The 64,832-nt window shown below is 35.7% G+C and overlaps 3 protein-coding genes across 4 annotated transcripts; 2 read left to right on the top strand and 1 right to left on the bottom strand.

Annotated features, from left to right (window-relative positions):
* The first annotated feature begins 9,553 nt into the window (after positions 1 to 9,553).
* LOC101736993 (TM2 domain-containing protein CG10795) lies at positions 9,554 to 12,071 on the top strand. The gene is made up of 4 exons (XM_004932409.5): positions 9,554 to 9,964; positions 10,391 to 10,472; positions 11,396 to 11,561; positions 11,678 to 12,071. Exons 1-4 carry the CDS (start codon positions 9,733 to 9,735, stop codon positions 11,798 to 11,800), a joined length of 603 nt encoding a protein of 200 aa, XP_004932466.2. The 5' UTR covers positions 9,554 to 9,732; the 3' UTR covers positions 11,801 to 12,071.
* Positions 12,063 to 14,903, bottom strand: LOC101737126 (evolutionarily conserved signaling intermediate in Toll pathway, mitochondrial). Its single transcript, XM_004932410.4, has 5 exons — positions 14,312 to 14,903; positions 13,754 to 13,980; positions 12,989 to 13,196; positions 12,625 to 12,747; positions 12,063 to 12,284 (listed from the first exon to the last, which is right to left on the bottom strand). The coding sequence occupies exons 1-5, from the start codon at positions 14,694 to 14,696 to the stop codon at positions 12,115 to 12,117; spliced, it is 1,113 nt and encodes a 370-aa protein (XP_004932467.1). The 5' UTR covers positions 14,697 to 14,903; the 3' UTR covers positions 12,063 to 12,114.
* Positions 14,904 to 15,972: 1,069 nt separating this feature from the next.
* On the top strand, positions 15,973 to 53,019 carry LOC101736860 (uncharacterized). Of its 2 annotated transcripts, none has more exons than XM_004932408.5 (5): positions 15,973 to 16,437; positions 36,596 to 36,722; positions 41,279 to 41,581; positions 48,376 to 48,490; positions 50,016 to 53,019. In XM_004932408.5, exons 1-5 carry the CDS (start codon positions 16,362 to 16,364, stop codon positions 50,151 to 50,153), a joined length of 759 nt encoding a protein of 252 aa, XP_004932465.2. In that variant the 5' UTR covers positions 15,973 to 16,361; the 3' UTR covers positions 50,154 to 53,019. The 2 variants fall into 2 exon arrangements, with proteins under 2 accessions (XP_004932465.2, XP_021207781.1); XM_021352106.3 differs by lacking the exon at positions 15,973 to 16,437 and adding an exon at positions 31,494 to 31,632.
* The last annotated feature ends 11,813 nt before the right edge of the window (positions 53,020 to 64,832 follow it).

Genomic DNA, 64,832 nt, shown 5'->3' with positions numbered 1-64,832 from the left:
TGGGCTACTCTTTATACAATATAATTGAGGCTGACCTCATCTCTATATTAGGGTGACGACATTCACACCATGATGCCTTGAGCCTGGAACCGCTTAACATCAGACGGGCTGTGAACTCGTTCACTCGTATATGCAATGAAAGAATAAATTTAGGGAATGTCATTACCGTGTTGCGAATCAGTTCATACAACAGAGATTGTTAGAATTCAGCGAATGTGCTCCAACAAAAATATTTATTGGTAAGTGGTTACCGTCTTAACCCATAGACATCCCCGAATCCTGATCACGCAGGAGCCAGTCACCGTCGACGCCCTAGACACGTCCTTACGGATCCATCAGATCCAATAACCTTTGCATTAGACGTCTTCAGCTCTAACACTAGGAGCAGGCTTAGGGACCCCGGTAACCGTACTCGTCGAACTCGACAAAGAGATCGACGTGCAACCTAACCCACGCATCAGCCCGCTGAGTTTCTCGCCGGATCTTCTCAGCGGGTCGCGATTCCGATCCGGTAGTAGATTCATTCGCGAAGCAGCCACTCTTGAGCTGTTAGGTCTCCTTCGGAGGCGCCCGGGTAGCTGTTAGCAAATCCCACCCCTCCTGGCTGAGCCTTTGCTCGCCCACCTGTCCTGGTGAAACTGGAAAGGCCTCCGGGCCATCAGTAATCTTTCAATCATAAAAAAAAAAGATTATTAGATTTATATTCGCTTAAAGTGTACGGTTTTTAACCGATTTAAAAAAAGGAGGAAGTTCTCAATGCGGTTATATTGTTGTATATGTTATACCTCATTTAAATTTTATCAATATCTGACCAGTCGTTTTTGAGTTATCCGAAATAATTGACTTCGACTACATTGATTATATTCTTATGTATATCTATACTAATATATAAATCTACAGTGGTTTTTACGGATGTTCCGTTATAACTACTAAACCATGCATCCGATTGACTTGAAACTTGGTATCCATGTAGAAAATACATGTACTTAGTACTTAATGGATAGGCTAATATTTATATGAGTGTTGGATTTCCTACACCAGTTGGGGAGCCTTAATGATGAAAATCTTTCTGGAGGTGAGAAATAATAATGTTAATTTTATGTGCCCAGCGAAGTTGACCGGTACAGCTAGTTTTATATAAATCGATATTCTTTTTTCACAAACGAGTTTTGTAAAAATTGCAAATCTTCTCATTTCAATTCATCCTAGTTTTAATAAAGTAGACGCAATTATTTTTTTTCTTTATTCGAACTCAAACAAGTTTATAAGAGTCCACTGAGCCCGCGAAGTTGATTCGTTAGAAGCGCGCCGTCGTTATCTGGCTGCACCGAGATCCGCGCCGGTTTGTTAGCGAGTTATCTGAATGTATAATGAGTTCATTTCAAGTTAGAAAACTTTCACAATTGAATAACTTGGCCCTCCGCCTTTTAATGTGACGACACGAAATAGGGTACCTTATTCGGCCGGCCAAAGATTTTCTTAAATACTTTATACTTGTAACATAACTAACACTCGAGTTTTAGAATTTTAATTGAGCACGGGATTAGTTACCATAATAATATATAGCTTTTAGAATAAACACCAGTATCCCACTACTAATAAGAAAATGATATCCACAAGTCGTATGTTCCATAGACAGTGCTTCGATGAATTATTTGTAGGTACCTTCGCACCGCTTGCCGCTAGAGCAGAACTTATCTTCGCTATCTGACCACTGTGCTTATTAACGCTAATCCGTACATAGGATACACGTATTGATACATTACGCTCCTAGCCAGTTTTAAATGATTGAATTTCGAATGTGCTATTTTTGGTTAATTTTAATTAACAATAATTGACGCCCTGAGATCCTCCCCACGGTATTTCGTAGGTACTTTATGGCGTCATTCTTCAAACAACACATGAAAAGCATACCTACAGTAATTTGCAGCGACTTAACGGTGCGTTTAATTTGGGTTAGTGGGCCGTAAAAAACATAACATACTACTTCTTAATCTGTGTGTTTTAGTAGTATTATGACCTAATCCTCCCATCTAAACTTTTCCCTCGTTCTTATCTTGAAAACTGACAATAGGGAATGATGTAAAACAGCACTAGTTATTATTAAAACTAAGCAATCATGCATTGCTGTTATGATAAGCTTCATGCTATGCTAAAGTTGATGACCCTTCTTATGCGGATGAGAAAAATATAAGCATATTTTACTTCCAAAAGACTTATGAATGACATAGATTTTCTCAATGGCTTCTGTTCCAAGCGCAGTTTGTATCGTAGAGGCCTACATCCGGTTTTCCGACATAGATGCATAGCATTTCTAGCACAGCTTGAACCAGGAACTGAAAACAATCTTACTATACCACACTAAGCGTGTTCGTACGTGTGTGTCTGTGTGTATAAGTGAGTTGTGTGGATGGATTAGAGAAGGATCATCTCAATTTCAACAGAATATTTGCCTATTATAAAACTGCTATAACAATTACTAATACTAATTTAAATATACGGAACCCATTAAATTATCGAGTTCTTTATATACAACTTAACATTAACGTTGTAGATGTATAAGTGTGAAATTTATATAACGCCAGTGACTGTTTTAACGAGGTATTCAAAAGCAATATACGGACACTGCCCAATAGGTAAATCCAATTAGTTTTGACGCAAATGCAAGTGTCATAAAATGTGTAGGGTTGTTGAGTGCACTCAACTCGTACTCAACCGCACTACATCAATTAGAGGATAGGTTTTTCATCTGAATTTTAAAAGTTATTCTTTTAAAATCCAACCGCCGCAGTTGGAATACCTAAAATACGAATTTTCCATTTTTACATTAATGATAACTTATTTTTATTACAACCAATCTACGTATGTATTTTTTAATAAAATATTTGTATTTGTTTCAATAACGCTGTGACTACAAAGGTAATATTGTGCACGCTATGGATATTATTATTATTTTTGGCTGCGAGTGTTTCGATAATTAATTATTCATTTTACTTAATCTGTTGGCCGTTTTTAAAGAACCTCTGACTTCCGTTTTTTTTTCCTACCTAACCTGATAGCCTTGAGAGACTATATCAGCGTAACCCTAACTAGTTGGTGAGCTCACGGGGCTCAAACCGGAGTGTTGCTAACACTTACCCTAGCAAGAGAAGTGCTTCGCAGAATCTACCACCGGATCGGAAACGCGACCCACCAAGAAAATCCGGCGAGAAACTCAGTAGGCTGTGTCTATGGGTTATTTCGCTCGTCGAGCCCTTCGTCGCAAACGACGGGTTCAGCGAGGACTATGACCGGTGCTTGTGGTGATTTAAATCACCGTTAATGGATCAGGAGGATCATGCATGTTTGCATGCTAATGACAGAAGTGAAGTGAAGTGCAGTATGTCGCGAAGCCATAAGTTGTCCCTTAAGTAATCGATTTAATAATATCTATTAATAATATATACTTACGAACTTTAAAAATAACGTAGTATGGACGTCCTCTTTTCCTTCTGGAATTCGATTAAGAACTATTTTATTATTATAATATATTTTCTATCGTATGAATAGTTATTCAAAACTAAAAAAATTCAAAGTGCATAAACTTATTAATGAAAACTTTAAACACAATAAAAAAAATCGACTCCATTGAATAAGAACAGGATCGTTTGGATTATGCGACTAAAATAAAAGGCGTTGTAATAGTAGTTCTTACACTGAAAATGCGGCCATTGAGATTTGCCGTATTATACTTGGACCGTTGAGTGAAGTTTTTAGACAAATTAAATCAAAATCACTGAATGTTTCCTATATTTAGTCATAAAAACAACAAAAGCAAATTAATAAACTATATTTCTTACCGAATATCCGATATCCCATCCTTTTTTAACGTTCTTGACGTAATATTTTAAAAATTTCTCAACGAACACTTCGGCATTTTTGACGAGCGCACAGAGACGGGTGCGACGCGAGACTATTTGAAATGAGCGCACGATTCTAAATTGTGCGCTCATTTTATGCGGACGTCTTTGAGACGCTGAGTGTGTATCTTGGGTTTTTTAATACATCAATGTTGTTGCAATATTTTTGCTTACCTACCTTTTGTTAAGAATGTTAGCAAAACCAAATTTAATTGGACACTTAAGTCTTTAATATCCAAAGTAAGGATTCAATTGGTATAAGATAATTATTATTAAAATTAGAATTAAAAATAATTTATCGCGCAGAACTTAATGTTAAAATAAATTTTATTCAGTATTTTTATTTTAAATATCAAATAACTTTATTTCCATAGAATATAAGTTTTAGTTATAATATAACTACAAATAAAAAATAATCTGAACTTATTTTCAAAAAAAGAGACTATCTTTAGTTTTCTTCGTCTCTGAAATTTTTGCATTTCAAAAACTTTGCCGCCTTTCAAATCATGCCGTCCTTTTTTGATTACTCTGATGATAAAAAACAATTCGGGTTAAAAATTCTCGGTCGAGGTTGTCCCAATTATTTTTTCAGTTATCACAAAACTTCTTCTTTTTCTCCACCTTATCCCACTAGGTGGGGTCGGCACAGCTAATTTTTCTCTTCCATTCTCTTCTATCAGCCGTCATCTCAACACTCACTCCTCTCTCTCTCATATCGTCATTCACACCCTCCATCACACATGTCTTCTTCGGTCGACCTCTTCCCCCTCTACCTTGCACTACCATTTCCATACATCTCCTAGTCACATGCATCTTCTCTCTACGCATCACATGTCCATACCACGCTATCCGTCCGCTCCTTAATTAGTTGTTTACCGGGGCCACTTTCACACTTCCTCTGATATACTCATTACCACAAAACTGCCAATGAGAAAGTTTTTTCGTTTTTATTATACTTTTCTTGAATTTTCGCGTTAATTTATTACGCACCTTTGCCATTAAAAATGTGGTAATTTTCGGGGATAATAAGTATCAAGTGTTTTTTTGTTTTTTATTTTTCTGTACTCTAGATACCATGTTGCAATTTATTCATGTCAGTTGACTGAATTGTTATCCTGGTCGACAATTCAAAATTAATTTTGTATCTCTTGGGAATAGACCTTTGTTCAGGGGAAAGGTGCTTGCCTTAATTACTTTCTGTACCGTTGAGACATGTATAAAAATTTGGCGGCTAATTATGTAAGACGCGAAAACTTAACAAATACATAATCACACTTAGCATTTATATTTTTAGTTTAGATTAGTGGTATTCCTAGAGCTTAGACTTTAGAGTTGGACCATTATTTGGAAATTAGTTTTAAGATGCCCCATAAAAATATATAATATGTAAAATACTGATTACATACTAAGACTAATTGCATACTTTATGAATATTATTCGAATTTACAATATAATCAAAACTGCTTTTGTGTAGGTTATTAAATACAGTGTGGTAATAAGATCCCGTGGATTGCATATACATAGATCTAACGCATCAATACTCACGAACTCGAAATTCTAACAAGGCTTTTTAGCAGCTGCCTCAAGCGAATCATTCAGTACCTACCTTGGACACATTGCAAGAAAAGATGGAGATAATTCTGAAAACCTGGTGATTCAGTAATTACTTTGCCAGTGCAAAGCAGAAGGAAAAAAATCGCGGGGTCGCAATCAAATGTGGTGCAGTCCAGTTTGACCAGATGCGCGCCACCCTGGATTTCACCGTCTATGATGCTCTCAGAATAGTCGGAGACAGGACAAGATATCAAAACATCGTGAGGATGTGACTGGAGGAGGAGGTAGTCAAGACCCTCAGACACGAGGAGAATGACTGAAGGTCTGACTGAAGAAATATTTTTTTAACCTATTTGTTGCATTACAATTTTTTTTTGTAGTTAATTACAGTTTTTCCATGACTACAAAAACTTGTGGAGCACGACTGAAGGAGGAGGTGGTAATATTATTTTGTTTCAAAACATATTTTATGAACCTGCAGCACTACCGGTAAAATGGGGCGATTAGGGACAAATTCCAACTTGATGAACAATGTTAAGGTAGCTGTTGATGTTTAAAATGCTATACAGTCAAACCTGGATAAGCGAGAGTTAAAGGGAGCACAATCTCATTCTCGCTTATAGAGGTTTCTCACTAACCCGAGTTTCTCGCTAATGCACCTTCTGAATTTCATTTCGCGATTTTCCGGATTCAAACGCATGCATTATTTTAAGTTTATTACTTAATGACAGTACTTTAATTTTCCGTTTTGGCATGATGCAGAACAAAACTTTCTTTCGCAATTGATTAACGATAAACGGAGTAAGTCCGACAAACAGGACGGTACACAGGCACACGTGTCCATTCGAAAAGAATGCGATAAATTAACAACGTTATTTAGTTCCACGAAATAGAATAGTTTCAATATTGACGAGAAAACAATACAAAAACAATGGTAGGAAGTTCCATGAAAGTTAATAGCAGATTTTTAATTTGTAATTTGTTTTGTCATTTGTTTCTCCTAAATAATGTAAATAAATAAAGCTCGACTGTCGCTTATAGTGGTATAGATAAGTAGCAGTCTCACTTACGGAGGTCCATGAAGGAAAAACGACTCTCTCTTAGAGAGGTTTCTGTTTCTCGCTAATAGAGGTTTTGGGAGCTTAAAATGACGGGTCCTGGCTATTACTCTCACTTATAGAGTTTTCTCACTTATCCAGTTCTCACTTACCCAGGTTTGACTGTATCTGGATCAAAATGATTGAGTCTTGAGGGTATCTTTGTTATCCAATTTAAAGCTATGCAATTAGCATTCCAGTTTAATCAAAAAAAGCAAAAATAGGTGTTATCCCTATTTACCCAGAAATTGCGGTTATTGGGGACGAAATTAGTGTTCATAGAGAAATTTGATAGGGCTGGCACTCCTTGGTTTTAATTTATTTATTTATTTAGTTGCACCAACAAAGTGATCATCAATAAAAAACATTGAAAAACTAACAAAAGTACATGGCAGATGTCACCTCAATCATAGGTGCAATAGAAAGTGCATTGACAACAAAAATAAAAAATATTTAACTAAAACTTGATTACATTTAATTACATATGATTAATTTATATTTACTTGGGAAATTATCCGCGATAGATTTTTCCTGTAAGTTGTGAGACAATTAGAAAAAACATCTAATTCATCACTTAAAGTTAGTTCAGCGCCATCGGACAACTCCGAATGAACATTAACGGAGACCGCGCAACCCTGGACATTATTGTAGTCCCAAACGATTCTGTTTAAGGGAAGGTTTAAGGTTTTAGGAGTGGTTGGGGTCCAGAACCACTGACCTCCCGGGTCGGGCTGCCTACGATTCCGCCTTGTCCTACGGCCTTTCTCAACTGTTGACACAGCCCACCCGTGTCCCAGACATTGAGGGGCACGAGCCTTCTTTGTTGAACCTTCTGCTGACCACTCACCCAGCTGGATACAGTGTGGTGGTCGACGCTCCACTTGGATCGTCTGATCACTGCCTTATCCGTGCTGCCATACCACTCTCTCGTCCTAGTCGTCGAACGACGACCGGGTTTCGAAGAGTTTGGCGGTACAGGTCAGCAGACTGGGATGGAATGCGTGAATTTTACGCATCCTACCCATGGGGGCGGCTCTGCTTTTCCTCCGATGATCCTGACGTCTGTACGGACCAACTTAAAGACGTGGTGCTTCAGGGAATGGAATTATTCATTCCTTCTTCTGAGGTGCCCGTCGGGGGTCGCAGCAAACCCTGGTATAATAAAGCCAGTAGGGATGCTGCACGCCTCAAGCGGTCTGCATACGTGGCATTTAATGTTGCTAGGAGATGCCGGGATCCTGATATATCGGAGAAAAGTCGGAAATTTAACGCCGCCTCTAGGTCCTATAAGAGGGCTATTGCCAAGGCGAAGTCGGAGCACGTTGCCAGAATTGGCGAGCGACTGAATAGCTATCCCTCTGGGAGCCGTGCTTTCTGGTCGCTGGCTAAGGCTGCAGAAGGTAACTTCTGCAGGTCTAGCCTTCCACCACTGCGTAAGTCCAATGACAGTCTGGCTCATAGTGCGAAGGAGAAGGCTGACCATCTGGTCAAGCTCTTTGCCTCATACTCGACTTTGGATGACGGAGGAGCCACGCCGCCCAACATCTCCCGGTGTGACAGCTACATGCCTGAGATTCGCATCACACAGCGTGCGGTCAGACAGGAGCTTCGGTTTCTTTATGTCCATAAGTCGAGTGGGCCAGATTGCATCCCCGCAGTGGTTCTAAAAACATGCGCCCCTGAGTTGACACCCGCGCTAACGCGTCTATATCGCCTCTCGTACAATACCAACAGGGTTCCGTCTTCATGGAAGACTGCTCATGTCCACCCTATCCCCAAAAAGGGTGACCGGTCGGACCCCTCGAATTACAGACCTATCGCGATAACTTCCTTGCTTTCCAAGGTGATGGAGCGAATCATAAACATCCAACTTCTTAAGTATTTTGAGGATCGCCAGCTGATCAGTGACCGGCAGTACGGTTTCCGTCATGGTCGCTCAGCTGGCGATCTTCTTGTATACCTCACACATAAATGGGCTGAAGCCTTGGAAAGCAAGGGCGAGGCTCTCGCTGTGAGTCTTGACATCGCGAAGGCCTTCGACAGGGTCTGGCATAGGGCACTTCTATCGAAGCTTCCAGCATACGGGATCCCTGAGGGACTCTGCAAGTAGATCGCTAGCTTTTTGGATGGACGGAGCATCACAGTTGTCGTCGACGGCTGCTGCTCCGATACCATGACCATCAACGCTGGTGTTCCACAAGGTTCAGTGCTCTCCCCCACGCTTTTCATACTGCACGGGGATGATAGCACGGGGGATGCGCGATATATCGAATTCAGTTCACCCCACTTGGAGACCCGCCCCAGAGAGTTCTCCACTTCAGACACAAGTTTTAATCGCCTCTCGTGTACAACGCTTCGAGAGAGACTCTGATGGCCGATAAGTTCAACCCATTGAAGACACAGGTTTGCGCGTTCACTGCGAAGAAGGACCCTTTTGTCATGGCGCCGGAATTTCAAGGAGTATCCCTGCAGCTTTCCGCGAGTATCGGGATTCTGGGGGTCGATATTTCGAGCGATGTCCAGTTTCGGAGTCATTTGGAAGGTAAAGCCATATTGGCCTCTAAAATGTTGGGAGTTCTTAACAGAGCGAAGCGGTATTTCACGCCTGGACAGAGACTTGCGCTTTATAAGGCGCAGGTCCGACCTCGCGTGGAGTACTGCTCTCACCTCTGGGCCGGGGCTCCCAAATACCAGCTACTTCCATTTGACTCCATACAGAAACGGGCTGTTCGGATGGTCGATAGTCCTGCTCTCGCGGATCGCTTGGAACCTCTGGGTCTACGGAGGGACTTCTCAGCTATTATCATTCATATCCAGAGTTGTTTTGTGAACTTTCAACATTCTACTACACTAAAGTGGAAGATTAAAAAACTAGTATTGCGCGTCGAAAGATTTTCCTGGATTTTTCCCCAATCACCTCTCGATCCCTAATCGCCCCATTTTACGGTACTGAAAAGTTTTCGTAGTTAATATAGTTTGTCAATTATTAATCACTGTCAAAATAGGTTTGAGGAAAGTGTCAAACTAGTGTCAGTGGTGAATCGCGGATGTTTCATAAACTCTGTTACCTTTCAAGTTCTTGATAAAATAGTAAAATATTCTTCTTAGGTTCTACTAGTCAAAGTAAACTAATTTCCATTTGCAATTTAAAACCGTATTGTTCTGCGAATGTGTTATTGCAAATGATGAAACTTGTACATTCTGTACACGTCTACGTATGTTTGGTATTTTTGCTATCGATTACAGAAGCTTCCGATGAAGCTAAAGTTGATAAAGTGCATGTAGACTGCAGTACGTTAAGATTGGGACAATTTATTTGTCCAAACCCAAGTATTGATCAAATAGATCCAGACACACAACAATTCAGAGGATGTATAAAAGGAAAGGAAATTCCGTCCGAAGGTGAAGCCGAAGGTACAGTATTTTAATACTTCAATTAAAGAATAGTGTTAATTACTAACTGAAGAAAAAAAGGATAGTATTTTTAGCACTATTATAATACGCTTACAACGCTTCAAAATTCAAAGTAAACTAATAAAGTCAAATTAATTATGTTACAATTAAATTTAAAAGCATCATGGCAGGATAAATTTGGTTTTGAAACTATAAAATCTTTTTAACTTGGTCTTTGTGCATTCGTTTTCGTTTTGTTGCATATGCATTTTTCCACATTCCTAAAAACCTATGTTTGTTTTGTTTGCCAGAAAAAAGTTATGTCTGTTAAAAAAAATTTTTGTTCATACCAGTTAGCTTGTACCTTTTATTGTAAGATTTCTGTATACAATAAAGAGTGAAATAAACTTTATATACAATTAAAATAATAATAAATTTGTTTTACAGTGGAGTGTATAGCAGCTGATGGAATAATATGTAATGAAACAAAAAATGGAACATTTACAAGGAAACTACCATGTAAATGGACGTAAGTGAATATTTTATGTACATTCAGCTACCATCAGAATGTGGGTTAAATTTCTTGTTTGTTGACATATAAGAAAAAAAACCATTCTTAATTTCGATGCCTCCAATGAACACTACTCTAACTCCAAATTCGTAGATTTACAGGAGGAGCGTTTAAACGAAAAAAGTTGATAAAATCTTTATTATTGCAGATATATTTATGGTTTTTTTGTGTAACTAGCTGATTTACTCTTGCTTCAAACCCCATCAATAATGATTGATTGTACTTAATACTTTTAACATAGTGAAGTGATTTGAGTGAAAAACGAAAATTTCAAAATTTTTAGTTAGAGTAGTGTTCATTGGAGGCATCGATTTAATATTAGTATTAAATGTTATATTAATTAAATGACCAACATTTTAAATAGGTAGTTGAAGATTATATTGTGGTTACTAAAAGCTCTATCAGACCTCAGTCACTTGTTTAAGTTGGATCAAATGATGTCTTTTTAAAATTACAGGTTTTCAGGAAATGATTGCTATCTTGTTGTTTATTTAGTTGAGATAAAACTTTTAAAACTTTACAATTGAAACGGGACATTGAAATGTTTTAGTGTTGAAATAGAATTTACATGTTATTGTTCAAAATAGTGTGTTGAAATTAAAACGCTTGTAACTTATATCTGAATAACTTTAGTATTGTTCACTATGATTTACTTTATTAATGGATAGCTTCTATGAGACAAAAAATATAAACTCAGATTCTTATTTAAAAATGAATTAGCCTTTTATGAAAAAATGATACAAAAGTAATTTGACAAGTCAACTCAACTTTTTTCTAGTACTGTGAATTATCTATAGATATTTAAGAGTTTTCAAAAAGGTCATAGGTAGTGTATGCACAATGTCCAGTGATATATCATTCTATAAAATATATGATTTCAGGAATGGATATTCTCTAGAAATTGCTTTATTACTATCTGTATTCCTGGGAATGTTTGGATTGGATCGCTTTTATTTGGGATATCCTGGAATGGGTTTAGCAAAACTATGTACTCTGGGATTCATGTTCCTCGGACAGTTATTAGACATTATATTAATAGCTGCACAGGTATGTACATGAAACAATTTAATAGAACAAACATCGGCATAACTAATTAACAGAAATATTCTAACATAACAATGACATTATGTTGATTAAAATATATAAAAATGTTCTTTTCATAGGTTGTGGGACCTTCAGATGGGTCTGCTTATGTCATTCCATATTATGGTGCTGGAGTTACTGTTGTTCGGAGTGATAATGAGACTTACCTACTACCACAACCAGATTGGCATAACATCACCTGACAGTGGGGAACAATATCCTTCGAAGTTGATGAGGATTATGAGTGGACTTAATGTGTTTTTGTATTTATGTGATGTTGGACATTACATAAATTGTGATTAAGACATTTGTATAGATTTTAAAGAGTTACATCTCTATGTTACTATTGAATTTGACTTGTACATACATTTAATATTCAGAAAGTGTCACACATTATCTACTGAGTGTTTTGAATACTGTTAAATTTTATGTGAATGTTATTCGAAACGGAGAAATAAATATAAATTATACAAAGGTCTTTACTATATTATTATTATTATAACAAAACAAATTCAATTTAATTTTGCACTCTTTTTACATCTTCGGCAGCTGGCTGTGTTTCCTGTACTACAACGTCATTGCTAGGTGCAGTAAGAGTGAAAATCACTGGTAGATTTGATAGAACTGAATTGTCATATTTCTCTAATAATCTTATCCACGATAACAAAGAATCTCGTGATGATGAACCTGTAACAAAAATAGCTTCTTAATATGTAATTATGTTTATTGAAAAAGAAGTTCCTAAGCATAATAAAATTGTAGTTGTTATTTCAGTATTCATCTATACTACCCAGAACTGCCATTCTTTGACAGTATATTTCCAGAAATGTTGTTTGCAACATAACATAATTAACTTCCCACTAGCGTTTACTGAACTTCTATGACATAATTGTTCCATCCTTTTGCAAATGAGGTTTCGGGAGAATACTATATCGGTGTTATTGGATTTACTTTGATAATAATAACTTGGTAATTCTAATTCAGAAAGGCGAAACATGTAATATATATTATGTTCATAATTCATTACCTGTGGCACATACAGCTACTATTGTACCATCATCCTGCTCATGTACAGTACATTTAACTACGGGTAATGTAGTTTGACCAATAAAACCAGGTATTCCGGAAGGTTTCTTTAAATTTGATACATCTAAAAATTTAACCAGTGATATTAAAATAAGAAATATGTTAATAGTTTCATTTTTAATGGTGTCAGCATAGCACCAACTGTTTTGAACACATCAAAAATGATATGCATTAGGGAATCAGAATGCTAAAGCTAAAAAAAGTACTGGCTCTTTTACTTCTTAGGCCAGATAATAAACTGGACTACTAGTTACTAGTAGTTAGTACTACTAAGTTGCAATAAAAATTTGGTAATAAATTCATACCATCTTGGTCAAAGTCATCTTTATGTTCTGGTCTTACTTTACCCAATAATGTAAAGTAAGTGACAACTTGCTCCTTTAAATACACTTCGTAAGGTCCTCTTACAACAAGGGGCTCATCAGGGGGTTGCTCTGAGAGTAATATCTTTTGTGTTTCACTTTGGGCACTTACTATCCATGTTTTATCTATGCAAGCTTCAATTTCTTCTGTCTGACAAAAATTAGAATTGTATTGTATGTTTATATCAACTAATAAGTGTGAGAAATGATGGAAACTTTGTATTTTGCATTCATCGCACAAATGAGATTGACCATGGCCCTTCTGGCATTAAGTGGACACCGGTATGCATAAACATCATAATGTGTTTGAAATCACTCATCTTGAGACATGACGTCTAAGTCTATATTCCAGATTCCATTTAAAACGTATACTTTATGTATTACATTCTCAATAATTTATGAATGATATATAAAAATGAAAGGTTTTAATGGTTTAATTTTATATGCCAACAGATGTACAAGCCATCTAGTAGTTTAAAGACCAGAAAATGACAAAAGAAATACTTTATCCTGGGAAAAGTGAGCATATTTCATTCTTACTGATTAACGAATTTACTTCTTGTCAAACTGTAATGCATAAAGCAAATATACACCCTCCTTTAATTAAATGGGCTCTTAATTACAAATCACTAAATTTTGACTTATAAACATCTTTCACTATACAGTTGGTACTGTAATCATAACTAGAGAAATGAAAGAATTTTTCACCTGCCAAATTTCAATTTTCATAGTAGGATCAACGGAAGTTATCCGATGAATAGCCATTTTGGCAAGTTCTAATGTGTCATTCGGCAATTCATCTGGTAAATACCATGGACTTAGATTCTTGAATTTAGGCATCCAGTACAGCATGCGCCAAAACTTTCTAAGAGGTATGCCTCTTTTTCCAAAAACGTTCAATAACATTTGCTCTAGTTCACTGTCTGGCATTACTTCTGTGAATTTAATAAAAAAATAATTATCAGTAGTCATACCTTAGCAATTTTATGGAATAACGTAAATTTTAAACTTGGCTTGTGTATTATAGTGTTATTTGTAATGATTGTTAATATTGGCTGTTCAAGTGGCTATTTAGCTTGTTTGTGTACTTTTAATTGTATAATTGTCCTTTCAAGTGACACAGGATAAAACAACAGATTTATTACATTTACAAATTGTATTCAAATTTTTTTTTTTAATTTTTTTTTTTTTATTGAAGCCCAATACAAATTACTACCAAAGAGATTATAAGTATTAATGTTTAACATAACAATCTGATATCCATACTATTATCTTCCATCTGTTCAAGGAGATCCACAGCGCACTGCTGTTGCTTCGGATAGTGCATGAATTCAGCCTGAAATATATTTGACGGTATAAATTTGCCTTTGGGCAGTACGTCTACTAATGCTTTGTACGCTTGTAAGTCTTTATGCACACCAAATTCCTTCATTCTAGCTAAGGCGGCATAGATAAATTCGACGTGTCCTCTTCTTCTGTTGTCCTGATTTTCAAACATTTTGATTGCTTCCAAATATGTATCTTTATTTTTCTTTGGCTTATTAGCAAAAGGATCATACACAGCCACTTTTGTGTTTGAGCTTTCCCATCTTCTATACATAAAATGAGAAGACGGAAGTCGCAAAATATGTCTTAAAATTTTTGTAGCCATTGGTAGCGCTTATTGGTTATTGTTAAACTTGCAGGCCTTCATTAATTATTCAGTTTAATTATAGATTTGTAACTTAAAATAACAGCTATTCACAGTTTCAAATCGTTCTCAAGAAAGAAGATAATTTAAAATTTCAATTTGATTTTCAATTACATATTTTTCATAAAACTTGACATTTGATCAGTAGTAGTAACTAGTAGTTTTATTTTTTCAACTGGAAAGGCAAAAGTTTAATACCGTACAGCCTAATCTTAAATATATATCTATATACATTTTTTATATAGAAATGGTAGTATGAAGTGAAATGAAGTTGATTAATTTGCAACAATAATCAATCGACATGAATCAAATGAAATGAAATGAGATGAGATGATATGGGATCAAATATAATCTCAGTAATATGGTGGTTCTCTACTGAGAATTTGTTAGGTGGACTTTCTGGATCTCAAGAAGCTACGTCCAACGGCTTGTTCAAGAGCTCAGGTTGGTAAAATGTAGTCTATAGACTTACGCAAATGTAGTCATAGAGTACACATTTAAGGAACATTAAGGTCGAACAAAATACCAAGTCTGGTTACAAGTTCTGTCATGTACTTTTTTATTTTAAATTAGAGAGGAAATTAAAATTTTGTTTCATTTCTATCAATATCATTTTTCAGAGCATGAAATCTTTAAACATGTATTTTTCTATTGTCGGCATACGAACATACAACCCACTTTCTATCGCTCATGAATATGCTCAATCCTAGAGGGACAGACAAATTGTTTTCTAAGTGCTTAGGCTCTAAGCACTTTGAATAAAAGTAGTGATAATATTGTATATTTAGATTATTGTCTTTTAATGAATGTGTGTGTTGTCTCTGTTGTCGTTCAGTCTACAACAACTGAAATTGAAAATTTGGCGAAAATTGACCTTCATCATATTTCATATCTTAAAATAAAGACTGCGGTGTAACTCAGAAATGACTATTCAGTATTAAAAGAACTCTCAGGAGAACCAGCAATCTCTCTTTTACAAATTTAAAATTAAATTTTGTTAAAATAGACTTTAAAATTATACAAATTACAGTGAAAGTACAATTTGAAGATGAGTAACAGAAATATAATGAAATAAAAGCAAAGTCAAATATAATTTAAAATATGGTAGTTTGAAATTTTAGAGTTAAAAATTAAAAAATACAGAGTAACAAAAAATTTAATTCATTTCTAAACAGGAATTAAAGTTCACAGTTCAACAATTCTATGCAATACAATAATGCGCTTCTTTACAGATTCAGACACTATGCCAAAATAACATCATATATTATTAAAGTCACATCATTTTAATATTAAGAAAGTCACACGATGACCTCTATACTAAGTTGTAGTCTGAATTTCTATCATAGAGCAGTCTGCGTTTATGCTCTATGTTGTTCACAGTCATTTCAAAAGTACCAATATCCAGCACATCAGTCGGCTGTAAACTTCCAACGTATGTGTATGTTACTCTGTTTTAAAAACTTCTTCGTATTTTACGAAAACTCTTAAAACACTAAAAGTAAATGAAAAACGAATGTATGGTCGAAAATACATATAATTGCTGCTAGTTACACTTAATTAAATAATTTAGTGTAAATATAATATTACAAAATAAAATAATTACAAAACTTTAACATACAGCCTGATATGTTGCCCAAGATGTGTAAAAGTGCAAATTATTTTATTAGTGTTTTTCTCGTTATGGTGACTTTTACTTTTTCCGGTAAGTTTAATTTTTTAGTACTCACATTATATTTAATTTTACTTTAAGTAATTTATGTATTCGAAATTTCTTAATTTAATTTTGGAGGGAATAATTTTGAACATAAACCATGCCATCCCCATAGTGCCAGAACTATTGTAGGTTGAAACGAATTATTTACATTGTACGAGTGTGTAAACGTGGAACTTTTATCTTCATTCAAGGTTAGTCCGTTCAGTATTAAATAATTTTAAAGCGCCTAGTAGTCTTTTGTTAAAATTAAAATGACCCTTTTTTACGCTTTTTTTTATAAGTAAATATCTAAATGTATAAAAACGATGTTCGAGATTAAACTCACGACGATAAAATTAATTTTCAATAGGTATAACGTAAAATTGCCATAGATTTAGGCTTAAAATAGACAATTGTTCAATAAGTGGGCGTCTTGGATTATGCCCAATTTTAAAGACACGCTAACCACGCTCTAGTACACATTGCACCGAAGCCAAATAATACGCAAACAACTCATAAACAAATCTGTTAACAAAAAAATAAATGAAACATTCTAAATCTAAAGGTTTTGGGCGATCAAAAAATAAGCTGAAAAATAAGCTGAAACAGTTACTTACAGTATAATTGTAAAAATAAATATACTACAACCTTGGAATATAATTATTACATACATAGTTACATTGTCATATTTTAGTATCGAAAAGTTTTTGAAATTCGAACAGCATACGTTCATATTGTAATTTGGTTGAGGAATAAAATGTTAACGTTATTGAAAAAGTCTTAATAATTTTCATAGAAATAAAAAAAATGTTTAGAAGTAGGTTAACTGTATCATACCAAGAGTACTAAAAATCAAACTAGCTGGAACTAGCAGAAGCAGTTGATAATCTAATCGAATTCGATTTTTTTCGTACATTTGAAATTGTTATGCAAATAATATATTGAATTTGCGAAAAAGGTCCAGACAGATTCTTGATTATACATAGTATTAAAAAAAAATAAAAAAAATCCATAATCATAATCAGAAACAATCATTTATAAAGTAGCAGCACATCAAAAATTTTACTGTACCTACCCAAGTTACCGCGGTTTGGTTGTGGAGAGTCATTGCGCTATGTATTCGAATTCTCTCTACCCCAGATGGGCCGTTGCTCGCTCACCCACCTACGCTTTAAAAAATATCTCACTATCGCGATGAAATTCGACCAAACATTGATTGACGCACAACCAGCCATTAGATAGGGAAAAATAAATAAAAAAGGGTGTGGTGTCGTGGGACACCGGATAGGAACGAAGTTCCTTATTATAAAAATATTAATTTTAAGTTCTTTTGAGGTATAAAGAAAATAATTATTTGGGTATACATTTTTCATTATGATTTTTTTATTGATAAAAAAAAACTACTTTACAAAGTTATCAACTTTATTTTATTCACAATGATTTATAAAAGTTATATAATAAAAATATGTTAATTTTTGTACGTTATTACAAAGTTAAGTCGTACACTGTATGAATTACTAATAAAAATCTTACGTTACGGACATTTTTTCCCGGTTAGGGTACCCCTCCGCATCGTCCCATAAGGAACATCGTTCCAAAAACACAGCTTTAAAATTCAGTGTTTAAAGTAAACTGTACTACTATTAAGCCGGAGATACATACATAATTATAATATGTCGGGCAACCGATAGCCGAACGATATTAAATGGAGACCAAACATTGGCCGCCGTGTAGTCAGAGTCGTCCGCTCTCATTTCCGTTAGAAATATATCTTGAGTCGACCGGTAAAAGGCTTAAATTCGTCGGTGGAAAGGAATCTGCTAGTGCGGAAAATGAACATGCAGCATGCCATACTTTAAAATTGCATTTAGAACTAAGTTATTATTTCAGTAAGATTTTGGTAAACACATTAACCCTTTTCGGTCCTAAGACTAATGTAACGTAAGACTATATGTCCAATACATGTGGACACTGAACCTCCAAGGGTTAAAATAAATCACTGGTAGAGAATAGTTTCTACACCAATAAAAAACCTGAAATGCAAGAAAAAGCTGATTGGCAATAAATAGGATAGAATAAGGAACTAAACATATTTCAAAATACACATATTTTTGCCTAGCCACGATTCGGATTGAAAAATATGCCCTACCTAGAATTTGTCTTCAATAAGTATTCAATTATATTATACAAATATATCAGATGAAGAATAAGTGCTAGTTCTCAATACAGTTTCCATAAAACTCAGATCGTAGTTTGACAAGACGATTGTATCTATTCACGTTCAAGCCTCGGTCACCGTCAACCCAGTAAGCTCTCTTCGCAGTTGACACGCCTGCTTACTATCCCGGTAGGAACAAATCTTTTATTGTGAAGGCATTTCAGACTGCAGCCGGGACCCTAGTATACTGGATTTGTAAATGGCGTGTCTAAGTTGAAGCTCTAAAACGCAGGGTTGTATTCTTTCAAAAGGTTGAGGTCAATGTGAGTCTTCGTTGCACACGCAAGAACATCACTCAACATCACTGGGCCACGAAGTTGAATTGTTTTTTTTATTGCTTTGTTGGGTGGACGAGCTCACAGCCCAGCTGATGTTAAGTGGTTACTGGATCCCATAGAAATCTACAACGTAAATGCACCACCCACCTTGAGATATAAGTTCTAAGGTCTCAATATAGTTACAACGACTGCCCCACCCTTCAAACCGAAACGTCTGGAAGTTATCCTGAATAATTTATGACTTCAAGATTCCCTATAAAGTTATTCCGTGATCACCCTGCGTTCATCCTCGGCAGGTTCACCTGATCCTGCGGCAGATGCTTTAACGATGCATTTGAGAAGTTAGGCTTCTATCGTAGGCGTTTGTGCAGTGGTTAACAAAGCCCCTTTCCTGCTGAATCGTCGAATTCTCCCACCAGTCCTCGTGGAAAGGTTTCGGGGCCACAAACAATCCTTAATCATAAAAATACACATTCAGGGTCAAATAACTTTATTCAAACAAATTATCATTGATGATGCTCTAAGCCCAAAACACGTCATTTCGGATTCTCCCAATCCACTGACGGTGATTTTAGGTACCTCAAGCACCGGTCATCTTTCTCGTCGAACCCGTCGCTTGCGACGAAGGGCTCGACGAATAAATTAACCCACAGACACAGCCCACTGAGTTTCTCGCCGGATCTTCTCTGTGAGTCGCGTTTCCGATCCGGTGGTAGATTCTGCGAAGCACGGCTCTTGCTAGGGTTCGTGTTAGCAACGTCATCAGGTTTGAGCCCCGCAAGCTCACCTACTAGTTAAGGTTACGCTGAAATAGCCTCTCAAGGCTATCAGCTTAGGTAGGAAAAAAAAGATGCTCTAGGCCAATCAAAAAGGCGCATTAACATTTATTGTAATAACGTTTTGGTACCAAGTAGTCCAAATCCCCATTCAGCGTTTTATTTATTTATTTATTTATTTATTACACTTCATGTAAAATTTACATTGGCGGACTTAATGCCTAAGGCATTCTCTACCAGTCAACCAAAGGTAGTGCCGAGTAAATAGTGGTAGGTGCAATGAAATTTATATTAGGTTACGAATACATACAAATAAAAGTATATATACAAAATCACATATACATACATACATACATACATATATACACACATACATACATATAATAGTTTATACAGTATTAAAACTTATTACTTATTATTTACTATTTAAAAAAGTAAAAAGTTTTAACACAATTCAGAAATGTAAATTGTATTTACAGTAACTTCGGTTAATAATTACAACCTTGTTTTTTTTTTATCAAAATGTCTAGACTAATTCGACTTCATAAATTAGGTTTACCGAGTATATATACACGTATCGAGGAAACTTTCACGTACGTTGTTAAGTAATAAAATTCTTTATACATAAATATATCAGGTCGACCTTCGCAACATTAAAAGCGTACTCGATTTTTCACATATGTCCGCAAATTACGTTTAGATTAGCTACACGTTTTATTATTATAGTAATAATAATGAATCTTAATAATTTGTATTAGATAAAACATAGTTATCTAATACTAAATGATTCCTGGATAATATCTACAGAGAAAAAATAAATAAAATAAAATTAATATAAACAGTGGACACTAAAGTGTAGTTGAGGTTTTCAAGCCATTCAGAAGTATCTCATAGCAATTTTACTTAATAAGAAAACGAATATAAATTTAACTATTATTACTAGGGAAATAGCTTTACCGCATATTCATTTGATTTTTTTTTATTATTGCCCTTCAGGCAGACGAGCGTACGGCCCACCTGGTGGTGAGTGGTTACCGTCGTCCATGGACTTGAGCAATACCAGGGGCAGAGACAAGCCGCTGCCTACCGTACCTTTTCTGCGGTCACTTTACCGTTTAAATTCATTCATAATATATGTGTAACATCATAACCCAGGCTAGTAGATATATGAGTCGTCTATTATCAAAGGTGGCAATCTGTGCATTTGGACAAACAAATGTTATTGATATGTCAATACAGATTGATTTGAATATAATCGTATCCTTCAAAGAATACGGTTCAAAACCTGCATTAAATAAAGGTTAATACTTAACCTGTTATTTATATAAGATGTCGTTCAGAAGAGTTTTGTGACTGCCAATGGAATACAAAGTCAATAATTCGTTTTTCTGATTTACCAATAATTGTCCAAAAGTCACATTGCCGGCTTTGATACTAGTCGACTCATATGTAAGTAAATAAACGCAATGGTATTTACTGAAAATTTTACATAATTTCCTTCAAGGTTAAAAATCTCTGGTAAATTTTATAAAACACTTTGTGATGGAGTTTCAGCCTTAGATAAAGGACTGATAAATGATAATTTTAGCTGCCGCCGCGTTGCTCTTGCTACAATTTTTTTAATTTTTTAGGTTGGGTATGAACTCAAGGTCCAGATGGTGTTTAGTGGTTAGCGAAGACAATAGATGTCACAGAGTAAACGCCGCGACCCATCTTGAGAAAAAAGGTGCTAGTTTATTTGAAGAGTATTTTGTACTAGATCAATGACACCCAGTTTTCAATAGTGTCCGTTCTATTTTTCGAGTCTTGTGTGTATGATCAGAGGTGTGGCGTTTTTGGGCTCACTTCCAAACGCCTACGATATTCGTGACGTTAGATCCCTAACAGATATTAATAAGTAAACAAATAAAACTTCAAGATTTGCCGTTTGCGACATTATATACTGGCGATATTATAAACTTGTTAACGAAGTTTCGTCTAAATTCTAGAACTATTAGGGAGAATAGGTTAGTTTGCTAAGCTATTGACCAGTTTGCGTGGACAGTTTCAAACTAATGTTAGTTCTATTCGATAAAAAAAAGAAGGTATTAAGTAAAAGAATATGATAAATACAAAGACTGAATCTTTTTTTTTCTTCCTACCTATGCTGATAGCCTTGAGAGGCTATTTCAGCTTCACCCTAACGTGTGTAGGTGAGCTCACGGGGCTCAAACCGGAGTGTTGCTAACACTGACCCTAGCATGAGCAGTGCTTCGCAGAATCTACCACCGGATCGGAAACGCGACCCACTGAGAAGGTCCGGCAAGAAACTCAGTGGGCTGTGTCTATGGATTAATTCGCTCGTCGAGCACTTCGAGGACGGTGACCGGTGCTTGTGGTGCCTAAAAGCACCATTAATGGATCAAGACTGAATTGAAATCGTAGCTATGGAGCACTTATGATCGAATTTCAACCATCAGACGAACACTAATACTAATACGACATGGAGTACAAATTTAGAGTATTTCTTAATGAGCTGAAACAAAAACTTGGAAAATATTAAGAACCACTCTTAAATATAGATTAATCTAGATTTAATATACATAGAGGTTAAATATAGATTAATGAAGTCATCGCGGCCTAAAGAATAAGACGCCTGGTGTATTCGTATCGATCAATGCGACTGTGTCTGTGTTCGAATATCGCGGGCAGGCAATTTTTATAATGAAATACATACTTAACAAATATTCACGAATGATTTCCGCGGTGAATGTACAACATCGTGAAATAAAAATTAAACTCGCAAAAAGTATAATTTGCGTAATTTCTGGTGGTAGGACCTCTTGTGAGTCCGCGCGGGTAGGTACCACCGCCCTGCCTATTTCTGCCGTGAAGCAGTATTGCGTTTAGGATTGAAGGGTGGGGCAGCCGTTGTACTCTAAAAACTGAGACTTAGAACTCATGTCATAACATGGCGGCGGCATTGACGTGGTTTATTATGATCTTCGGTGACCACTAACAGGTGGGCCGCGAGCTCGTCCACTCATTTTAATTTTAATAATAAATAAACAAACAGAAATATTGCTTTCTGGTAAAGGTAAGGTAAAAAATTATGAAACAGCAAGTTATAGCAAACGATTTTAAACTTTAGCGGCTATCATTAAAAACACATTCTCAATGTGAGTACGGTTTTAATTCGGCGCTGTTGTATGTGCCATGATCACAGGTAGACTGGAGACTGAACAAAACAAACATGATGGGAACATATTATGTAATAGTGCAATACCGAATTATGTGACGAAGCGATTGTATTTGAGAATGAGCTTGAACTGCAATAACCTGCAGTAACCGACATTTGTTTTCATAACATGAAGAAAGTACGTGGTTAATATTACAAATCTATTTTGCAGAATTCTGCAATACAATACCTTATTTAGTCTGCATGTAACATGAAATCATGGGAAAATCAACAAGCGTATCACTAAGTACTTATGTGTAAATAGTATATGAAGTATTTATAATCCTTTATCATTTGTTACGGAATGGGTAGAATTATGAGTGTTAAAAAATTTCTAAAAATTAGTATCCCAATTTGAAAATAGACATTGAAGAAGGTCATCGGAGTCAGAATCTTAGGGTCGGATCTTGGTATGGTGAAAATAGCTTATTTGCTTTTGGTACGCAGTTTATTTATTTCTTAGGATCTCATATTTAGTGACTATTGAAATCTTATCAAAAGATGGTTAGGACACGTATCTGTGTTGCATCATAATTAAATACAATTTAAAATGTCGAGATAAAATGGTTACTCTGATCTGATCTTCTGCCTCTTAATGTAGAGAGATGAAAGTCAGTTTTTAATAAATAAATAAATAGATATTAACTAACAATCACGCCACGTTAACTGGTCCCGTTATAAGTTCGTAAAGAACTTGTGTTACAGGTACCAGATAACGGAAATAAATGTAAGATTTTTATTATACACATACATATATTTTAATATACATCCATAACCCTGGAAAAGACGTTTATATTTATCATACAAATATCTTCCCTTGGCGGGATTCGAACCCGCGACCCCCTTATGTAGTGACCATGTCACTTACCACCACACCAGACGGCCGTTAATGTTTCTATTTTATTGTTTGTTTAACACGTGTTGGCAAATGGCTTCTACAAAGAAGGAATGTGGAGTAAAATCAAGCCCGCAAGTTCGTAATTTGTGTAACAAACCAAAATGTAATTGACAAAGTATCTAAGTCATGTAATGTGTTTTTTCCTGTATAAAACTGCTTTCATTTCCATAAAAAAATAGTTTACTAAGCTAAGCACATCACTAATCCTGTTGTTTTGGTATCTTCATATTTGGCGTACCTACAGTATATATGGCTGGCAGCCACCCCAAACGTATAAAAACACGATACACATTCGTTTTGTGGTTATATTTTACTTCCGAAAACAACAAAATGGCGGAAAACAATTCTTTTTGCGCCAAAACCGTAGGTTGGAAAAAATTCAAATATAGTCTGGTTGAATTACTCATCAATTAAATGTACGACGATAGAAAGTACTTACGTCGTTAATACCAATTCGTGTATCTCGCACGAAATTCAATTATGTTTCACATTGCCAGAAATAAAAAAAAAACATCAAGGGGATTTATTGAAATCTACCAGAATTACCGGGAAATATCATCGAGTATAGCTACAATTGACTGTATTTATTTATAGTATATATATTAAAAATACTCTTAACATTTTTAACTACATACCCGATTCTGCGGACCGAATGTTAAACAGTCGACGTCGCCCTAAACTCCACCACTCGATCCACTAACGGTGGACTTTTAGGTACCTCAAGCACCGATCATCGTTCTCGTCGAGCCCGTAGCTTGCAACGAATGGCTTGGCGAGTAAATTAACCCACAGACACAGCCCACCGAGGTTCTCGCTAGATCTTCTCAGTGGGTCGCGTTTCCGATCCGGCCATCGTCGTCGACAACGTCGTCAGGTTAGAGCCTCATAGACACAGCCCACTGAGTTTCTCGCCGGATCTTCTCAGTGGGTCACGTTTCCGATCCGGTGGTAGATTCTACGAAGCACTGCTCTTGCTAGGGCCAGTGTTAGCAACACTCTCGGTTTGAGCCGCGTGAGCTCACCTACTACCTCGGTGAATCTAAAATAACTCCTCGAGGTTACTCAAATAGGTAGATTTTTTTTTTTTTAATCAAGTAGCAACAAGATCCATATATGTATAGTACACATATATAAATTGACGTTGTTACTAAAAAATCTTCGTATTTTTGGTGTCCGACATAAATAATGTATGTTATCCTACGTTTCCGTTCGAATCAGTAAAGCAATTAAATCCTATTCGATTCGGTATCCGACGATGAATGTCGATGATGACCTATGCGATTCCTATTGAATTATTCAAGTTCTATAAATACGAAAGCTGGTTGAAATTATACAGAGATTAATCGATTTCAAATTACTATTATTATTGTAATTTAGCCGAATACATTTTTCGCTTTAATAATATTATAATATTGTGGTGAGTATAGAAAATTTTTACTGGTGTTAGGACTTCTTGTGAGTCTGCGCGGGTGGGTACCACCACCCTGCCTATTTCTGCCGTGAAGCAGTAATGCGTTTCGATTTGAAGAGTGAGGCAGTCGTTGTAACTATACTTGAGATCTTAGAACTTATGTCTCAAGGTGGGTGGCGCATTTACGTCGTAAATGTCTATGGGCTCCAGTAACCACTTAACACCAGGTGGGCTGTGAGCTCGTCCACCCATCTAGCAATAAAAATAAAATAAAAAAGAGAAATGTATTTTTTACCTTAGGGTTGAAATTACGAATTTACGCAACGAATTTATAACTAAAATATATTTTTTACCCTCAATTCATTGGGATGGGATATGAGAACTAATTCACACTTTAGTTTAATTATTTTAATGTTAATGTATTTAGTTATGGGTTTTTAGTATTGAACAAAACCTTCCACTGCCAACCCTAAAGGTAGAATACATTAAATTATTGAAATTTCTAAAGAGTTAGTAGTGAATGTCATGTGATGGTCACAGTTAAGAGAAAATCTGTCGATTTCGCTTGTAAGCCTTTAAAATCTTTTTAAACACTGATAAACATATTATAATGCTCCCTAATTCAAAATCAATATAAAGCCATTCTCATACATTGATGGAGTTGGCCATGTATCTCAGATTTAATTGGAGGGGTGATATCTCGAGAGCTCGTCAAAAAATAGTCCAATATTTTCTTCTTCTGAGTCGGCTTCTTCATTTCTAAAGATTGTGTTTAGTTTGATGAATATTCTCTCATCACCCATTTATACAACTTCGAGGTTTTCGCTATTCCTCAGTTCTTCAGGCATAAGAAAGCCGATAAGTGACGCTGTCAGTTTTGACCAACGGGTAGCTGATCAACCACGTGGTGTTTTCCCGTTGACCCGTTGAGGGTAGTAACCATCAGCTTTTTGAGGATGTCAGGATTTCGGCACGTGATGTATCTAATGTAGCTTAGCATGCGCTGATAACAAACAGATTGTAGACAATCTACATGTGGAGCTCTTTGATTTTTGGTTGGGTAGCGGTCTATGGCACATGCGTAACAATCGTCTCCAATACCACATCTCAAATGCTCGTTTTCTTATATAAAATATTATAAATAATGTATACATAATATTTTTCAAAACAATATAAAGGGGACGGCCCATTTTAGGCCCAAAGCGGACAATAGATTAGAGAAAAAATATTTAGTGCATTAATTTTGTCATAAATAAATATGCATTTACTTTCTTCCAAATAAGCGCCACTACAGTTTACAATAAGTAGTTTAAAAAAAGTAACTCTATTGAAAAAAACAAGAATTTTATTTTTGCGGGAAAAATATTGCCAGCATCAAAACCTTTTACGTATTAAGTAAACATTTTAAGTATATAAAAAAACATATAAATAAGTCATTTTAAATATTATCATTAATCAATCGATTTTAATCGATTTTAAGCATATAAAATAACATCAAAGACATACCCATTGGACTTTAACTTGTTACTATACTTGAGACCTTAGAACTTATATCTCAAGGTGGGTGGCGCATTTACGTTGTTGATGTTTGTGGGCTCCAGTAACCACTTAACACCAGGGTGGCTGTGAGATCGTCCACCCATCTAAGCAATAAAAAAAAACTTAACTCGTATTGTTATTTAAATATGTACAACTAAAACAAAAACATAAAAAATAAAATATAATGTGTACTCGTAAAAAAAACATTAAGAAATAAATCAAATATCGGTTATTTGAAAAAATGATCGATATATGAATTTCATGTAATTATTTTTCTTTATACTGACAACACTGATTTTAATCTGACTGACTGACACTTCGCTTGCTGCTTGTGCTTGCGTTCAAAATGGATGTTTTGATTTTTCTTCGATTTATTTTGCTTTTATCAATAACGTTTCATACTACGGCTGAAAACCATTGTGTGAATTGTGGTTTTAACCTGACCGAGATTTAAAACCGTGTATATGCTCTCCTTTGCTATTTTTAGATGATTTACTAATTGTGTATGAAGATGAAGAAAATATAGATATTTAAAGAAGTATGTGTGTTTTTTATACCCTAATAACTACAATTGGATAAAAATACATTAGGAACATCTTAAACATTAAAAAAGAAAAGTTCTTGAGGTATTTATATAGAAAATTAACCTCAAAACGAGTTTTTTATTTTTATTATATTTTTTATAATAGTGGCGTCAATTTCAATATATTTTTTAGATATCTAATACATTTAAGAATTTGAATCAGTCCATTTTTATAGTAATATTTAATGTCCACCTTGGGCCTAGCACACTATGGAGAGTGGGCAATCCCCTTTACGTAATTGTCAGAGACTGAAGGTTTTTTTCTTTAATTTTAATAAATGGCACAGGTGAAGGAGATAGTTTGACGTCATTTCTGATTTTGGAAACGACATTGAATACAAATCGCGATGAACATTTAACTGGCGTAAATCATTAGTATGTTTTATGCCTCTAAATTTCATCCGAATTAAATTTAATATTTATGAAAATCCTTAATTCACATACTTAAAATCCTTAATTCACATTCTTAGTTCATCATGTTCGTTGGGCGATTTTAGGAAATTAACTCTAATGTCGTTTACAAATCATACATATTACCTTTTAAAATATATTTGTGTTTTTTTTTTTAAGTAAATGAAGGTACAGTTTTCCCAGATTTTCACAATTCATGGACAAGTAAACAAAGAAGTTGTTTTTTTTGTATGGGTGGACGAGCTCACAGCCCACATAGTGTTAAGTGGTTACTGAAGCCCATAGACATCTACAACGTAAATGAGAGGTCGTACCACCAGTGATTACGCAAACTATAATTTTGCGGGTTTGATTTTTATTACACGATGTTATTCCTTCACCGTGGAAGTCAATCGTGAACACTTGTTGAGTACGTATTTCATTAGAAAATTTGGTACCCGCCTGGGATTCGAACACCGGTGCATCGCTCAATACGAATGCACCGGAGGTCTTATCCTTTAGGCCACGACGACTTCTTGTCTGAAAATAAAGATAGAAAAATAAAGTCTTTTAGATTGTAAAAAAAATATTATTTTTTAAACGACCAATGAATGCCACTGTAGCCTCTGTTAAGGATACAAGATTCACAGTGAAAATTCATAACAAGAAATAAATTACTGTCAAATATAAAAATTTACTAAACAGGTATACGCTCGAAATTCGAATTCACGAATGGGGTGTAACGAAAAAGCTGAATCGATAAGTGGTTACCGAGATGATATTTTGGTAAACCCTACCTTAGAAAAGGTGCATGATTGCTTTAGCGACCGGACAATAATCCCGCGGGTCAAATGGGCCTTCGTTGATTTTCAAAGAGCTACAACTTTTATTCTAAGTGAGAATCATTTATTTACATTCGATTGTAGCCTAGTGTTCTAAGGTCTATATATTATCGTTCTACATAAAGAGTATATGAAATACAGGTACATATAAATTTATGGATACATTCGTTTATCTAGGGCCTAATAGCTAATTCGCGTAGTTTTGGTTGCTATCGCAGTCAGATGTAATTATTTAATCCAAATTTATTGCCCACTAGAGAGAGGCGTAAACGTTTCCCCGGAAATCGGATACGATATACAATTATATGCACATGCCTACGGGTTAACAGATCCGCCATCTCGCTATATTGGTACTATAACATTGTAGTTCTGACAGAAATGTTTACTGTCATATTTATCGCTGACAAGATTAAACGAAGCGATTAGAAACATCGGAACACATTAGCGTTGCGATAATAATGCTCGATTTCCTTACAAAAGTTTTGATGAAGTCAGCAGTTCGAACAAAAAGTTACCCCATCCGAGCCGGGGATGACAAACGACTTGCGGGCGCTGGGACATCAAGGGAATGGGCGATTTGCTTCGCGATCATTCTCAGCTTTGTTACCCCGCTCCCGGTTGTCATTCCTTGGGGATATGCTTCCATTGAGTCATTTACGAAGGCCTTTCCCAAAGTTTTTGTGTTGGCTCCATTGGAGGGATTTCGATTGTCGATTATTGTTCGTCGTTAGAGACGCGATAAAATTTGGCTTCAAATATAGTAAACCCTTTCGAATTCAGAACGTACTCGTAACATAGATTATCTCAATGAATGTTTAAAAAAAAACCTCTTATCAATTGTGCCAAAAATGTACTCGCACACAAAATCTGAAACTTATCATTGGAATAAAACCAAGGTTTTCTGAGTCGTGTGTTAAACAGTGATAAGGTTTATGATCGAAAACATACCAAAAAAACTGGAAAAAAACTTATGTGCAAAATACTACATCATCTAATCTAGATAAGGCTATCAGCTATCATGTGTGCAGATATTATAACATTGACTACGTCACATTTTTACGTACAGAGTACTTCAAAGCATGAAAATTTTATCGCGTGTTTGTAGTAAATTGTTGTAAAACGTCAAAGGACGAAATTACTAGAAATATGTATGTGCGTATGTTAAAAACTTAATCGAAAAGAAGTCCGTCTGTACGTTATTTGCACGCATGGTGAAAGTGATAAAGGTAAAACTTGTAACATGTGTCATGTAACTTTTCTCACTATTTTAGTATTTGTATTTGGGAATTGTACTTTTATTTCCTAATATAAATAAGAGTACATAACGAAACATAGTGAGGAAGGAATACATAAAAAAAAACTGATCCAATAAAGATCAAGAAAAACAGAGTAGAAAAGACTGACATTAAAAAAAAAAAGAAAAATTTACGTAGCTTGTTTGTTTATTATTTATTCGTACTCATATTATAAGTTGGTTTAAAGTTGACTATAAAAAAAATGTAATAAAAATTATTATTTTAATTTTTTAAAATCCGAAATCTCAAGCTATTTCATTTCATGATCGAGAGAGACCGTACCTAACGACTAATGCATAGCTTGTGTGTGTAATGTTCAAATTATATACTAACACACTTTCTGTGCGGAAAGGCGATAGGATATTCCTTTAAAAAACCCCTCCAGAAACTAAGCGCTTAAAACTGAGAAGTTTGCGGCTAAGTAGGTACCTATCGAATATTATGAAACACCATTATATCGTTGTTGCTGTAATCCATCAATTCTAAATGTTACGTCAAAACTCTATTCCGTACATACTTAAATTAAGTCTGATCAACAAATTTGGAGTGACCTTGACACAACACGTAAAATCGCTGCATAAACACAAGACGGTTTCATAATTTAAATCAAGCAAAAAACGCAGTCAAATGTAAAAAAATATTGTTTGCTCTCTAATCATTAATGGCAGATCAGCAATGAATTAAAGAATTGAACGTCATTGTTTCAAGGCAAGAATGACTTCATAAGGCATCAGAGCAATTCAATCAATCAATTGACGACCGGCGCTACTCAAATTGGTGCTCGATTATTCTTCTGTACAGCGAGAGTGTATGGTACGGTACACACAACGCAACGCACACATCCATGAAACATCGTACGATCTGCAGCAGCCAATGGGAGAGAACGGCGTGGTGGGCTCGGCTCCCCACCACACCGTTGGTATGCATACTTCTCAGAACGGCACTGTTAAAAATAACCACCTGTCAAACTGGGTACACACGATGTCGCCATACTCGAGGCCATTACCATTAGAGAGAGACGGACGGATGTCTTATGACCAAATTTCAATATTTAAATTTTGGATTATAAAATCGCTTCTCGGCTTATCGCAATCTAAAATTATAAAAGAAGGCTATTAATAATTAATTGTTGTTTTTGCAATTTTATTTGATCAGCTGAAAAACTTTTTAATGTCGTATACGAAAAGTATATCATAAAATTCTGACGTAACAAATAAAGGTATTCATAGGTGTCTCGAGATAAATCCGGAGACTCGATGAATTTCAAATCGCGTGCAGAACAGCTGCTAGCGCATAGTGCGCGGCGACCGCGTGTAACGAGACCGCGCTGACGCGTGTACGCCTTAACATCGTAAAAACAATATTTAGGTGTCTACTGTATTGATACAACAATCTCAATTCAAAACCACGTCGTCGTTTTTTTTTCTTACCTCAGCTGATAGCCTTGAGAGGCTATTTCAGCGTAACGTTAACTAGTAGATTAGCTCACGGGGCTCAACCGGAGTGATGCTAACACTGACCCTAGCAAGAGCAGTGCCTCGCAGAATCTACCACCGGATCGGAAACGCGACCCACTGAGAAGATCCGGCGAGAAACTCAGTGGGTTGTGTCTATGGGTTAAATCGCTCGTCGAGCCCTTCGTCGCAAGCGACGGGTTCGACGAGGACGGTGACCGGTGTTTGTGGTACCTAAAAGCATCGTTAATGGATCAGGAGGATCCGTAATGACGTGTCGTCGTTGTAACTTAAATTAATAAGGTATGGATTCCTTAGAATTATTCACGTTTATTAAAAGTAAATTCTGGTTTTGGCGGTATGCGAGGCGTTTCCCGATTGCGTATTTTAATTTTGAAGCTGTCAAAAGAAAATTATTATTACAGGACGTGTTTTAAAACAAAATCTAACACGAATAAATCTGATAAATTCTAAATCGTCATGTCTTGTGGTAAGCCGTAAATCAAATTCAAATGAATGAAGTCGAATGAACTAATTAAGTCTTAGGGTATAATTACGTGACATCTGTTAACCACGATAACTGCATAACACCAAGTGCGTATAGATCAAATCTACCCACGTAAAAAAGTACAAACCCGCGAAGGATTCTTTCAAGGCCAAGATATACTCCGGACCTGACGTAGATTGATGATCGTAAAACACAAATAGGTATACACATAGATTTCGATGGTCACAGTGATTCAGTGGAAAGGAAAGTTTATTTCTGACAACTGTACTTTCTGTCCAATAGATGTTATCGAATTAGTATCGAACTGGAACGAACCGTGTTCGAAAACTAAACAAACTGAATCTATGGTCTAATGGTTCAGAATAATTAATTCATAATTCAGCATTAAACTTTTTTTGTTGTTTTTAATTTGCCCTTTACCTTGATTAAACAATTTAGTCTTGTTTCATCGATCTAGTTGCAAATTTTTGTATCTCACAATATTAATAAAGTAAACTAAGCTGATATAATATGTATCCCATTAAATATTTTTGATCGTTATTTTTAAGACTACAGATAAGGTTTCTGACTTAATTCCATGAAGATACGATAGATGGCGCACAAGTAGTTATAATGAAATTGCATATCATTACACGGGTCAACACCAAATTTGACTTTGATTGCAAAGCATAAAATATCGATATTTTAGATCGTAATTAGGCCAAAAAAAATTACATGGCATGAAACAGTTTGCTTTTGAACTTTAATTGACCACATATGAAACAGAATGCATCAGCATCGTATTTACACTTTCGTGACATTTTAAGTTTTTCTGGGCTTGTACCAAAACACCTGATCGTTGTTTGTGACTCGAGTGCCATCTAGTGGCACTGTGTAAACGTAAACACCCAATTCTCATAGCGCGGTTTTTTTGAAAGAATTAAAGTTAATTATTGCGTGATTGTTATTAAATATTTATTATTATTATTTATTAATATTTATATTATAAAAAAATTGAAAAATAAGTATTATTACTATAACTATCACAAAAGCAAACTTTATACCAAAAATAGGTTTTTTATTTTCTTTTTTGTGAATAATTAACCAGAAAAACCTAGTATAAACGTTAGGACAAAGAACGAACTTTTTTTGTAATGTTGTGTTATCTTTTAGATACCTTTCATACTATTTATACCTATATACTTACATACCTATTTATTTTTGATATTTTTTCAATCTAGTTTTCACATCGCGTTTAAAATTATCCAACCCCTACCCCTATATTTTCGTGAAGTTCGAAACAGGATGTCGTACTTGAGGATGCTCCATCGATATACACGAGTTCAAAGCATTTTGGTTTCTCTTGAAATCGAGAGGACTTCCGAACCTCAGCTTTCCGTTTTCAAATAAACTTTGAAAGCTTTCGCCAGATCAAAGCGTACCTGCCATTTCTATTATGATCGACAAGGTTTTGACTTAAATGAGATGAAAAACCTAGTCTCAATATTTTGATCAATTCTACCACGACTTTAAATTATAACCTTAATAAGAGTATAAAATGAATAGTTAACCATTAAATTATTTTCCTTAAATTCACACGAAATCGGGCCGAATTTTACCAATCATTAAATTTACAAACGGGTTTTTCGATTGCCTTCCTAATTAATGAGTCATCCTTAACGGAGATTGAACATTTAATTAGTTTAGATATTGGTCAATTTATATTTATCTGCTTAGATGTGGTTAAAATGTAATAAAAAATTAAATATATTTTTTATTGCATAGATGAACAATGAGCTCAGGATGTATCTGGTGTTAATGATTGCCGGAGTCCATATCCTAATTAGAATGGTTGAGTAATAGTAATTAAATATTTTTTGGTAATGCTTGCAGACATGCATATATTATCTAACCCTACCCTAATTATAAGGAGACATCCTTGGCTTGGTTTTTATTGTTGATAGTGTGTACCTATTTCTGCGTACTAAGCTTTCCTTTCTCTTCTTCATTGTCTTCTTTTAAATATCTTAAAAAGTGAAGTCGTCGTGGCCTAACGGATAAGATGTCCGGTGTATTCGTGTTGAGCGTTGCACGAGTGTTCGAATCCCAGGCGGGTACCAATTTTTCTAATGAAATACGTACTCAACAAATGTTCACGATTGACTTCCACGGTGAAGGAATATCGTGTAATAAAAATCAAACCCGCAAAATTATAATTTGCGTAATTACTGGTGGTAGGGCCTTTTGTGAGTCCGCGCGGGTAGGTACCACCACCCTGCCTATTTCTGCCGTGAAGCAGTAATGCGTTTCGGTTTGAAGGGTGGGGCAGCCGTTGTAACTATACTTGACACCTTAGAACTTATATCTCAGGGTGGGTGGCGCATTTGCGTTGTGGATGTCTATGGGCTCCAGTAACCACTTAACACCAGGTGGGCTGTGAGCTCGTCTACCCATCTAAGCAATAAAAATAAATAAAAATACTAAGTCCAGAATCATTTTAGATTCGCTTTAATGTACTTTGTAAATAATAAAAAAGCTCCCAACGTTGAACAAAGCTTATAATAAAAACTAAAAGGTGTTCTTTTAAAACTAAAAGTGTTTAACACCAGGTGGGCTGTGAGCTCGTCCACCCATAAAGCAATAAAAAAAAAGCTCGAAATTTGTTTTGTATTAAAATAAATAAGCTAGAGATATCTATCTATCTATGTAGTTAATGTATTATTGATAATATTATAAAAATATTGAATATCTTTCGTTTTCTTGTTAAATCATAAACTATCAATTCGTTATTTTAATTGCAGACGAGTTTTAGATTATTTTTTTGGTATTGACAGGCATGTGTAACAGTATCTCTGTTGCAATCCACGCTGGGAAGTACTTTTCAGTGAACTTTCTCGGATACTATTCAGATGTAATAATAAAATACGTAAATACGGGCTGTGCAGTGTAGAATAGCACCATCCTTTATCATTTTATAGGCTTCGTAAAAGGCGACTAAAGATGATTTCAAATAATGGGCAGCAGAGTCCATTGAATATTTTACTAGTGTACTTCGATCGAGAATAGGCACTTACTGGCAGTAGGGCGTTTGTTAAACTCGCATGGATTGTTATCATCTTCTTTCCTATTTCTGCCGCGAAGAAGTTATGTGCTCCGATTTGCAGAGTGGAATAGCTTATTCTACAATACACTTGATAATACAATACGGTAGCCAGCGGCTTTGCGGCTTGCTAGGCGGCTGGCATTGCTGAAGTCCATGGGCGACGGTAACCACTCACCATCAGGTGGGCCGTGCGCTCGTCTGCCTACAAGGGCAATAAAAAAAAAATACATGTGTGCAATTCACACGTGGTAGAAGTGAAACCTTCCAAAATTAAAATACAATTATCCTAAACGTCTTTAGTATATGTAAAATTTTGTCATTAGTAAATAATTGTAAGGTAGCGCCCTCTGTGAATTGATATTTTAATTTCACGTATAATCCTAAATTAAAATTCACTACAAGAGCTTTCATACACACGTTAGTATTAAAAAATCTCACAGATGGCGCTGTATTAAATAGTATGTATATTTCTGTCTCATTCTTTGCTGGCTTCATCCTACACATTTTTGTATTTGTGTCTCTTACCTGTCGTTTTTTCCGTTGCATCCGGTTTGAAATCACAACGATTCTAAAGAAGTTTTCACTTCAAAAACTTCGACTTCATGGTTCAAGGTGAGTGGTGGCATTCGCATTTTGATGTCTAAGGACGCAGGTAACATTTAAAAACAGTTGGATCGTGAGCTTATTCATCTATGTAAGTAATAGTAATTGAAAACAAAGCAATTCATATCTGGCTGTACGAAAAAGGCGACAAGGCCATCCTTAAATGTAAAATATTGTTTCAAGTGTGCGGAATAATAATACTACTGTTTACATATGACATCCTCTTCATCATTAGAATTCAGAAGTTTAAAAGCGTTGATTTAGCGTATTGTATTTGCTCTGCAAAGATAAAATGTGTTTTTATGTGAGTGAATTATTAATAAAATCACACTTATTTACTTGGACATTTGTAAATTATACCTAAATACTACTATGTGAATTTTATCGCTCTTTTGCATTTAAGCAACATATACATATTACTAGTGACGTAGTGTCAGTCGAATTGAGGTAACACATTATTGAAGTGAAACTTCTTTATCGACGTAGGGAGGAAAAAACGTATGTAACGTTTTTCGGTTACGCGCCATTTTAATTTCTTCCGTTACGCGCCATGTTTATTTATTTCTATTTATTTATATCAATAGATGTCGCTGCTCGTACATTCAACAATTCCTGAATCGCGGTGACGAGATGTTACACAGTTGATAGATGTTCTCGTATTTCTCTTGCTAAATCATACCTACCTGGCGTCGGGCTACCGTGATCGTGCAGGCGGTTTCCCCGGGGTGCGGCTGCTCCATTGCACTGCGGAGTGGTTGACCCTTGCGATTATTTTTATATTTTATAAGTTTCACTTCTACCGTGTGTGACTTTGCACACACACACATTTTGTTTTATTGAGTAAACTTTTCAGTTTGACTTTTGGAAGAGTATACTCGTAGTATTAAATAAAATCAATCCGTGGGGACTCACAGTACAATCAAGATACCGTGGCTGAGCCTTTGATTGCCCACCGGTCCTGGAGAAGCTGGAAAGGCCTTCGGGCCACCAGTAATCTTTCAATCATTAAAAAAAAAAAGTACAATCAAGAACTCAGCACTTCAAAGCTAACAAAAATATTATCTTTGTGACAGATGCCGTTAAGGAGAATTGTAACAAGTATGAAGACCTGCTTCAGAGGTGTTCCATGGGGCTACCGGTTCTCAGTTCTCCCAACATAAGTTTCGCACTAACGCGTGACGATTTGGACAAGAGCTGCATGTAAGATGAACTTTAATTAAATACATTTATCACGATCTGAATTAAAACTACTTTTACTACTAATAACAATAACACTGTCAATCCTCAAAATCGTATAGTACTTAATTTTGAGTTTTAAATAATAATATAAAATAGTGAAGTTCGGTCAAGCTTTGTCGTTACTAAATCGAAGTCGGAAGGAATCGATGACAGGTTGAAATTAATAAACTCATTTATTGAAAAGAGTCGCGGCTAACTTAGCTATCGTATCTTAAAGATAGGAAAGAATATCTTCATACCAGAATTTCCCTGGAGTACCGACAGAAACTTTACAATGTTTTACTAGATTACCGAAGGACAACCCATACATTTTTAAATCTACAAATGTACCAAAAATACATTACTGAGGTGTCATGAAACTTAAGAACTTGTCTCCTGCTGTTAGAATATGATTATATTACTGATTTAATTCGAAAATATTTGAGAAGCACGACTTTAAAACGTAATTCCCCGAACAAAGTTGTGTGCAAACTTTTAATACTGCACAATGATTTGTGTAAACAAAACTTTAAGGTTAAAATTTGTTATGCAAACATTCGGACACAACGTTAACAAACAATATAAACTGCGCTAAGCCACGTTTTGTAAACAAACTCATAAACTAATTTTCCTTCAACGCACGAGACAATTGTTTCGATTGAATAAGGCTTCCTTGTATGGAAAATGCTTACGCAAGAAATCAAGTGTCTATTGTATCGGGCTTTTTTCTTCAGTTTTCCTTTATTTATTACCCTATGGCCTACTTTGTGTAATTGATTACCGGGGTCCATGGATACCACAACGTAAATGTCACTTTCTTGACAGGTCTAAATCTCAGTATTACGGCTGCTCCATCTTTCTAATCGTATGATTACTTCACGACAAAAATCGGCTGGATGGTACGATGCTGGCTGACAATAATACACCCTAGTACTAGAAAATGGCGGTTGGCCAGTTAGACCACAATACTTAAAGATCGCTGCTCGACATTTTCCTTGAATCCGAATCTCTTAGGCGCATTTTAAGACGCCCACTGGGAAGACATGGCTATTTTAGACCACTGCACTGAGAATTACTAACTCAATACATATTTTAGTTTAATGTTAATCCTATTATAAATATAAAATGTTTGTTTAGGAAATATAAATCACGAACAAAATTCACAATTAATAACTTACATTTTTGATATGAAACATCTATAGTCGCGCGTAAATGGAGGAAGAGATAGACCTAAGAAGAAATGGATGGATTGTGTGAAAGACGATATGTGTTAGAGGGGAGTGAGCGAAGAAACGGTATATGACAGAGGAGTATGGAAGGAGAAAACATGTTGCGTCGACCCCAGGTGACTGGGGCAAAAGAATCATGATAGTCGCACGTAAAACTTGATTGCTGGCGTGGCGACGCATGCCGTGGTGACGCGTCGCCATACGCAAGCGACTGTTTCTTAATATTCATATTTTAATTTTCATTATGCCACATGAATTTCCTGTCGTAATAATTATCCTTTGTTGCACCTATACTTGTACAAAATAATATCAATGTATCACATCTGCCAGCCTTCTCGTGATGGCAAAATTTTTGGACTCCACATTATGAATAACAACAAAGTATAAATATATAATAAAATATTCGTATACAGGATATCGCTGGCAAGTCTTCTCATTTGCGTTTAATTTTCCGAAACATGTGAAAGTTTTGATGAAGATGACGCAAACGAGTGACTCCCGACACCGGAACGGCTCGGCAGTTATACAGTTAGCTCGTCTTAATTTAGAGCCCTTGTTTGTGGTAAATAGCAATTCGAAACTAGTTGTCTGACTGGGTAAGTTCAGTGTAAGCTTTACGACTCCCTCTGAATAGCCAATGGGGCACTTTGCTGCGGTCCGCGCGGTTAATAACAAATTACGGAGCTAAGTTCAAAGAGAATCTTCATAATGTTTCGACTTAATAGGTGTAATACGACAGATATATCTTTATAATCAGTAAGAAATGTATACCTACAGGGAATTTTAATTTAATCTCACGTATATAGTTTAAATGGTATTGTTTGTATAATAAAAAAGAGATAACAAAATAAGTATCTTTTAAAGTTATTCAGTAATTCCGTTCACTGCGCTTCCACGTTAACTGCTGATTTTTTATCGGCCTATGCACGCGAGTGAACACAATGGAATGTTGTCACCACCACATACAGAGATCAGAAAATGGAAATAGGAAATTATTTAACCAGAAATTATGGTAATCGACATCTATTCATTTATACTTACTGATAACAGAGAGATTCGAAATTTAAATGCATCGGATATATTTTTTTGGTCTGCGGGCCGAACCTTCTACGAGTTCCCTGCGCCTAGGGGGCGCTCGGAATATGTAAGACTTGACGGTCTGCAGATGTAGAGGGTACACCGCGGACCCAAGAATGTTTTAGGGCTCTGCCCACTTAACGACTCCCCTTGCACTCTCTCGGCCCAGAGTCAGAACCTTGGTAGAGTAGGGGGTTCCCGCGGTCAACACTACAACCAAACTCGCGGCGCCATCCCTAGGATGCCCGACCGACAGGTCGTCGACGACTCTGTCGACCGTCTCGATACGGCAGCCTGAAAGGCTGCCCCAGATGATGCTGCTGATGTTCCGGAATACCCCGCTGGCCAGAACCAGCCTGTCAGCTCGGAACGCGATACACCGCCAACCGGTTGCACTAAACAACGATTCCGTTCAACTGCTACCATGCAGCGCGCTAGAGCGCAGGAAGCACGCTGCGCGGTATTGCCCCCTCAGGTCGCCCCGTGACCTTCACCGGGGGGAGGTCGCGTCCTACAAGGCCTGAAGTCGGGTAAAAGTCCTTCTCCGGCCCCCGGCTTAGCGGTGAAGGATAGGTGCGGAAAGGGATGAGGCCTCCTTCTCTCGTTCCACCGTCTCCTGCGAAATGGTGGACTCGCAGAAGTCGAGCATCGCCTTCCAGGACAAACCTTTGACACCCTACCCAGATGTGGGCTTCAAAAGATTCACTTACTTGCGATGAACATTCCAAAATTGACAGAAGTTATTAGAAGCAATTCTCGCAACCAATAAATTGAATTTGTGCGGGTTAATTGATGACCCGTGTTTAACTTATTAAGCTTATCGTCCATTGAAAGAGTTTCAATCTACGACCAGCGATTAATTATCTATATATTACAGATTTTTCGATACTGAACTCTTAAATAGGATTGTGATATTTATATGTAGGAAATTTGTATTATCTCATCCAAATTTTTTATCCTGAAGTGTAATTAGTTATTTATGTTTTATTATATTTTTCAGAAATATACTCCATATTTGATTACTGTTTTTTGAGTATGATTAATGCGATGATAAATAAAAAATTAAAAAGAATATGTACCTAAATTGTAAATATTTTATTTTTCGCTTTCAATACTATAAAGTATGCGCTTCATTTAAAAGAGAAATAAATAGTACTTTATCCTTTTCTAAACTAAAAGATACTGTTTAATTTTATAAACTAATAGAATAGGTACATGTTTATAAGTCGTTCAAAGTTAAAAACTAATTTTCTTAAAGTTTTTAGTTAAGCCTCTTCAATTCTAAAAGTGCTATGTGATAACAATAAAAACTAAAAACTCGGTATTGAATCGTGAAAGTAGTTTTAATTGTGTCTACGAAAATTTGAGAAAATATTAAAGAGTAGAAGTTACTTTGAATAGAACTTTCGGGTTATTATACGTACGTCTCAAGGCCAAGGGCTGTGGTTGACTTCTCGATTCTTGTCTATCAACGCCAAAAACCAGTTTCTTTATTAATCGAGTGTCACGGTGAAGTAATTTCAAATTTTTTTTTATTGCTCAGGTGATTGGACGAGTTCACAGCCCACCTGGTGTTAAGTGGTTACTGGAGCTCATAGACATCTATAACGTAAATGCGCCACCCACCTTGAGATATAAGTTCTAAGGTCTCAAGTATAGTTACAACGGCTGCCCCACCCTTCAAACCGAAACGCGCGGACTCACAAGAGGTCCTGCCACCAGTATTCTTTTTTTTATTTTTATTGCTTAGATGGTTGGACGAGCTCACAGCCCACCTGGTGTTAAGTGGTTACTGGAGCCCATATACATCTACAACGTAAATGCGCCACCCACCTCAAGATATAAGTTTTAAGATCTCAGTATACCCCACCCTTCGAACCGAAACGCATTACTGCTTCACGGCGGAAATAGGCGGGGTGGTGGTACCTACCCGTGCGGACTCCCAAGAGGTCCTACCACCAGTGATTACGCAAATTATAATTTTGCGGGTTTGATTTTTATTACACGATGTTATTTCTTTACCGTTGAAGTCAGTCGTGAACATTTGTTGAGTACGTATTTCATTAGAAAAATTGGTACCCGCCTGCGGGATTCGAACACCGGTGCATCGCTACATACGAATGCACCGGACGTCTTATCCTTAAGGCCACAACAACTTCGAGACTTATTCTGTTGGGCTATTTTAAAAACAGAATAAACAAATACAATAGATAACATACGCTTTCGTTACAGAGACCTCCTTGCCGGTATCAAATGCATAGACAACTACACGGACGCGTGTATGGAGAAACGCGAGAAATTCCTCTTCCGTCGGATCTACGCTGGCATCACGGACGTCGTCCAAAGATTGTGCACCAGAGGTGAATACCAGGATGAATACCTGAAACATGCGACTTGTGTGAAAAGCGTCCGATCAGAATACGAAGTATGCAGTAAGAACTATGAAGTTACATTGACCACTTTGAGTAGCCGTAATGAGTATCAGACTGATGATATGTCAACAACACACGAAGACTACTTGAAGACTGTTTGTTGGTGAGTATTTATCATTAGAGTACATGTAGGTATGCGAATTTACGTGCTATCCACTCATAAACAGATCATATTTAATGACTTATTTATGTAGTTTTATTGTACTAGACAATCTCACGGCATTTCGTGACCTCATTTCGTGTCTCGATGTGGTGGTAGATTCTGCGAAGCACTGCTCTTGCTAGGGCTAGTGTTAGAAAATGGCGGGAATAGCCTCTTAAACTACCAGCGAATAGGGAGACAAAAAAAAGTTCTCTATGGTATCCTTTTACTCCTCAACAACCGGTTGGCTTCGGTTCGTTTGCCCATCTACGTAACATTTAAAAAATAAAAACTTATGCTATAAAAATCGATCTAAATACGCAGTGTCACATCCGAGAACCGGATCTTATGACATGAACACGTTCGAACGGCATTCCTTCGATTACATTTTAAACGCGAAAATATATAATATCATTTAGAAAAAACACAAAACCAAAAAGAATAATATTTACTGTTAATTAATTTGTTACTGTTACTTTAAATTGACTTTTACTTTTTATGTGTTTAATTAAATTTTAGATTTAAAAAAATACTATTTGACTAATACTAAAACAAAAAAAAAATCAAAAAACAAAATTTAAATTTTTAAATAACCACTCAAAAGTGTTTCCCCAACTGAATACTTCATTACGCGGAAACTTTTCTCGTTCAAATAATTAAGGTTTCAGGGCGACACTTAGAAAACAATTTTCTTCAAAAAAAAATCACCATTAAATTAATTCGAACACAGAATTGAAAATAAAAAACGGAACTTATTAAAAACGAGGTCTGATTGAGACATCTGCCAGTACGACTAATGAATGGCGTCACTCAATTTGAGTTCCACAAATTAAACTGTCATGGAAGTTGTCAAGGAAACTTCTGCGGAATTCTAAAAGATGATCTCGAGACTTAAAATTAAATATTCAATGTTCGGTGTAAAACATTTTTTTTTATTGTCTATAGATACCGTCAACGATCTTGAGGCATGAGGTCGAACCCCCAATTTCATTGTATTAAGGCTCTTCCACACTCCAAACCAAGCATGACTCTCGCGACAAAAATGGCCATTATGACATTTTAAATATGAGTTTTAACATTAACTGAAGAACGTATCGTAAGTTAGTATAGGAGTCAGAGGGATTCACCATCGTCCTGCCTATTTCTGGAGTTCAATCATCTACATGTTACGGATTGACACACATATGATGTATCAGCCGTTGTTTTAATGTTGGTCACAGTGTTCACATTGTGTTGGGCTCGGATAACTCCAGTTTGACCACGGCCCATCATCGTCATCATTGAAACACTATTAAAGCCTTCCCTGAATCTTGTATTAGATTGAAAACACAATTTAGGGTCTCTTAGTCCTGTCTCCTGACGTAATACGAACGTATTTCTCCAGAGGGTTTTTTCGGAACTATTGATTCGTCGGTTGATAACAGAGAAATGTTTAAAAAGATTCGAGTTTTTCTTTTCAGAACATAGAAATTAGATATAGTTAGGTTACGTAATCATAATAATCTCATAGTAGCGAAAGGTTGTTGATTTATCCTCTTGTTAATTAAAAGAACAGCGAACTAACACGACTTTGTAAATGAGAGTCTAATATAGTACAAAAAGGAAGCATTTAATTATATAACATTGTTACTGTTAAAAACAAGTGAGCCTTTGTTGCCAAGAAGTATCTACTACTCCTACAAGAAGTATCTATAATAGTTACTGGTGGTAGGACCTCTTGTGAGTCCGTACGGGTAGGTACCACCACCCCGCCTATTTCTGCAGTGAGGCAGTAATGCGTTTCGGTTTGAAGGGTGGGGCAGTAGCTGTAACTTCATTTACTGAGACCTTAGAACTTACATCTCAAGGTGGGTGGCGCATTTACGTTATAGATATCTATGGGCTCCAGTAACCACTTAACACCAAGTGGGCTGTGTGCTCGTCCACCCATCTAAGCAATAAAAAAATCTAGAAGTACCTTTTTTATTTTTATTGCCGTATAGGCAGACGATCATACGGCCCACCTGATGGTGAGTGGTTACCGTCGCTCATGGATGTCAGCAATGCCAGGGGCAGAGCCAAGCTGCTGCCTACCGTTTAATACTCTCCACAAGCCTCGTTTGAAGAAGGACATGTCATAGCGCTAGCTAAAAATGTCGAATAAAATTTGAACACATACACGAGTTGGTCACACCCAGAAAGAAAAATCTAATTTGCATTAACTTAGATATAATATTATGCTTTCATCTCAACACTTAATTTACGAATCACCAACGAAAAAAAACATGTTAAACGATTTTAAATATTCGGATGCAAATCAGAGGTTCATTAATTTTATGGGTTTCGCTTAATATTTTCCAAATCTCTGCGTAAGCCGATAATACCATACTAAATACATTTTTTGCTTAGCTTCTGCCGTTAAAGTCTGATTAAGATTCGAAACGGATTAACCGGGGCACTTAAGGTTTTTTGTCGTTTTAATGATTCCTTTATCGCACTCATTTCGAACAATTGTTCAAACATTTATTGTTAATACCAGATAGCTTTTACATAACTTACTGGGTTTTTATCGCATAGCGCGAATTAAATTCTGAGAATTAATTAAGAATAAAATAATCATTATTTAAAAATATAGAAGCATTTTATAAACCTTTACACTTCTCGGCGATGTCAACATGGACCCCGCCTAGTTTCATTAGAAACGAGCTACTCAGTCTGCATGAAAAATACTGGTGGGATTAAAAGTGAATTACTGAAGTCGTCGTGGCCTAACGGATAAGACGTCCGGTACATTCGTGTTTAGCGATGCACCGCTGTTCGAATCCCGCTGGCGGGTACCAATTTTTGTAATGAAATACGTACTCAACAAATGTTCACGATTGATTTCCACGGTGAAGGAATAACATCGTGTAATAAAAATGAAACCCGCAAAATTATAATTTGCGTAATTACTGGTGGTAGGACCTCTTGTGAGTCCGCACGGGTAGGTACCACCACCCTGCCTATTTCTGCCGTGAAGCAGTAATGCGTTTCGGTTTGAAGGGTGGGGCAGCCGTTGTAACTATAATTCAGACCTTAGAACTTATATCTCAAAGTGGGTGCTTTTTTATAAAATTGCCAAACCAACCAGTAATTTGGTCAAGGAGTTTTTAATGTATATATATATTTTTTAGTTTTTCCACGAACGCGGCTTTTGCAACCCATTCACTAATCTGCTTTTTGAACAAATAAAACTAGACAACGAAAACGAAGCTACATACATGCATTTCCATGAGTAATCTGTTCCCTTCTATAGTATTTTTGTGTTCCGCTCAGTTTTTCCTAGTTGAAACATTCGTACGTTATCTCAGGATATATACACCGCTGCATGTTCACTGACGCATCGGAGAGTTGAACAAAAACAATGGGAATATTTTTGTTTTCAGAAGCATCAAAATAAAATGCAATACCCCAGTGAACGAATTGAAATAATCGTGTTAACATGATATAGGTTTTAAAACTAGTTTTTTCCAATGTTGTTTTTCTCATTCGAAGGAAATTTTTAACGGGAATAGGCTGTTTGTTCATATTTTTGTATTTCAATCATGAGCCTTACACAGGCTGATTATTTCTCTTTATCGCTATCCTCAATAGACTTTCAGGTTCGAATAAAAGAAATTAAAGTATCGAGACGAGACCGCGACCCATATTTTTAAAGAACACTCAAACTACTGTCATACAAAAATGCTTTGGTCCCAAGTACTTTACTGAAAACATCTTCAAGTGTATCCAAATTCTTACATTTTACTACTAAAAATCTTACACTTTATATTGTTAAATAGAAGTGCAGCAGAAATGTACAATTTATCTTTAAATTTTTTTTAATATGAATATTTGTTTTGTTATCTACGTGCTGCTCACAACATGGTTTATCCGATGAATGATGAAAATACAGTTTTCTAGAAACGTCACTAATGTTATCAGTGTACAACAGATGTAAATTATTATTTTTTATTGCTCAAATGGCTGAATGACCTATCGGCTCACCTGGTGTTAAGTGGTTCCCAGAGTCCATAAATACTTACAACCTAAAGGCCACCATCCACCTTGAGACACGAGTTCTAAAATATACTGATATTTTACAGAAGGCTGCCCTACCTTTCAAAGCGAAACGTATTACTGCTTCGCGGCAGAAATAGGCAGGGTGGTGGTACCTACCCGTGCGGTCTTACACCACTTAATACGCAAATTAAAATTTTTGCGGATTTGATTTTTATGCACTATGCTATTCCTTCACCATGGAAGTAATTCGTGAACATTTGTAAAGTCTGTATTTCATTAGAAAAATTAGTACCAACGGGATTCGAACACCAACACACTCGCATCGCTCAATACAAATACACTGGGCGTTTTAGCCTTTTAGACCATGAGGAGGAGGACTTCCTAAGTAATATCAACAAATATATCCATTTCATACATTTAGTGGTAATCATATCGGAGCGTGATTTGCAGTTGTCGAAAAGTATCTCACCGATCAGATTACATATTTTCGTTGTGAAAGTAATTCATTTGCCAAATTCAGTTTAGAACAACATTGTGTTAAAAATCTTAACATCATTGTAAATATGCTCATGCTTGTTCTGTGTAAATGAGGCTTCAATCGAGTCTTTTATCGAGACTTTTCACTATATGCTAGATGACAATAATTATCAAAATTCAATCCAAAAACTAACTCTCAATAAATGAATTCAATGTATTTAAATTTACATAAGAGAAACATTCATGCAACATTCTATGAGTTGCAACATTTTATAGAGTACTAAACGCGCTTATACGATGCAAATTGGAGGAGCTAAATCTAATAGCAACTTGTTTCTATAACAGTATTGTTCAACTAATGAACATATTGTTCTTTTATTAGGGATGTCCAAAGTTTTAAAATTAAATGCTGTTGTCACATTCGAATTATAGCTAGTTTTACTTTTAATTTTAATTTTTTATTTCCAACGCTTCAAACAATTTACAGTTATCGTGTTGGCCACGGATGGCTGACGGCCGAAGTAACCGTAAAACTGGTTTTTATTGTTGGTTTAAATCACGTAAGCCAAAGGAGCGTTATTCAATACCCAGATAAATTCCAGACCAGACAGTTGTTATTTCGTCAATTTATACGACAGTAGAATTTTTAAATTGTAAATTATTTCGCGGAATGATTCAATAGGAAAACGTCAGAATTTAGCATAAAATAGAATCGTGCCAATTTTTTTATTCAAAAAGCTCATTTTTAATGATGATTTAAAAAAGAAAAGAGTAAATTGAATTGACGACGACAATGAAAAAGAAATAAGCTAAGCCTTTTTCGGGCGATATTCTGTCATACATTTGGCACTTTGTTTATACTTATATACATAGTTAACGTAAAAAAAAAAAACCAAATTACAGAGCTATATAAAAATATATATCTATATAAAAATATATTCGGCAATTATATCGCAATTATATTCGGCAATCGCGTTGGCCGTTGGACCCACAACTTTGAGGGTACAACGAAGGCATTCGTCTGTAATTTTTGCTTTAGATTACGCGTTCATCAACACGATTTTTTTGTGCGTTGTAGTATACAAAACAATAATTAACTATTCAAATAAATTATTATTATTTATACACGAATATTCGTCCACTAGTTAAAATTCGTCGATTATAACGGACGATTCAAAATGTATTTTTTCTCTGTTGTTTTGTCGTTGACATTTTTCTTTCCTTTTTTGTTAGCAGCGTTAAAGTTTCTAAACAGATAAAAACTATTTATACATAGCTGATGTACATACATTGCCCAAGTCGACTTCATAGATAACTAATATATGAGACTCGACTTTTACATAATATACATGTTTAATAATTTTTCTAAACATTTAAACGTTTCTTTTATTAGTTTCGTTTTAAAAAATTTAATCTACATATATTATTTCAAAATATTCGGAACATATTCCTTTTTATTTTTTTAAGGGATTTTATGACCTGGTAACTGAGGCCTTTAGGTCAAGTCTTATTTTAATTTTTAATCTTATGAAAAATGATAAATATGGAGTGAAATGAAATAAAATGAAATGAAATGAAGAAGATTAATTTGAGACATTAATCAACTGGGATGAAATTAAAAGAAATGAGATGAGATGAGATGATATGGGATGAAATATAATCTTAATAAAATGGTGGTCCTTGACTGAGATTTTTTCAGTGGACTTTTTGGAGGAACCCGAGCAGTTTTATTTCATTTTCCCACATTTGTGCACTGTCACAGATATTGAACAGTTAATAAACCACCATTATTACACATTTAAACCTGAAGATACACTAAATAGACAAAATAAAACAAATCACACAACTTCACTCCTCGCGTTCCCGCCAAAAAGTCGGAACATACTCCTTGGAGTAATCGTACGCAGATACTAAAAAAATATTTGCTATTCAATTTCTTAAGTAACAGTATAGTAATCTATACTAATATATAAATCTACAGTGGTTTTTACGGATGTTCCGTTATAACTACTGAACCATCCATCCGATTGACTTGAAATTTGGTATCCATGTAGAAAATACATGCACTTAATGGATAATATTTATATGAGTATGACTCCCTAAACCAGAGCAGGGCGTTAATGATGAGAATCTTTGTGGGGGTGAGAAATAATAATGTTAATTTTCAATGCCCAGCGAAGCGGACGGGTACAGCTAGTATCTAAAAATTATAAGAGAAAAAAAAGTGAAATTATTTAATCATACAATATTATTTCCAGTTCATTCCAAGAGTATCTACTGTGCTCTGAGCAGACAGTTCTAAAGGCTTGCGGAGATGAGGCTGCCTTGTTCACCAGCGAATTCCTGAAAAGCATGGCATCGAATATCATTAAGGTATGTGCAGGAAATTCAATCGTTTTAAAACTATTTATATGTGAAGCGGTTGAACAAGTGACTTAGATATCGCCGTCCTTTTGTAGAATAACATTTGTCTATATTTTCATTCGGATCATAATGATACTCTATATGACTATCTATGAATCAGAATTATTAAATGTTCACCCACAATTATTCGAAGTGGGATAAGAGAAAGTGTGGACAAAAGCTAAATATAATATACTTTAGGCTAGTAAACTGGTGATGATAAAGTGCCCTTTCTACTTTTTAAATTAATAATTCTTAGATACATTTTTTATTAGTTATATTTTTTTTAAATATTGTTCTTAAATGTTAACGAGGTTACGGCCCACCTAGTGTTAAGTTACCGGAGCCCATATAGACATCAATGTCGCAAATGCCGCCGCCCATTTTGTGACATAAGTTCTAAGTCTCAGTTCTGTAGTACAACGGCTTGACCTTTCAAACCGAAACGACCTAACATTACTGTTTCACGACAGATTCAGTACTTAGCACTTAGTCAGTTTAAAGGTCATCGTGGCCTAAAAGATAAAACGTTCGGTGCATTCGTGTCGAGCGATGCAACGGTATTCGAATCCCGCAAGCGGGTACCAAATGCGTACTTAACAAATGTTCACGATTGACTTCCACGGTGAAGAATAAAATTGGAACCCGCAAAATTATAATTTGCGTAATTACTGGTGGTAGGACCTCTTGTGAGTTCGCACGGGTAGGTACCACCACCTGGCTATTTCTGCCGTGAAGCAGTAATGCGTTTCGGTTTGAAAGGTGGGGTAGCCGTTGTAACTATACCGAGACCTTAGAACTCATATATCAAGGTGGGAGGCGGCATTTACGTTGTAGATGTCTTTGAGCTCCGGTAACCACTTAACATCAGGTGGGCTGTGAGCACGTCCACCCATCTAAGCAATAAAAAATAAAAAAATAAAAAAAACCTACTCCTGCAGGCTCACAATACTCACCATACGACCATTATAAATCTTGGTATTGATTCCCATCTCGATTAGATTTGTCCGATGTTACTTACCACTGCTGTTAACTAATTGAGTAGAGTGCGATTCCGAAACTCGTAAGAAGCGTACTTACTACAGTCGAATAACACAAAGACGCATTTGACAAAATAAAAGTTTCGCGGATAACGGTGGCCCTATTTTTCCTGGACTCCCAAAACTTTATTATTTCTTTGATAAGAATAAACTTTCCGACGTCGAAAGCAAGTAATGTTACTTAGAATCTTTAGTTCGCTTCGTGTTTCAAAACTATTCTTAAAAAAACGTCAAAATGTAATTCTTCAACATTTTTTATTCCAAAAGTGAAACACGAGAATATATCTCGTTCATAATTTGTTTATTATTAACTTTTACTGTTGGTCGGACCTCTTGTGAGTCCGCACGGGTAGGTACCACCGCCCCGCCTATTTCTGCCGTGAATCAGAAATGCGTTTCGGTTTGAAGGATGGGGCAGCCGCAATATAATAAAAATGAAAATACTTTATTTTCAGAATTTTTGCTTCGAATATCGGGGACAGGAATGCGGCTTGGCAGGTAAAGCCTCTCTTAATACACATAGCGTTATTTTGTTCGGTGTTGCCGCCTTAGCGCATTTAACACTGAACGCTGGCAACCTAGTGCCCGCGTAATTCACCACGAATAGTTGCCAGGAAATTAAATTATTGCACGAGGTTCTTGATGTGGAAGCGTGGTTCTAAACGAGCATATCGGACGGTTGAATGCTCAGTCGACTGTATAGTTAATAGTGCGGATGGATGTTTACAGTTCCTCGGTTCGAAGCCTTATTTTATAAGTTAAACTTATATTTCGTTTTTCATTACGTATTGATTTTATTAATCTAACTGTGAATTGTATTTATGAAATTCGTTTTGTTGATCATTAAAATAAAATAAAATATCGTTACTGTTATTTGTTGTATTGTAAACTTTTATTTAAAACAAAAATTTGGTTACATTTCAAATTGAACAGCAATAATGTTTCTAGTCTAATTTAAATCTCGGTTAATACGTAAATAATTTTAATGCGAAAGACATTTTTAAATTTTTAAATACGGAAACACACAGTTAATAAAAATTTGTTTATTTTATTTTAATTTATTAGTTCTAATGAAACATTCGAAACAGAATCAAGTAGTAAAAAAGAAAACTGTGCAAGTTATATGTATATCAACGTAGTCCGGTATTTGTGAACTGTAATGTTTGCAACGAAAAATATTATTTTTGCTTTGATCATTATGAATGAGGTAATTATGATATATTTTTTAAATCAAAATTGTTGCTTAAATTACACATACACATATATGTATATGCTTTTTTATAAAACTAATGGATGAGGTAAACGATCACGTGTCTGGTAAATCATATCAGCAGTCAAAGGGACTTCCGGTGTCGTAATATTAACTTGAGACCGCGAACAAAATTAAATGATTAGCGATTTTATTAATTATGCTTTATTTTTAGCACGGAAGTCAAATAATTAATACTGCTTTATAAAAGTTTTGAATAGCTATAATATATTTTTTTAAATTCAAAGTTACGACTCGAGTCAAATGAGAATTAATATATTTGAAGGAAATACAAACACAAAAAAAAAAACTATTCTAGAGATAACGTCAGCGCAATATAGAAAATGCATAAACCCGTGAGTCGATTGAAAATATTTAAAAGAGGTTCAATAATAATTGTATATTTTATAATTTTGGCTATTAACAAAAACATGTTGGAATTGTTTATGTTTTACGTTACACGTCAGATCATGCTGTGACATACATATCGACGCTTGAAAGGCAAACGTGACTAAGCGACAATGCGTGAACTTTACAGTAGACTAATTTAAAGTTGAAATACCTGAAAATAATCTATTTTAACGGATCTAGGATTGAAATCATTTTAATACACCTAGAAATATATTTTTTGCGCATCGAATATGGTTATTGCCTATCATTTATGTATAAAGCAGTTATTGTCGCTTAGTCACGTTTGCCTTTCAGCGTCGATATGTACCTAACAAATGATTTTGTTTTGGCTGAGTAATCTTGTTAGGGCAGATCTTAGCAAGTTCTCTCAGGCTGAACATTGTGAGCTCGACCATCAGTCAAGGTGAAGAAGCCTCTCGAGGCTATCGGCTGATAAAAAACCTGAGTAATGTAACGTACAATGAAGAATGGTGTTTATTTAAATAAATCACAAAAAAACATAAAAACTAATATTACGCAATATGGCACGACGCAGTTTTGTATTTATCCAGCGATTCTTCTAGAATGTATTTATAAGTTGAGATTTGTACTTTTACGTAAGGAATGTATGAAAAGACTTTAAAATAAAATAAAACATACAGTAAAAAAATGCATCACTAATTGAGGCCGTCAACGCAAAAGTGGCCTAACCCACAATTCATATTCGTGCTTATGTATTGCAATTTATTTAAAACATAATAAATTTTGATGCAAAGTTGGCCTATCCCTAGTTTCATCCATAGATAACAGACGACTTTGTAAACATCATTTTAGCGCGCATTTCTTTTACCTACGAAGTATTGTAATGGTAAATTTGAACCTCACTATCTCCATACTAACTATGATAAGCTAAGGCCAATTTTGCGCAGCCGACCTCAATTTTAATGTTACCAACATTCGTTTTTTTTTAGTAATTACGAGAAAATTAAAACAGAAGTATGTTTGTAATTGCGGAATTTTGTTCAGTAGATGCCGTTTGAAAATGTTAATCTTTTCTTTATTTATTGTAAATAACATTATATATTTGCTAAGCTCAGAACACCCTGTGATAGATCGTAGGAAACAAGTTGTTATATATAATGTAGGTAACAAAAGAATGCACAGTTTTATATCTTAGTGTACATATGTATAAATATTAAATTGAATCATAACATAATAATTAATGAAAATTAATATAACAAGTATTTTACTGGTGGTGGTAGAACGTCTTGTGAGTCCGCTCAGATAGTTCCCACCATCCTGCCTATTTCTGCCGTCATGCAGTAATGCGTTTCGGTCTGAATGGTAGTCGTTGTACTTTAAAAACGGAGACCTTAGAACTCATGTCTCAAGTTGGGTGGCGGCATTTACGTTGTAGATCTCCCTGGACTCTGGTAACCACTTAACACCAAGTGGACCGTGAGTACATCCACCCATCAAAGCAATAAAAATTTGGATGTGTCAAATAATTTTGTATTGAAAATTTTAAATTTTAACGCGCACTTTTATTTCGAAAAGCAGTCAGTTTGATTATGAAATCTTTTTTTCCAGTAGTTATTACATATCGACAATTTTTTTTTTTGCAAATTATTATTTATTATTAAATGCACTTGTATTAATCTATGCACTGGATTTTTATATTGTAAGTGATTTGTAAATAATCTATAATATATTAAATAATATTATATTAATATCTTATCCGTTCCGTATTAATTAGAAAAACTTGTAAAAGACGCAGTCTTTAGAGATTACGAAAAATAAAATAATCTGAAATCATTAAATTGAGTTTTTATTTATGATAAATCTCATCTCCTTCTAACCTGATGCAGCAGATAAATATCAGGGGTGAAAGGCCACATTATGAGAGAGCTATTTAAAATTTATAATTTGGAAAAAATATCGTAAAAAAAAAACTTCAGCTATTAGAATGGGGTAAATTTAATTGAAGTTCAATTAAAAACACCGAATTGTTGATGCTAATACCAAACTTGGCGTCGCTCGGTGGAGCAGGAGCTCGGGGTCTTGGGCATGACGTGGGAGGAGCTAGAACAGACTGCCCAAGACCGATATAAATGGAAAAATTTGATTCGAGCCCTACACCCCAGCAGAGGGTAATAGGAAAGCGTGATGATGATGATGAATACCAAATAAAACGGACATTTAATTACAATAATAAATGTCGCGTATTAAACGAAATGTCGCTTAAACCAAATGGCCTTTCAAACCTCGATATATATATTTTTTATGATTGTAAAACAGCTGATGATCACATGGAGTATTGTAGTCATTTAACTTATACATTTTGTGAAGTCAATTAAGGTATGTTGTGAGCTCGCGTGGAATGACATTGTCTATTGCAATGAGTTCACTGGTGGTAGGACCTCTTGTGAGTCCGCACGGGTGGGTACTACCGCCTTGCCTATTTCTGCCGTGAAGCAGTAATGCGATTCGGTTTGAAGTTGTAACTATACCGAGACCTTAGAACTTATATCTCAAGGTGGGTGGCGCATTTACCTTGTAGATGTTTATGGGCTCCAGTAACCACTTAACATCCTGGGCTGTGAGCTCGTCCATCCATCTAAGCAATAAAAAAAAGTCGCGTTGTGGTTTAAAGGAAAAAAGGCTAGGATCCCAATTCAATAGTGAATTTGGTCTTACGGGTCTACGCTCTTACGGTACAGAGGGGTCTGGTAACAGGTAACACGGTAATAGATGGGCCATGAAAACGTCTAGCCATCGATTTAAATGAACTTTTCCTCATACAATACAGAGCTATGCAAATACGAGCAGTGCATCAGATGTTGGAAAAAAAGAAACTCGGTCAGACCTCACCGTAAAGTTTTCGTTTGAAAGTTACGAATAAAAAAAAATAAAAAAAAAGAACCGCGTCCGAATTTTTCCTACCTCTTTGTTTTGTGACCTTTTCGAGGGATTTTCATTCGTGCAACTTCATACAAAAGTGAAAATTCTCGATGAAGCTGAAAGCGACAAAAAGAAAACCGTAAAAGTACTTTTAATTGTGTCTACGACCTCGAAACCCCAAGGGAAATATTGTATTTATGTACTTTTCTTTTATATTTATTCGTGCATATTAATGAGTTTAACTGTAATTGATAAAAAATCACGCACGGCATTCCGGCCACAATTTAACATTCCCTATACCTGTTCCATGGGTACCAGAGACTTGCATACATACTTATATATGTTTTTTATTTATCGATTGAGGCACTACGAAGTCTGCCGGGTCAGCTAATACTCATTAAAATAGCTATACTATATATATATATGTTTAAACTTAAACTAACTTAAACTAATATTATAAAGCTGAAGAGTTTGTTTGTTTGTTTGAACGCACTAATCTCTGGAGCTACTGGTCCGATTTGAAAAATTATTTCAGTGTTAAGTAGCCCATTTATCGAGGAAGGCTATAGGCTGTAACATCACGCTAAGACCAATAGAAACGGAGCACCAATAAATAATGTTTCAAAATCGTTTTTTTTTTCCTTTTTGAGAGCTTTCGCTGCGTGCGCTGCGGAAACGGTTAAAGTTTCGCTAAAATAATGTATGACAGTATTGTTCTCCTTTAAAAGGTCTAAAAAAAGTCCGCGATAGCATAATATGTTAAGGGTGGCTCACTATAACGTTTTTTATGCTAACCAAATTTGTTCTAAAATAAAGCATTACTTGTGAAGGTGTTTTTCTGAAGATGATATTAATCCCTATCCAAATAAATACGTTATTCATTACAAGTATTTAATTGTCATGAAATTCACCTACACTTGATTTTAATGAGTATCTCGCTATGAGTATTTTAATGAGTATGAGAAGATATCGCTGTTTTAAAATAACATCGTAGCAAAATAATGATCAAGCGCGCAATATTGATGTACAAGGCGCCGGCCGGCCAGTGCGCGGCGGCACTGAATAAGAACAATAACAAGAAACATCCAAATCCCCGCAAGATAGGCTCTGAAAATTATAGATTTTTCTGGATTTCTCCAGGATCCCATCATCAGATCTTGATGATTACAAGACAATTCGGGAAGTCTTACCCTTTCAAACAAAAAACATAAAAAGGAATTATCAGAATCGGTTCAAGCATTCTCGAGAAATCGGTGAACATACATAGATAAGAAATGTTGGTCGAATAGATAGACTCCTTTTTTGAAAAGTAAAAAATCGTGATTTTGGTATCTTAAATAGCTCCTTAACATTTTATTATTCAAAAATATTTTCATTTTCTACGTAAATGAAGTCGCGAGTAAAATTTAGCGGTATGCTAAAGTAACTATTCCACGTGGACGAGGTCGCGGACAAAAGCTAGTTTTTTTTTATTGCCTTTGTAGGCAGACGGGCATACGGCCCACCTGATGGTGAGTGGTTACCGTCGCCCATGGACTTCAGCAATGCCAGGGGCAGAGCCAAGCGCTGCCTACCGCTTAATACTCTCCACAAGCCTCGTTTGAAGAAGGACATGTCATAGCGCTCGGGAAACACCGTGGAGTGGAGCTCATTCCATAGCCGGATGGTACGTGGCAAAAAAGAAAAAAAGAAAAAAAAAGAAAGAAAAAAAATCTCTGGAAACGAATTGTGGATAACCGCAGTGGCTCCAGGTAGTATGGATGAACTCTACTTCGGTGGCGGGCGGTGCGATGGTAAAAACGAGACGTTGGTATCATCTCGAACAATTCATCAGAGCACTCCCCATGGAAGTCCATAATAAACACCCAGACAAAGATCAGATAAACCTGTTCATCACACGAATGTTTGCCCGATGTGGGAATCGAAACCACGACCCTGGGCGCAACAGTTCTAGGTTCTATTGCACCATCGATGAATACTTCAGGTATGTGTATGTCGTTTAAGAGTCATGATTCTTGAGAAACCGCAGTTTCCGCAACTCAACATGTTGTAGCATGCTGAAATCAAAAAAAAAACATGACATATATTTTTTTATACTTTTAGGTATAACACTTTTATTTGAAATATAATATTTTATATATTATATTTAATGTTTGTTGTCTTTTAATATTTGTGATATTCTGCTTTGATGTTAAGCTTAAGATCTTTTCGATATCGTTTGTCTTAGTATATAATTTAATTTGTAAAATCTTTCTTTCTGTTTACTATAAACTAATAGTTTTTAAAACTTGATTCATGTTTACAATCGTTAGGAAGCTTTTCACCTCACATTTGCCGTCATTTTTGAGAATAATCCCAATAAACTGTTTAATAATGCGGGTACTTTTGTAGATGTATTGTTAAACGTCGTTTTCTCTCAGGTCCAGGTAGGTAATACCAATTTGAATTCACAAATGTAATGCTAAAACGCTTATCGACGGTCAGTATTGTTCATAAATAAAGTTTCGTTCGCATACATATTCAATGAGAGCGAGCACGGACTCTGACTTCAATCGACTGTTTTATTCAGTAAAAATTCAATAAATATTATAATAACTAGCTGACCCGGCAGACTTCTTAGTGCCTCCATCGATAAATAAAAGACCTAAGTTTTTGTATAAAATAAACTTAAAACAAATAAAAGAAATCCGTCCGACGGGGGGCATATCAAAGGAAAAACAACATAGTTATTTTTATTTAATTCCGAGCATTTTCATATTTATCTAAACTAAAAATCTTTTAAACCTTCTCTAGGTTTCCACAAATAATTCAAGACCAAAATTAGCCAAATCGGTCCAGCCGTTCTCGAGTTTTAGCGAGACTAACGAACAGCAATTCATTTTTATATATAGGGGTTAAAGTATGAAATTGCCGTTCTATTGTAATAGGTACTTCGAATTGACACTCATGATTTGAGATTTTTGGGTGAAATTTTTTTCAAATGGTACCTATGGGGTTCTTCTTTTAAAAAATGAGCAACATTCGATTATCGACTTTTTATCACGTTTCTGTGGGATGTGACATAAAATGTGGTATAACAAAACGCAACAGATATGGAATAACAAAATGCAACTGACAGCTAAACGTAATGTAGTTTATGGTTAATTATAGTAGAATTTTGAAGTTGACCAGTTGATGTGTTTATTTCGAGTTTCGATGAGCTTATTGTGCCGAGATAGGTAATCATTAAGGAAGCCATGCCGCGACCAACACGATCAAATCTTTCCCGACGAAACCGTAATGCAACTAGGATTCGAAACTTTGCGAGTGAAAGGACTGAACAAGAACAAGAAAATATAATAATAATAATTATAATACATGGCCAATAAAGAATCATTAAAATACTTGCTTTTTTAATTTACATTAATTATCCAAATAAAAAATTGACCTTGATCAAAAGTCTGCTCATTTATTGCCTCTAAGGCGGAACAAAGTTCGCCGGGGTCGCTAGTTCAAAATAAAAACCACGTTTCACTTTCGCGGGATAATGCGAGTAGCTTGTGTCACTCCTAAATTATCAGTCGATTTGACGATGCCATATTTACACGACTTGCCTGGGTCATTTCACTTAAAAATATTAAAGAGTGTCTTATGTTAATACAGGCTATAATATAAACCAGCCTTGTGCGTAATTTCATTAAATCTATTCAGCCATTATTAGTGTCATTGAGTAACACACACTGTAAACAAACTTTAATATTTATGACATGTACTGTAATATCTGAGTAATCCATCAAAAAGTTTTGTTTAACAATATTTGTGTAATCCATCAATGTTTTGCAATTTACAACTTTAAATGATTAGACAATTCCTTAATAAAATTATCGTAATGAGACGAGGAACGCACGAATGGCTCCTTTTTCATTTGCCATTTTACAAAATATCGTATACATATTATTTTATATAGTTCTTATTCGGAACCAATAAGTTTGGCAAAAACTTTCATATTTATTTGTCCTTTTTATGAGTTAAAAAGTAATTCAGTATTTACGAGATTTGTAAAATATATTATTATGGATATTTGTATTCCGATCGTTGGTAGGACCTCTTGTGAGTCCGCGCGGGTAGATTATTTTCGCCGTGAAGCAGTAATGCGTTTCGGTTTGAAGGGTGGGGCAGCCGTTGTAAGTGTTGTAACTATACTTGAGACCTTAGAACTTATATCTCAAGGTGGGTGGCGCATTTACGTTGTAGATGTCTATGGGCTCCAGTAACCACTTAACACCAGGTGGGCTGTGAGCTCGTCCACCCATCTAAGCAATGAAAAAAAACGATATAGGTCATTTTAAGAAACGTGAGTTTCTTTACAGTCACGGGAAACGAATATTTGAAACTTAGTAAGTATCATTGTAATAAAGTTGGATATTAATATGTCTATTATAGAAAGTACAAAGCGGTAATTTTCAATGTGATTACAAAAATTATATTAGACTTTTCTAGAATATTATGCTAAGAACAATAGATAGAATTCAATATTCAGTTAAGGAATCTGGGTTTAAATATAGGTACGACTTCCTCGCGATATCTCAAAAGAGGATAGCAAAGGAGTTTTCAGTCTGACTACCTCAGAGAAATCAGCAAGGATCCTAATGAAATACGATTTTCCTTCAATCGTAATGAAGTACAGTGAAAGTAAAAAGATATTTCCGTTAGTAGGTATACCGAATGGCACCGCTACTCCTGTAAAATTTCTAAAAGGTCATAAAGACCAATTCGTAAGCGCTTTCATTAGAGGTTCTTATCTATTTACGACTATCAGATGGCATTAATTGCTTCTAATTGGAGAACGGATCTGATACACCGTTGTGTTTAAGATAATGAAATTTGTTGACGGTTCAATTGGTTAATATCATATACGTAGTACATTAATTCGAAATGAGGGTAGTTCTTTTAAAGGTTTTTTTAAAAAAAATGAGGGTATTTCTTTTAAAGGTTTTTCTTAAAAAAATATTCCCAGAATGTTTGGAGACCTGTTAACAGAATTGAAAGAAATGCACTGATGTCATGGAACCTCACGTCTTTTTAATGTGTATTTAAGTGAACGAGTTTGCGGCCCACTTGGTGTTAAGTGATTATCAGAGTCCATAGACATCACTACGTAAATACCGCCTACCACTTTGAGACTTAAGGTTTTAATTATGTAGCAATTACGTAAATTATCATTTTTGCGGATTTGATTTTTATTTCACGATGTTCGCCATCGTGGAAGTCATTCGTGAATAGGAACTACGAATGTACATGTTATTACAACAATTAGTGCATGTCTGGGGGATTTGAGCACCCGTATTGTCACCTTGCTTGATTCGAAAACACCGGGCGTCTTGTCTATCAGGCCACGACGACTTCTCTTCTTGTGTTTTTTGATTATTATCATTAAAATTAATATTGTTTTACTAACAATTTTAAAACAGCAAAAGGGATACCGAATATTTATTATTACCATTGTATTTGTTGTTAATATTGGCTTACGGTAAAACCGAATATTAAAAAAAAAAAACGATTCTTATATTTTATTAGCTTCACATTATAATTTCTAAATCAGCTTTTCTCATAACCACTTTATATTACAAACACGAAGATGGAATTGTTCGAGGTGTAATTGATTAGGTCTGTAGACCCGAGTGCCAACTCCGCCATTAATTGCAAGGGACGAGGCAATCGCTACACCTCCTCGGCTATTAACTAACTACCCAGCACTCCGAGATTAGGTGCTTATCCAAGATTTATACGGTATCTGTGAAATTAATGTATTTTACTTTAAAAACATCTACGTTTTTCTATAGTGTTTAAACTACTTTACTTGAAATTCGAGAAAAATGTGTAAATTTTTTAAGGTAAAAAAGTATAATTGCATTGACGAGCTCACAGCCTATCTGATGTTATGTAGTTACCGGAGCCCATAGAAATCTACAACGTAAATGTGCCACCCACCTTAAGACATGAGTTCTAAGGTACAACGGCTGTCTCGACCTTCAAACCGAAACTCATTACTGCTCAGGGCTGAAATAGGAAGGATGGTGGTACCTATCCGTGCGGACTCAAAAGAGGTCCTACCACCAGTAAAAATGTGTTAAGCTTTTAAAGTCTTTAAAGGTGACATAACTAATGACAGATGGCAGTAAGATGTTGCTGACGATGGGCCTGATCAGAAGGTTGAAAGTCACTCAAGCTACTACTAAGCTTTGAGTTTCCCGACGATGAGCGATGTCGAACCAGGAATGAGGAAATTGTCTAGAAGTGGACGTCTGTGTATTAATGGTGAAGCCTAATGGTATACTCATAGTAGGCAGTATTTAAGAGCTTCTACGGCTACTTGTCACAACCTGTCGTCTATTTCGTCTCCTCAATCATTGATTCGACTTCGACTTGTCAGTTCTAAGTCATTGACAGTCGTCGTGGCCTAAAGGATAAGACGTCCGGTGAATTCGTATCTTACGATGCCAACGGCGTTCGAATCCCGCAAGGATACAAAATTATAAATTTTCTATTTTTTAGTTGGATTTTCTATAAGAGCGTATTTTGTTCGTTTCTTTAAACTATTATTTTTCTATTACCAACTTTTGTTTGTAGAATAATGGTAACCATCAGATTCGTATCAATGAAACAACGTTGGAAGTTTCTCGTTAAATAATCACGTTTTCGCCTAACAAACAGAAAGTTACTAGTCAATATTTTCATTTAAGAAAATTCCTGTTATTTCGACCTTGTTGTATTCGGAGTTATTCATGAAAAGCCCACTGTTCACGGCAATATTAATTTGCTATTTATTTTGTAACAATGAAGATGCCTAGAGCCTTAATAAACTTGCAACAACTTCGATGAAAGGATCGTAAATTCTCTTTCAAGTTTTCCAGCAGATATCTTTTAATAATTTATTAAAACTCGGCCCTTTCGTAATAAATACTATGTCAACAGTATAAAACTTTATAATGTCACAGTATTCTAAAGAAATCTTGGAGCGTAACTGAATGTGGTAAAATTTGCGACAGGACTTCCCGAGCGTTATGATATGTCCTTCTTCTTTTTTTTTAATTCTTTTTTATTGCTTAAATGGATGGACGAGCTCACAGCCCACTTGGTGTTAAGTGGTTACTGGAGCCCATATACATCTACGACGTAAATGCGCCATCCACCTTGAGATATAAGTTCTAAGGTCTCAGTATATTTACAACGGCTGCCCCACCCTACAAACCGAAACGCATTACTGCTTCACGGCAGAAATAGGCAGGGTGGGGGTACCTACCCATGCGGACTCACAAGAGGTCCTACCACCAGTAATTACGCAAATTATAATAAATGGAGGACGCGCTATAATAACGAGTTGTATAATATTTACAAAGATCCTAATATCATTAAAACTAATAAAATAATCATAAAATTGGACGCCTGCAGGACATGTATGGAGACCAGAATGCCAATACAACTACTATATGGCAAACTAGGGAGCCGCAAAAGTCGATGTCAAGAACAGGAAGAAGAAGGCCCTGAAAAGAGAAGTCTGGAGAGACATAATGGACCAGGCTAAGGCCCACCCTAGGCTGTAAGGCCTAAAATGATGAATATTACTATCGTGGTGTTGAAAGCAAAAAAAAATACATCTCTTCTTCAACCCGTGTCCACCCAATGCTGAGTGTAGGTCTCTTCGAATGCACCTCATTCTCTTCGGTCTTTTGCCTTTCGCATTCCTTACTAACCACTTTGACCAGGTCATCGGTCTACCTCGTTGGTTGTCTGTCTATTGGAGTTGATAGATATAGAAACTACTTATCAAAAAGAAAAGAAAACATATACATAGAAAGCACTGATAAAAGTTGTCATAAGAATATGTGAAAAAATGTCTGTCAGTTCGTGAAGTAAAACAAAATAACAAAACTGTGATTTCGATAAAAAATTCTAACACCCACGTAACTAATTTTAATTTATAAAAGTGTGTTAGTATATTATTTCGTAACTGCCTGCACTCTGCGATTTAAAGATTGGACTCTGCTACCAAGAACTTTAAATTATATCACTGCCCACGTTACGACATCCAGTACGAGGTCTCTCCACTTCAGTACTTTTGTGCGCCACTGATTGTCAGTGCGACGGCATATGTGGCCGGCCCACTTCCACTTTTTCCGAGCAATCCCTTTGGCTGTATCAGTCAAACCAGGTCTTCTGCGGAGTTTGGTATTACGCACTCTATCCTGTAGAGAAATGCCTAGCATAGCTCGTTCCATGGCGTTGCGTGACTTGCATTGTGGTCATAATTTGTTTAGCTTTTTTTTTTTATTGCTTAGATGGGTGGACGAGCTTACAGCCCACCTGGTGTTAATTGGTTACTGAAGCCCATAGACATCCACAACGTAAATACGCCACCCACCTTGAGATATAAGTTCTAAGGTCTAGTAGTAGGTATAAGTTCTAAAGTCTAGGTATAGTTACAATGGCTGCCCCCCCCTTCAAACCGAAACGCATTACTGCTTCACTGCTTGTAAGCGTTCATATCTCGGCCCAATATACCATCACAGGGAGAACAATGTGTTCTCGAAAAAATACATATAAATACGTAAATCTACGTTTACAGAATATAATATCTAAATATATTCATTGCATAGTTACAGTCCGAGCTCGCGCAGTAACGCTCAGAATTATCCTCTAGCCGAGAAAGTTAACTCATTTCCTTGAAAAACTCCTTTTGTTGCGTGCAGCCCGTCATGGCACGTCTCGCATTTTCCGGGAACTTTCAGAATATTACCTACATTTCCTCCCTGTAATTAGATTTGCAAATATTTTTGTTTGTACCGCATTAATATATCTTTTATGGTTGTCTTGTTGACCCCCGTTACCTGTCCCAGCTACTCAGTTTTTGTTTGTTTGTCATTTGAGAGAGAAGTTTCTTGAGACTAAAGAAAAATTTTCGTGTTGGTACGGAAAATGTATACAAAACAACAACTCTGTGCTGATGTAAAATTTATAGTCAAAGTTTTTTCTATTAATGTACATTGTACATTTAGGGGCCATGTTCCGAAGCTTAAAGAACTGTTATAAAATACATACTAACCTTACTTAATAGAGGCAAGTTATGTTAATTTGTTAAACTGAACGTAAATACTTATCGGTATCAATGAGTTGATCTTACGTAGATCCGTAATGAGTAACAAAGGGAGCTTAGGCTCCAGCGTTTTCAGGACGGATTCTGCGTAGTTTAAAAAAAATAATAGTACATACATTGCTAGCTGTGAAATAACGTACCTAGTTTGATTTTTCTATATTTTTCAATTATCAGGCGTTGTCATGTAAGAAATAAGTTATACTGCAGCTATTTTTATTTTAGCGAACATTTGATACTATGTATCAAACGAACACTATAGTTATACAATGTTCGATTTCAAGGAAAACTGTGTTTGTAATATTCTAGGTACCATTTTTATCAAACCTAGCAGACTATAGCTAGTTGAATAAAGGTACTCAAAAAGTAGCAAAGTAGCAATGAAAAATTATTACAATATTTTATGAAAGTTATTCCAATTAAGATGAAAAGATATTTTTCAAAGTAAGACCTCAAGGGAATCGCTTAACGAATTTTTATTGAAATTGTGCACCTGCTTGGCGTAGACTGCGCTGTGCGTACACTTCTTTTGGAAATCATTAAAAATGAGCTTTGGTTTCTATGTAAATTAACTGTTAAAAAGATAGATTGTTAGACGGCTGTTATTTTAAAATCATGACGATTTTAACTTTGTATTACTGGATATTATTATGGTAGGTTTTAATAATGGCCTCTAAATTAGACTACGATCATTCTCTAAGAACAAAAACCAAATATGCCGTTAAGATGATTAGGTTCAATGAAGTAATTACATTATTAAATTCTTACTATTTTAATATCCGTCAACGGCTATTATTGATCATGTTCACTAACATGTCTAGCGAAGACAAATTTTGTCTTGAGAACTCTGTTACACGGCGCACAGTGCAATTAGACCTTTAGCACTGTATGTGTCAATGTAGGTAGGCTTCGAATTTTTAATACTAAACTTTGAAGAATTTCAATAATCAGTAAATAACAACCAAAAAGATTCCTTATGGAATGAGCTATTTATTAAATTATGTACTAATAATTTATTCCAGCATCTAAATAATACCTTAATTAGATCTTTCGGGGTTGTTGTTATCTAATGCGGTTTCTATATTAAGTTTATTTAGCTATTCGGCTCTTAGTTCTATGTATAGGTTTTGCGGTGAGTGCCGAGAACCGCACGTCTGGCGTACTGCATCCAAAGCTGAGAACGTTAGGATATACAAATAGCTTAAGGGTTCTAATTGTATTAGTATTAGAACGGTTGATTTGTTCGAATTGTAGTACACAAATAGAAATGACTAAAAACGTAACCTAACCTAATAGATGATTTTAACGATGATGTAGGTATTATCTTGTTCTTATTCTGACCCAGCGGGGTATCCCGGAACAACAGCGGCACCACCCGGGCAGTCTGACGATCCGCCGTACTGCGGAGACCAGTAGCGTTGGTCATCGACGATCGCCTCGACAACTCCTTCGGTCGGGCGTCGGTGTAGTGTTGATCCTGAAAATCAGGATTATAAAAGGATTTCGAAAGAAGGAAAAAAGGGAAGGGGAAAAAGATAACAAAATATAATCGAGATTTCCACTTAATGCCTTAAAGCCAACCGTATCATCGACTTTGACACA

Source organism: Bombyx mori, chromosome 17 (genome assembly GCF_030269925.1).
Source record: "Bombyx mori chromosome 17, ASM3026992v2".
In the NCBI taxonomy this organism is placed as follows: domain Eukaryota; kingdom Metazoa; phylum Arthropoda; class Insecta; order Lepidoptera; family Bombycidae; genus Bombyx; species Bombyx mori.
The sequence above is the reverse complement of the archived record's forward strand: the minus strand, read 5'-3'. Positions and strand labels throughout refer to the sequence as shown.

Bases quoted from the DNA above. Each gene is read 5' to 3' on its own strand.
- LOC101736860 (XM_004932408.5), top strand. From the start codon at position 16,362: ATGTTGCCCAAGATGTGTAAAAGTGCAAATTATTTTATTAGTGTTTTT. The intron at 36,723-41,278 runs GTAAGATGAACT...CTTTCGTTACAG, and splicing joins GATTTGGACAAGAGCTGCAT to AGACCTCCTTGCCGGTATCA. The intron at 41,582-48,375 runs GTGAGTATTTAT...TATTATTTCCAG, and splicing joins TACTTGAAGACTGTTTGTTG to TTCATTCCAAGAGTATCTAC.
- LOC101737126 (XM_004932410.4), bottom strand. From the start codon at position 14,696: ATGGCTACAAAAATTTTAAGACATATTTTGCGACTTCCGTCTTCTCAT. The intron at 13,981-14,311 runs GTATGGATATCA...TTAAATTCACAG, and splicing joins TGAACAGATGGAAGATAATA to AAGTAATGCCAGACAGTGAA. The intron at 13,197-13,753 runs GTGAAAAATTCT...AATTTTTGTCAG, and splicing joins TGAAAATTGAAATTTGGCAG to ACAGAAGAAATTGAAGCTTG.
- LOC101736993 (XM_004932409.5), top strand. From the start codon at position 9,733: ATGATGAAACTTGTACATTCTGTACACGTCTACGTATGTTTGGTATTT. The intron at 10,473-11,395 runs GTAAGTGAATAT...ATATGATTTCAG, and splicing joins AAACTACCATGTAAATGGAC to GAATGGATATTCTCTAGAAA. The intron at 11,562-11,677 runs GTATGTACATGA...TTCTTTTCATAG, and splicing joins TTATATTAATAGCTGCACAG to GTTGTGGGACCTTCAGATGG.